Source organism: Zootoca vivipara, chromosome Z1 (assembly GCF_965207765.1).
Source record: "Zootoca vivipara chromosome Z1, rZooViv2.hap1.1, whole genome shotgun sequence".
NCBI classification, from domain to species: Eukaryota; Metazoa; Chordata; class Lepidosauria; order Squamata; family Lacertidae; genus Zootoca; species Zootoca vivipara.
This window is the reverse complement of record NC_142583.1, coordinates 47,451,449-47,523,537: the sequence shown is the minus strand read 5'-3', so window position 1 is coordinate 47,523,537 and position 72,089 is coordinate 47,451,449. Positions and strand designations below refer to the sequence as shown.

The window sequence follows — 72,089 nt, the reverse complement described above, 5'->3', positions numbered from 1 at the left end:
GGAAAATGAGGTAGATAGGGGGTGGGAGGGTGGATGGGGTGGGATTAGGTGACGATGTTTCTGTTTTGCTTAATATATGTAGGGCTTGATGTCAGCTTTGTTCGTGTAGGTTCTCCTTTATTTGCTTGTGTTATTTTGGTGGTGAGAGAGATTGGGGTTGGCCAAGGGTGTGATTGTGTATTTGTGATTGGCTATGATGGTCTTTGTTTTCATGTGTGAGTGGGGTGGGTGGGTGTTTTGGGTCAGGTTAGCCATACTGATTTGTATGCTGGCGGTAAATTGTTGTCATTATCTTGTTGGGCTGTGTGTGTGATAAAGGGGAACCATACCGGGGTGAAGACATCCTCTTCTATTTGTCCCCGTGTCAGTTTCAGCTTGTTGGTTAGTTTTTCTAGTAAGGCTGTTTCCCATACGATTTGGTACCATTGGTCCATGCTTACTCCTGACAGGTCTCTCCAATGTCTGGTTATGACGTTTCAACCCTTACATGTTCAGTTAATGTGTGAGGTGGGGGGATTGCAGCCGCTGGAAAGCCCCAACACTCTCTTTCTGCCTGTATTTTTGGCTTCTCTATGTTTTTGGCTACACATTTCCCCAGAGTTTATAGTTCATGGAACCCACAGAAGATAAGAGAAAATATGTGCTCAGGAATCCCCCCCCCCAAGCACTCAGAATATTGGGCTAAAGCTCAGCCATGCTTCACCCCAAAGCCATGACTTCACAGCATAGGTTTATGCTGATGTGTTCCACTGAATATTATATTTTCTACCTCATTTAGCCCCTTAGGCATGGAAATGAAAGCAGGGTGGTACATTCCAGTCATGTTCTTGTGACCATGTATGGCACTGACCTTACTTAATGTGTACAGCTGAATTTCCAAAGACTAAGACTCTATTATCAGAAGCGGGGCCTGGCCTTATTGTCCATATGGACATTCCAAAATATGCATTCTATAATAATGCATAGCAGCTTCGTACATTTTCTGCACACCACAGATGCATGAACTAGCATGGTTTCCTTTTTGTCTAGCCATTATTGAGATTCAAGAGTGTGTGGTCAGATAGTTGTATAAAAAGGCTACATTCTTTGGGGGATTTTTTTTTAGAATAACTCCTACATTTTAAAAAGCTATACAAATGTACTTTCAGACATTTCATCTTGATAAGAACCACAAGATTCTCTTGCAGGCTAAAAAAAATGTACCAGAAGAACAGTTACAATACAATTTATGATGGTGCCTGTTTTCTATTAGTCTGGAAATATAACAGGAACTAGATCTTTTGGCCCTAAATCCAATCGTGGAATCCAACCCTGCACGGAAAGACGAACAGAGAAAAATTAATCAAATGCTTCAAGTTTGTTCACTTTTTATCTGGGAAGACTAAAGATCACATTTACTCACAATTTAGTTCTCATATATGGAATACTGTACTGTATTGTTCTGATGCAGTAAAGTAGAATGTTCAGGTCTACTACAATTTTCTATTCTGCCCTGACATCTCTAACTGAGATTGCCTGTTAACAACAATCTTTTCTCTTGTACTCCACATAGTTTAAAGCTTGAGGCTTTCTGATGAGGCAGTGTAAACAGAACTATCCCAATTAGTACCTATTTGTGACAACAGATGGTGTGAGAGAGAAAAACATGTGGCTAGGCAACCCAAGGGTATCAGGCTGGGCTCTTATGCACTTCCATACAAACCCCATGAGCTCATTCCATAACCAACCACTTGGATTTTATTGGAAATGGGTTTGGTAATTGCTAATTAGGAAATGCATGTGCTCATTAGGGGAATTATTCTATTTAATACAAGTGGAAGAAAAATGAAATGGGTAAACAAGGCTTAAATTTTGAGAGACTTACTCATGACTAGAAGCTGACTCAGGCTGTGTACAGATGCAATTATTTCAGACTGATTTCCCGGCTCCTACTTAGCTGGCTATGTAGCCCCTCTTCTGCTTCAGTAAATATACTGTAATAAAGTATGGTGGCATAGCCACTTATAACTGTAGTGTAATGATGTGAGCGTCTTGCTATGAGGTCAACAGCTTTGCTGGGGTAGCCTGTCGGTTCCTTCAAAACCTCAGGCGTAAGATCTAGTGCTGGAAAGAGGAAAGCGTTTTGTAGGGGCAGAGGGAAAGAGTGGGAAAATAAGAAGAAAATGATATTGAAGTGGCATACTAAATCATTTGGAAAAGGTGCAGTTTTCTTCTTCATCACAGTGGTGGGCTGGGCAGAGACGTTCCTGCTGTGAAGTCTAGTCCATTGCATACAATTGTACTTTCTCCTCTCTTTACATTATATGAAAATTGAATAGAAAATGGTTTCTCCTGACAGGCCATGGCGAAATGAAAAGCAATAAACAGAGGTTTCAATAAGCAGGTGCATTGCTGCTCAGATTGAACCATACTGAGATTACTAAAATGCATGCTGCACTAACAAAATTAGTGCATAAGATAAATACCACAGTAGCACCTTAAAGACCAACTAAGTTTTTATTTTGGTATGAGCTTTCGTGTGCATGCACACTTCTTCAGATTCTTCAGGTATCTGAAGAAGTGTGCATGCACACGAAAGCTCATACCAAAATAAAAACTTAGTTGGTCTTTAAGGTGCTACTGAAGGAATTTTTTTATAAATACCACAGACTGCTGTGCTTATGGAACATGAGAAACATGGGCACAAGCCAGCTAAGGTAGAACTGATTTAACGCCCAACGATTTCAACAGAATGCATTTGACATTCCACTTATGGGGAGATGGATGGAATTAAAAGAGTTTAATTTTGGGAGGGTTTTTTAAAATGCCCAATCTAATTCACATAGTTATTACTTCATTGCTGACATCACAAGAAGAATGTGTTGAGAACTTCTTTAGCCCAACCTTTGGGGTTGTAGTCCTGCAGGGCACCAGTTTGAGGAAGGCTGCCTTAAAGAAAGATCACTTTTTCTGACTCTAACTGCCTACAGAACTTCTATAGAAATACTTGCTTCACCACCCATTTCTTGCTCTCATGTCTGTAGACTATGAAAACCAACTTAAGTTAGAATTGTAGGGTGGAATTCAACACTGTGGTATTACAAAGGTTCTGACAGTTTGCTAGATGTAATAATGCCCCCCCCCCAAAAAAACACTTGCTGTTCTGGGGTTTTTCCCAAACCTGCTCAAGCCAATATTTTTTTGGGGGGGGGGAGAGGAGAAAGCCACACTGTGTAAAGCCCCCTTGCACAAGGTTTTAACTGACAGGGTTTGTTAGGTGATTTGACTATCTTTACCCTTCAAAAGCAAAAAAGAAATGCAATGCTAAAAACTAACTCCTTCATTGCATTATATATAAACAGAAGCAGTCCGAAATTATTTTTGAATGAGGAAGAACAGCAGGTTTAATTAGCAACTTGTAAATAACACAGATTCTGGAAAAGATAATTAATTGCAACACACAGCTTTTTAAGTCCACACAATAAGTTTGCATTTCATATAATACCATCTGGAAGAAGGAATTTGCAGAAAGGGACTCTTGGGGAGATACAGTAATTGTCTACCACGAATAGCAAGAACAACGCCCTTGAGGTCAATTACATAACTTTAGCAGATTTTAATAGGCTAGATTTGCATCTACAGGCTGCAGCCTTTAAATACTTTATCCAGAGGAAGTCCTGGCTCACATATGCCTGTTTGTTACTTAATGACTGCAGCATCAAATGGTGCCTTGCATGTGTGAATGAAGGCCAAACTGCTTATGATCAGATTACCTGTTCCTTTCTAACATTCTGCTTTGTGGGATGCCCTTGGAAAAGATGTAGGAGGTGCACAGGGGGATAAGTGAAGTTCCATTAAACAAGCAGAAATCCTTGCATTAATGGGACAAGCTAGCCACATACCATCCAGGATCTGAATACGAGGCAACTACAGCAGCCCCTAACAGATACCCATCCTGTAAGGGTGCTGAATGGCTTCTTACGAGTAATAATAATAATAATAATAATAATTTATTATTTATACCCCGCCCATCTGGCTGGGTTTCCCCAGCCACTCTGGGCGGCTTCCAACCGAATTTTAAAAACAGTACAGCATCAAACTTTAAAAACTTCCCTAAACAGGGCCGCCTTCAGTTGTCTTCTAAAAGTAAAATAGTTACTTATTGCCTTGACATCTGCTGGGAGGGCGTTCCACAGGGCGGGTGCCACTACCGAGAAGGCCCTCTGTCTGGTTCCCTGTAACCTCACTTCTCGCAATGAGGGAACCGCCAAAAAGCCCTCAGTGCTGGATCTCAGTGTCCGGGCTGAATGGTGGGGGTGGAGACGCTCCTTCAGGTATACAGGACCGAAGTTGTTTAGGGCTTTAAAGTAAGAGGCTTCAAACTCCATAGCTGGTTTTTACAGAGTTTAATTATATACATATGTACAAGACAGAGCTAAAAAGTCCATGACTGTTTAGTCTGATCCAGAATCCGAAAGTGCCGCTTGGCGGGAACATTTCCAAGAAAGGAACTTTGGCGCTCTCAGCCTATGCTTCTGTTCCCGGCGTTTCTCCCTCCTACGAACCTGGGGTGAAAGGGTGGGCACATTCTCCTCTCCCCGTGAACTGCTCAACTGTTAAGCAGGTTCTCTTATCTCCGATGCCTCCCCCTCCACCATAGTCCGACACTTCTGATCTTCACTAGCGCTCCTGTGAGCTATCAGCATCTCCTGCTCCCCTCTCCACTGCGAGAGCCTCAACACCACCTTCAGACTGACTCTCAGAACTGACTTCATCCTGGAGCTCTGGCACCGTTCCACTGGGCTTGGCGCTGATTCCTGGTGGACCCCTGACACATCCAGCCTCTGCTTAAATATCCCCAGAGGATGAGAGCCCACCACCTCCTGAGGCAGTCTGTTCCACTGTTGAATAGCTCACAATCTTCAGAATTTTCTCCGAATGTTTATCCTAAAACAGCTTATTGGCAGTCTTCACCCATTGGTTCTAGTACTGCTCTCTGGCGCAGCAGAGAACAAGGCCACATTCATACAATACATTTTAAGCCCCAAGATACAACTTTAAACCAGGATGGCCAAACTTGGCCCGCCAGATGTTTTGGGACTACAACTCCCATCATCCCTAGCTAACAGGACCAGTGGTCAGGGTTGATGGGAATTGTAGTCCCAAAACATCTGGAGGGCCAAGTTTGGCCATGCCTGATTTAAACACTCAGGGCTTCCACCAAATAATTCTGGGAGTCAGGGGTAGCATGTCCCATTTCACAGTTTTAAGGCAAAACAGAAAGTGCCACCCTGACCTGCTGCCAAAACCTCTGCCTGTGCTGCTCTCCCTGTCACCTCCACCACTGGCAGAGAAGCGGCACAGGCATCAGTGCCAATTTCCAGTGTGATTGTGCCAATTTCCAGTGCGATCGTGCCAATTTCCAGCAAGATCAGTGCCATTTGCCCAAAATCAATGATGCTTCTCTGCCAGTAGTGGGGCAGGCACAGTGCTGCTTTAGGGGCTTCTGCCACCTGAGGCAGTGGCCTCACCCTACCTAATGGCTGTGCTGGCCCTGCTAGGAGTTGCAGTTTGTTAAAGGTGCTTACACTTGTTGGGAGGCTCTTACTACCCTTGCAGAGCTGCAATTTTTAGAGGGCTTATCAATCAATACCTCTTCACAGGGAACTCTTATAGCTCTGGGAGGGGATTCTCAGCATCCTTAACAAACCACAGCTCCCATGATTCTTTGGGGGAAGGCATGCCTATTTAATGGGTATAATGCTGCTTTAAAAGTATAATGCAGATGTGGTCTGAATGTTGATTACCAAACCAGGGAAATAAATCAAGATGTGAGGCTGGGAAGGGCGAGGGAAGAGCATATGGTTATGGCATTTGTCTACAGTTTATCTAGCCTTGGAGCCATGGGCTTGGAGGATCATTCAACCATGGGCAATGTTTTGATAACTGAAGGCTATATTTCAATTAATTATTTTGATGGGGAAATTGCAATCTGTACTGTTTTATGGCAGTCCTCTTCCTTCTTTGTAGTGGTTTCACAATGCCCAGGGGAAAAAAAGCATTTTCCAGTTTTGCCTAGACATTTGGATTATGCATTGACTGAAAATGGTCAGGAATCAACTCCAGTAGAAATCAGTTGTCTGGCAACCTTAGCTGCTGATCATGATTGTTAAATCATTAGGGACATAGAAATAGCATAATACTCGTGCCATAAAGACAGGAGTCTGGAGATGCTGGGCTTCTAATGCAGCTCCTCAACTCCATTAATTTTCTTTAACAAGACATTAATTTAAGCCTAAGGAAGGCAGGCACTGCACTCTGCATCATGGCTATGTTTGAGAATGCTGTTACGAGGGCATTCCCTAGTCATGAAAAGAGATATTTCTTAAAATATTTATTTACTCTCAAACACACATTCTGGAGATACTCTTAAGAGGATGACACTTTGCATCTTTACATTTATTGCCTTGCCTTTTCTGTTAACAGGTGTGCCAGCAGAAAAGAAACAAATATTGCTCTCTATCGCATTCCTTTTCCTTTTTGTCTATTTATTGTGGGAAGCCAAGGCTGTCTCAGTTATCTGTGTTCAACGTTGTCCTCAAGGCTGTCTGTAGGTTGTCTACCTGGGATTTAGGAAGGTATTACAGTATTCTACACACAAGATTGCTGTGTTAACATCATCTGTGTTCTCTGTGCTGAACTTTGACTACTGGATTAAATTTACACAGGGGTTGCTAGCAAACATGGTTGGTTTAACAGGGCTATATACAGGGTCCGAGCAGGGCTCTAAAACACAAGTCTTGAGAAGGAAGAGTCCAAAGACTGGACTGTAGTTAAGGTTGTGTCTGAATACAATACAATTAGGGCTGCCAGTACTGTAGATGTTTCTTTTGTCTTGGCAAGACTACTGTACTTTCAGCAGTTTCCTGACAAGCAAACATCCAAAAGGCAAACCTTTTTCCTCATTATTGCGTCTTTGTGCCAAGCAAAGCCTCATTTCTGTGTGCTATTCCACTGCTGAATGCCCAGCAAAAATACTCAGAAGCCCTACCTACTTCCAAGCAGGTCAGAAGCTTGTGTGATAGTTGCTTTGAATGGAACAAATAGGTACAGCAGCTGTTTATTATTTTACCTATTGTGGAGGTGAGGCATTTGGATTAATCTTGCTTCAAAGCTCTTTGTGATATAGGAGTTTCAGAAGTCCAAAGTTCAAAAATGGTAATGAGAAATATGGAAGTACACTGGGAAGCACCTAGTACTTATTGACATTATCTCTATGGGTATTCCCAATATCATTTTCTTGTTGTTCCTTGTTGTACTGATTCGTTCCCAGCTTCAAAACTGCATGTTAAAACTGCCTGATAATTATTTTGAAAGAGCTATGTTTTCCCAAAATACTTCTACTGTCCCTAATTCCAGGAATGGAAAGGCGGGCAGTTTCCTAAAAGCCAACATAACACACTTTAAAAAAGCAAGTAATTTACGGTTTTAAAGGGTCAGCAATACCTAGCTGGGTCTTGTAGGTTTCCTCCCTCTCCACTGTCTGCCTCTCTTAACAAAGAAATGCCAGAACGTTATAATTCAGCTAGCTTTACTTTTATCCTTAGAAGGCTGTTCGTACAAACAATACAACTATCAATTTGTACAGGCTACTAGGATAAAAGAAAGGGTGGTTACTGGAAGTGAACCCTAATAAGCAAAGAAGCAAATATTGCCAAATTCATCTAACATCATTCATTGAACTTACTTGGCAAGTTATAAGCAGAAGTTATAAGCAGAAGCCTTTTTTAGTTCCTGTTCCAGTTCCACAGTTGGCCACCATGTACAATATGATCTTATTCACAATTACTCCAGCTATGTTCAATGGGACTTATTTCCCATGAAGCGTGCACAGGATTACAACCAAGGGACTTTAAAATTGGCCTAAAGTTAAAGTTCAGTGACTTCATTTCCCTCAGTCTTATTTCCATCAACCACCTTAAAGTATGCAAAAAGCATAGGCTTCACAGTTGGAACTAAAATGTCACAAGATATTACGGTGGAAAAGAAATATGAATTATTTGTGCTACATCAAAGTTATTATCAGCATCTTTAATATCTCACCATTCTACTTGTAGTCTGTGGGCACAATCCGTTCCCCTTCTGCCTCCTATTGCCTGAGGACATTTTATGCTGCTGACTCCCTCCTCACAACCGCCCATTCCTGCAAACCGATAGCCCACCTGTGTGTGGAGAGTGGCCACTCATGGAACAGCTGCGGACAGCTAATTGTGTGCAAAAGGACCCAACAGATTTGAATCTTACATGTTTTTTTCTTCTCTTAATGAGCAGAGCAAATGTGAGACCCTTCAAAGGTGTCTTCACAAATTCATTGTTTATGAAAAATCTGTATTTGATAGATACGATAAATCATTTATGCACAAATATTTCTAGGATTTGTAAAGCATTCTGAGAAAGAACCAGGAGTTAACAAGACATGCTCTGAATAGCTAAATGTGAAAAATATAAGCAGGCTTTAACAGAAAGTTGAAGATGACTCACCTGTCTTTGCTTTTTGATTTGGAAACAGCTAGCCCAGCTACATATTATTTTAACAGTGGTCATCCTGGACTTCAGCTGAACATGAGAGAACTTCTTGGCGGTATTTATATTAGATTTCTGTAATGGAATTACTACCAAAACTATCTTTCTGATTATCGAATTATGCTAGCAGACTAAATGGGATCTCATTGGTTCTGAGGATACGCAAAACTTTGATCTAATTTTTTCCTATTGTTGTGCCAGAACTATATTTAAATGCTCCACCTGAGACTAGCAATTTTAATAGGCAATGTTCCGCTGGCCTCCCTGTGAGCAAGATAAGCTTATATTCCCAAGCCTTGTGGAGAGGTTACTATTTTAAGAGGAACAAGCATGTCCAACTTTGCACCACTGCAAATTCAAGAAGGAGCAGAGATATGAAACTAGTTGTTGTGACTCAAAAAGAAAACAAAGGTAGAAACAAAACAAAATATACAGAAGATTTCACAGGGTCTTTCCAAGTATATTATTTGGGATTTCCATACAAAGATCAAATAGTAAACCCTCTCCCTCCCCACCAATCTCTCTCCTACTCTGCCAACTAACCCCTATCACAGCAATAGGAAACTCTTGGAAAAATAGATGGGAACTCTCCTGCTTTGTGCAGGCAACAGCCAGGGAGTGGACCTGAATGAAGACTGCCAACCACTGTGGAATGGCTGGATGGAATATAGGGCCTGGCGGGGACCCAAGAGGCTCCACAGCGGCTGGGGGAGCAGCAATGGCCACCAAGAAAATGGCATGGCTCACAGTGGCGCTGTGGAGGTGCTGTGGTGGGCCATAACCGCCGCTAACCACAAAGTCGGGTAAGTGGCCATTGTTGCAGAAGATCCGATAACCATCTGCCCAACTCATGGCAAGAAAGAGAAGGCATCAGTCCAAACCTAGTGGGACCTCTTTTGGAAGCAGAAGATGATGGCAGAAGATGAAAACTTCCTGCAAGATAGCTACAAGGCCTTGGGTTTAGCTGAGTCAGAGGAGGCATAATACCAGAGATATGGATTTAAAATCAGGATGAAAATATCCCTCTCACGTCCAGCATAAAGGCAGCTAGTAGTCTGATGACTATGGGTATAGTCCAGCTAAAGTCAAGTGTCTTAGACTATGCTTGGTTTGACACAGGGACATTTAAATCTCCTGATGAAGTGGATTCCCACCACTTCTTATTGTCTCAGTCTTTCTGTCCTCTGCCCATCACATTTCCCAGTCATAAGGCACACCTGGAGATCTGCATGCCACAGCAAGTGGGCACATCTCAGGACCAGGGAATTAGCTGGTTGGAGTAGCTGCCTGCTGCTGTTCTGAAAGGTCCTGGGCTGGTGTCTGGAATAAGGGATGGCAACAGTCAGTGCTTTGCACACAGTCAATACTTTACCCTGGCCTTTGACATTATCTGTTTGTTTGTCTGTCTACCCCTATTCTCTTGACTGTAGTTTCAAAGTGATTTTAATATTCTATTTATAAATTGCTGTAACCCGTCCTGGGAACTTATGAGTAGGTAAGAAATCATCCCCATGGAAATTTGGGTGGATTGTGGACAAATATACAATTCACAGCAACATATTTAAGAATCCAGTTAATAAACAGACAATGATTTCTACCACATATTTTCTTATAATGGCCTACATCAATGGACAATTGTACAGAGTCTACTTCCATGCTTGTGCTGCTCCCCTTAAGGCATAATGCTGTTATTACTATGTCAGTTGCTGGCTGTTACCGTGAACTATTAACACTTATGCAGTCCTGCTAAACTAAATTCAATTTTCGTATTTCTAAAGAGGAAAAGAAAGAAAGAAAGAAAGAAAGAAAGAAAGAAAGAAAGAAAGAAAGAAAGCAGATTTCTTTGTAAAAACAGTATCATTTATTTTTCCTGCCTTCCCCCCCTTAAGACTTTTGTGTGACCTTCTGAACTGGGTGAAGCACTATGGCTTCATCTTCTAGTTATTTACATGAGGATCTCAAACGCCTTCATACACATAATCCTGTTTGCTAATTGCATCACCCATTCTGACCTCTTCCTACTTTTCTTGTAAATTGTTTATTTTTGTTCATTCCATTTGCCATTCAGCGTTTCTGCCTATGCATATCAGTTTAGTGTTTAATCTTACCTCTTGATTCGCATCATCTTGCTGAGATGTCAGGGACAGCTCCTTCTTCTGCATACTTGGGGATTTTTTATTGTTTGCATTAACCTCCGTAGTTTGTCAGTCATGCAGCTGGGGTACACTCAGTCTTTCGTAAGCTCTTCTATGCTTCTGCAACGCGGGGGTTTCTCTTTAATCAGCATATGGTCTGTAATATGGAGATTGTTTTGAATGTGAAGTCATGGGAAAAAGTGTTAGTTGAGTCAATGTGGAAATTTGCCCAGATACTTTTAAGTTGCTCCTTCCTTGCGCATGGTGTCATCTGTTTGAGACCGTCCTGTTGCTTCCCAGTGGCTCTCCATCCTCACCCAGGATCACTTTCCAGTCCAAATATAGCACTAGTGGAGCGAATAATCCCCCCAAATGACTGTTTGTACAAAGCGCTTGGCAATCCAACCAAAATCCTTTCCAAATCCGAACCAAATGTGTCAGTGAGTATGAAACAGTTCTGTAGGATGCTTCTAAATGCCTCCAGTTTTTATTTTTACAATATTGTGCCAATGGGATGATTTGTCATTGGTTGTTGAAAATTGTTGAGATGATTCAGTGCCGTTGTCAAGAGCTATAAACTGGAAGTTCACATTTTAATCTCAGCTCATATGTAAATCATACAAATGGCTTGAGGTAAATCATATTTGTCTCATAAGTTATCACAAGATGGAGGACAGCTATACCCTTCAGGGTAGTGGTTGTAAGGAATACATAATGTATGTGAAGTGCTTTCAGCAGGAAAGTAAAGTGTGATATAAATACCATGTTCTGTTGATATTTTAATATGCATTCATTCACATATTACTTTATACTACAAGGAATGGGTATCATCATCATCATTCTATATATCTGTATCTATATCTATATATAAATGTAGAAGGGCCATGTTTGTTATGGTCCACTTTTCTTGGAAACCGCTTGACCAATTCCGCTCACATTTGGGCACAGCGTTCCTTGCCAATACAAGAGTGTTTGCAGAACTGTAGCTTGTTAAGATCCCACCCCTAACACCCCTAAAAATGTGATTTTCTCTATAGAAAAGGCAAAATATACCGCCCTCAAGTGGACATCAAAGGAACAGATGGCAAAATACATAAAGACAGACCAGACTTTCAAACCTCAACTACAGTATCTTATTCCTTTCTTCCTAATTTCACACACAATGCCACAGCAACACGTGGCAGGGCCAGCTAGTTGGATATAAAAAGCCTGTTAAGATTTCAATATAGCCACCATGGTAGAAAAATGTTAAAACATCCATGTAGGTTCAAATTCTTGTTTCTTTCCAAACTTTCTGAATGGATGCATGTAGCAGGTCAGCAGTGGAGACTGCCACCTTCCCACCCTTCTCTCCATGTGCATTAATTGAGTGCCTTAAAGATCATAGGAAGAGCTGTGCTGGATGAGACCAGAGTCGTATGGGGTGCAGCATCCTTTTTCCCATAAGGACAAAACAGATACCAATAGGAAGCCCATAAGAAGAACATAAAAACAATGGCCCTGTCTTGTTGTTGCCCAGTGACTTGTATTCACTCTGCCATTGATCCTGGAGTATAGTATACGGCCATTAAGATGAGTAGCCGTCTTGCCAGTGAGGGCTGGAAGACCTGCTCCCTGCCTTGCTGACCTTTTCCCACCAGCCTAGGGAGGACTGGGGCCTGACTGACTGACTCCGACTACAGAAGCTGACACTGTTGAACTGACCCTTGGGTTGGGGTATGTATTGTTTAGGTGCAATTGTGTGTGTGTGTGTACACGCGCGCATACACACACACACACACTGTTCCATTATGGTTGTGTACTTTTCAATGTGCTTTATTTTTTGTTTGTGACTACTTTTGTTACATTTGTAATTATTTAAATCTTTTCATGCTGTAATGCTGCCTTGAGCATGGTGTTAAGTATGGAAATATGCCATACAAATTAAATGATGATGATGATAAGAAAGGAACTGTTTCTTCAGTTCCCTCCTCTTCCTGAGGGTAGGCTTTATAGGTGACCTCCTGGAAAGTGGAACCTCACATGCCAATGAGGGCAAGATGATTGCTGCAATTTTCTGATACTTGAGAAGCTAAGGAAGATAATACTAGTGGGCAGCTTCTACAAGGTGGTGGTTCCATCACCCTCATAAATAAATTTGTGAAGATGAGAGGTGCTATGTGCACCTGTGAGATCCATAGTTTTGGAATATCCGTCCCAAAAATGAGTTGGTGATTCTACCACCCTCATAAGTACATTTGTGGAGTTTGGGAGTACTGTGTCTAAGGTCCAGTGCCGAGGGCCTTCTGGCAGTTCCCTCGCTGCGAGAAGCCAAGTTACAGGGAACCAGGCAGAGGGCCTTCTCAGTAGTGGCACCCGCCCTGTGGAACGCCCTCCCACCAGATGTCAAAGAGAAAAACAACTACCAGACTTTTAGAGGACATCTGAAAGCAGCCCTGTTTAGGGAAGCTTTTGATGTTTAATAAATTATTGTATTTTAATATTTCTGCTGGAAGCCGCCCAGAGTGGCTGGGGAAACCCAGCCAGATGGGTGGGGTATAAATAATAATAATAATAATAATATTATTATTATTATTATTATTATTATTATTATTATTATTATTATTACCTTCCCCCAAACTGTCGCTGGACATAGTTAACTTTGATTATGCTCTGTAAGATGACCTTGGTTTTCAGTCAGTCAGTTGAGGGAGGGCAAGCCCAACATGGGGAGACTGTGCTGTCGTCTCTCATTTTTATGTCTGTCAGGAATAGTGAGATCTTATGTAACACTGGAGAGGGAGGAGGAGCTGGGAAACTGCAGTCAGCACTTTGCTTTATTTGGCTTCATGAGAACCGCTGAAGGCTGCAGAAGCATAAATGATAAAACAGACTGCAGGGCAGTGGCCTTAGAAAGGCCTATTTCCCTTTGAACACAGAAGAAAGCTCAGGTCAATAAAACTTCACCTAATGCCTAATGGGACAGGGAAGGATTTAAATATTAATCAAAATAACACCATCCCTCCAAGAAAGCAAATGTATGTCACAAGATAGATCAAAGTCAGCGTGAACAGCAGAGGATTCGGGGCAGATCTCTTCCTTATTCCTTTAATATTCCCACTTGCTAGATCCAGAAAGGCTTTGCAAGAGCTCTACCTCATTATTCACTGCAAATTCTGGTTCCCAAGCATTAGTCAAAATACAGGCAAATGCAATGAGTGGCAGAAAGGTGCCAAAGTCTCCGTTGTTCATTCCTGGGAGCTGGGAATGTTTAAAAAGCCCTTTGGTTGTGCCTCATTTGAGGTGGTACTGCTTCCCCTCTCAAGTCCTTGCTCAGTTCAGAAATATGGCCCATTTCTAGAATTAATTATTGTCTAGAGCTTTGGGTATTTTTATTCGCCCTTTCTATTGTCCACTGAAAATATTTGGGTTTGTGGCCTTGTGCAACTCCTAACTAAGCAAGAAACATTTGAAGAGGATTGTATTTTAAGGAAGCAGGCAGCAAGTCTCCCCACATCCCCCCCCCCCAAAAAAAGTGAGATTGTGGTATAGCTTGGCCAGAACTGGATACATAACAAAAAAAAACCCAAGGGTTGAAATCCTGCATGCTACCACTCATATTCAATTCACACGGATGCCAGCAGGACTTTGAGGTTTATGTGCCCAGATTGCTAGAATGCTGGTGTGTAATAACAGTGGCACAATCGCTGACAGAAACACTGCTGATCTGGACCACGGCGATCCTATTTGCAGCAGTTGTCACTTCACTAATTAAAGCTATGTTAACTGGAAAAGATAGAGAAGGGGGAAACAAAAACCCCTCACCAGGACGCTTGAGTCAGCCAACATTGCTCCAAGATAGTGATGAAATAAAGTGAGGATGTTGAAAACAAAAGCCCGTTCAAGAGGCAACCAGCCCTGCATCCAAAAAAGAAATGCTTGAATTGGATGTTCAAATTCCACTGAGCACCCTGTCGCTTTCCAGCTTGTGTCATTTATGCTGTTGTCCCCTGTGAAGGTGGAAACGGCTTGCAATGTGCAAATGAGTGTGCCTGTGTGTCCTGTTTTACAAGACAGTTGTTTATTTAAAGGAGATTTCTGTTCCAAGGCTTTTTTGTCCCAGCAGAAAAGACCCCTTTTGAACGGTAATGTAACGGTGACTCCCTACAGGGAGCTAGCCCTAACATCCTGATGTCCACCTTGCCAAGCACAGGGAGCAGCAGTGGGTCTGAAGCAGCCAGGGGGGAGGGGAAAGACTCGGAGGAGGAGAGAAGCCAGCGTGCAGAACGATGGGAAAGCTCAGGAGAGGAGAGGTGTAGGCAAGGGCTCAAGGATGCTGGAGAGCCCTTCCACCACCTTGACCAGGAGGAGGCTGAGAGGGCATCGCTCCTTCCGGCGCAAGAGTTAAGGAAAGCACCGCTACGCAGGTCAAGGGGGAGGCGTTTTGGGGTGCCCCGACTACTTTGCTGGCGTAGGAACAGATGTAAACCATTGCCGGATTCTGATTCGGAATGAGAGGTCAGGTTTTAAGCTGTCTCTGCACTGTAAATACTTTGCGCAATAAAAGTCTTTAAAGACAAACTGGACTCAAGCGGAGTTACTCTAGAGTAGCCACAACGACCCTCTGACAGGTAAGATACTTTTCCGTCTGGTTAGGTGCTCGCAGCTGCTTGTAGCACTGCAATGGTTCAGTATCTGTGATCAAGGAGTAAGCAGAGAACAACTTGGCCGCACCCTCATGACCTGTTATTGGCCATACCCTTGTGAGACCCTAGCAGACCCATCAGGCCCAGTGGGCAGCAGCCACCACTGGGTGAGACATATTTTATTTCTATTGCAGTATTAGTATTTATAATACTAATTATGAAAGTTCTGGTTCCAGTGCATTGTGGGTTAAAAAAACAACAACCCCTAAGGCCTCCACCATGATAAATTGTTGTTGTTTAGTCATTTAGTCGTGTCCGACTCTTCGTGACCCCATGGACCAGAGCATGCCAGGCACTCCTGTCTTCCACTGCCTCCCGCAGTTTGGTCAGACTCGTGTTCGTAGCTTCGAGAACACTGTCCAACCATCTCGTCCTCTGTCATCCCCTTCCCCTTGTGCCCTCAATCTTTCCCAACATCAGGGTCTTTTCCAGGGAGTCTTCTCTTCTAACTCCATGATAAATAGGGGCTGCATTTTTGCGATAACAGCCATGTGTGTTGCTTTAAAAAACAACAAAAAAGCCATAATGCCCTGCAACTAGAACTTCCACCCAGCCAGATGCCAAACACTCAAAATCATGGAGCCAGCCCTGATCAGTGACGACTGGAAATTATGGGCATGGTTCAACTAAGTGATACTCTTGTACTTCTTGTTTTCCTTGCAGCACTCACTGCTTGCTGATGTGGTGGACCACTTTTTCACACAGAATGGCATCATCTCTCACAAAGGGAATTGCTGTAGGGAAAACAGTGAGCAAAGCTGCGTGTCAAGTTATCTCCACTGTTATGGAAATCAGGGGGGGGGGGCAGACGAGCTGGGTGGCTGAGCAGCCTCGCACCCAGAATTTTCCCTAACACCACTGAGCACGTTATGCTACACTGGTTCCTGTCCCATAAGTGCAACTATCAAAAAAAAGCCATTCAATACGGCCGTACTTGGGTGTTTTTAGCTATGGTGTACAACATAAGAGCAAGGAGCATGCCAAGTAGCCCTACCACTTACGTCTATGCATAGGACATTGGATTCCACCAGTTTAAAAAGTCCCACGCAAAAGTGCAGGCCAGGAAACATCAGAAAGCCGTGGTATCATATTTCTAATAAGATTTGAAAGGCAAAGATGAAGGAATACGCTTGAGTCTAAACAGAACTCTTGATAGTTACTATAAGTCAAATGCAATTAGCATAATTTTGTGGATGGATAGCAGGTGGGAGCATAAATTCCAGTCCAGGATATAGTACTGGCTTGGATTACTTTCCCCAGCAGCTGCCATTCAGAGGTATAATTCTTCTGACCGTGGATGCAAGACATAGCCTTGTCCTCCATTAATTTTTCTAATCCTCTTTTAAAGCCATACAAGTTGGTGGCCATCACCGCGTCCTGTGGTAGTGAGTTCCATAGTTTAACTATGTGCTGCATGAAGAACTAATTTCTTTTATCTGTCCAGGTAAAGTGTGCATAAATGTATACCATATTTACTCGAGTCTAATGCGCCATCGAATCTAATGTGCATCTCAATTTTCAGAACCTTGAAACCCAAAAACGTATTTGCTGGCGAATATACATGTGCCAACGAATCTAATGTGCACCTTAATTTTCACAACGTAATTTGGCCAAAAAAAGGTGAGCATTAGATTTGAGCAAATATGGTATATCCATGGGGGGGGGAGTAGGGGAAAAGGTTTCCCCCCAAAAAAATGCTGATTAGGCAAAATTGCAGACATAAAACATGCATGTTAGGACAAATTCACACTAAAATGGTGGTGCATTTCATTGAGGGAATTTTTGGTTTTTTTAATTTAAAAAGTTGCAAGCTGATTTTGAAATGATGAAAACTGAACCAAGTATTGGCAAATGAGAGAAACTGACAAATTCCCTGCATCCTAGTGAATAGTTTGATCTAGGTCTTCCCAAGCCATCATTTAACACTTCATGAACTGTTTGTGTACACAGTAATTTTGATGAATCCTGTACAAAAGGAGTACTTCTCATTGGATTGCGCTCCAAATCTGCCAAAATCCATCAACTCTTCTTTAATATACTGTCCCATCATTTTTGCTTTCAGCTTCAAAATGGAGAAAATCAGTTCCTCAGTACAGCAATTGCAACATTTAACGATTCAAAGTCACTGGGCGAGTAGAAAAATAGAGGACTGTTGCCATTGTCAATGTGCAACTCTACCCCTAACCCGTTCATCTTGTTGCTAGTCTTGAAATGCAGATGGCCAACCTGCATGTGGCAGCTTATCAGCTTACTGTCTCTCCTTCCTAAACAGATGGTCAGGCATAGAATTGGATAGGAAAACTGCTGTTTAGCTTAGTAGTGAAAGTGTTGAATGTGCATTGAAAGCACTACTGTGGTAGTGAGGACACATCTTTTAAACATCTGTGACCAAAGAGATGGGCTTCTCTATATTAAGGTGGTGCTTGTGGATAAGAGAGGCAGACCTTTACTTGTAGCAACAGAAAAATATGCAGTTCCTGGATAAGTGATTTAAAGTAGAACTATGTATGCAGCTGTTCCTTGCCACTACCAGAGAATCTAAATATCTTAGAACACACACATACTTCAGAAAAATATGTTATTAAATTCCTGAAGAGACTAGGTGGTGATTCTTAGGAAAGGGAGATATTAAAGCCTCCAGAACTATGTAAGAAAAAAGTGAATCATTTCTGCTTGAAGATAACCATACAAAGTATGGCCACCCAGGAAAAGTTTAACAAAAATCCATGATATAAACTAACAGCTTTATCCTTAAATAAAAAATCTTTAAAAATCAACTTAGCACTGAAAGTAGCTCCCTGTCAAAAAAAGGGTTGAAATATGCAGTTTCCAAACCTATTTGCAGTGGATGGAAAAAAGCTATTCCTCACAGGATCAGTTTTACAAACCAATTTTGTTTCTCCTGAAATCTATTTCTCATACTTGAGTCCACGAGGAATCAGAAGATTCCAGAAAAATGTTTTTCTAGAAAGTTCTTTTCTCATATGTCATTCAGCTGATAATTAGGTACATAACGAATATTATGAATAGCAGATTAATCTGAATAAACATATTAAATCTCTTTAGGGGTTCATTTTTCTAGTCACTCTAGCCATAGGCATAAAAGGGGTTGTTGTTTGTTTACTTTCATTAGGCTAGAGGGTTTTGAAGGCAGAAGCTTAAAACAACTAGCACAAATGAGAGATACCAAACTATTTCAAAACACTTTCCGCTATATGAATCCGATTTATCTATAAATCATGGTCTACTACATGATGTAATTTAAATACAATTTTAATCTTCCATTTTAATACTCATTGTTCTAGAATATTTGGTGTCTGGCTGGTGCTGCACTGGTGTAGTCCACAAATGTCCACTTAGAAATCTAGGGCTCACAGCTCTCATAAATCCCATCAAAAAAGGTGGGGGCAACCTTGTACACTGTTTATTAACGAATGGTATGAGAAGGTCTGGCAATCTGCAATAATGGCAGAAACACCTCACTCATACGCAAAAGTGCTCAACAGAGACAGGATACCTATAGGATGAAATGGATAAACTTTATTCAGTGCAACAGGATCAGAAAATATACAGGGAACAACCGATTTACATGTGTCCAATTGACACGTGACCACGCACAAGCACATTGCAGCGACCCGGAATTTGCCAGCAAAGGGGGCATAACAGGGCAGGGGTGCAATGGGGCGGAGTGGGCTCCACTTTTGCATGTGGTGACCTGGAACGCAGCCCCTGTGAAAATCAGAGATTGCCTGAATATCAAATGTAAACAATGAGTTTAAAGTATTTTAAATGTAAATATTGTTCTTTGTTCTCATTGATCTGTAGTAAAATGTTTTTTACTTTGCTTATTTTTATTTATTTATTTATGCAATGTAAAAATGTGCAGAGAACTTCTGAACACCCTCTTCCTGGTGGCATAGTGCTGATCCAATTTGCACACACAAACACACCAGCAGATAACTGTTCAAAAGTTATTTAAAGAGATGGGAGATTCAGTCATGGCTCTCTAATATCTTGTCTGGTTTGGCATTTATATTTTCACCGTAAAGAATAAAAATCCTTTAAAAACAAAACACACACACACACACACTCCAGTTATTTTGGGCAACAGAGAGCAAAGAAAGCAAAAGATGAAGGATAAATTTGGCCCACATATATAAACAGACCATGTCAACACTAAGTAACCAAGGTACTAGTTATACAACAGTCCCAGGCTATTACTGATCTAAGAATGCTTATATAAGGGACTGAAATAAAGTTAAGATGGTATCTTACATTGGGCCCAAGTTGTTTGGGAGTGACTATTCAAGGTTTGCAAAAAAATAATGAAAAGGTAGAAAAAAGTAATAAAGTTTATTTGTAAGAGACCAATCTTGGCCCTCATAAATACCATTTTGGTCATCACCGCCATCATTATTTTCTGGAGGAAAATACTCTCTCAGGGAGTCCAGTAGTCATTTTTCTATTTTCTGTGACTGTAGCTCTTTTAGTACAACAGTATTCCTTGCTCAGATGTAGCTTGTCAAAATACAGGATCATGCCAGAATATTTGTATTTCACTCCTTGTAGATTAACGGGTGATAGTAAATCCTATGAATCATAGCAACTCCAGTGTGTAACAGAGTACGGATGCAGCCCCTCATACTTCAGAGTGAGGAATAGCCCAGGCAAAAGTATAGATCTCCTTCTGTGCCAAAGTCCAGGTTCCTGCTCCTGTCTAGAAATACCACAAATTTAACTCTGCCTGTGCTCTCTGGAGCACTGATGGTGCAGGTTTGCCATCCTGTAGAACTCCAGTCAACACAACTGAACGAGAAAAGGGATACTTGTTTACTAGGGGATAGGAATGCCGCCTTCTAAAGGTGGACCCCCTACAAGCACTCATTCAGATAGTAATGTATGCCCGCTAATAATATATTTTTTTCTTTTAGGGCTCAGCTAAAAGCTGCAATGCACAGGCATGTGATTTCTGGCATTCTTCCCCCCCCCCCTCTCTTCACATTTTAGGTTTTGTTTTTTTCATTAATGGATAGCTGTGATCAGAACAGCATGTTTATTTCTCTCTCCCCGGTTAGATTCTGCCTCCAGCAGAGCAGAATGTCCTGATGTGGCCATTAGAACAAAAGATACAGTTTTGTAACGCATTATTGGTTCTCCCTCCCCTCCTTTTGTAATCTGTCCTTATTGGGAGAAGAGTGGGATAGAAATATGTGGTGGTGGTAGTGCTGGTGGTATCTTCCTTTCCTTGTGTACCCTTTGTACTCTTTTATCAAACGGCCAACTTCTCTCATTTGGCCTTACAACTTCGCCGTGTCTTCACTAAACTGGCCATCAAGGTTGAGGTAGTGTGGCAGGAGTTGCCTTGTCCTCCTGGCCTCAATATATTCTTATACTCTTGAGAAGGAAGTGTTTCAATGGAAGGCAGAAGAGCCAATATGCTACTGATACCACCAAGGGGAGGGAAAGATAACTTCATCAAACCCATCTCCCATCATGGGCTTACCATATGCACGGAATTTCCTGGGCGGAAATTGCTGAAACTTTGCCAAAAAAAGCTTATAATCTGGATTTTCACTTTTAGAAATATGGCAACCCTACATCAGATAGGAACAAATAAGCCTACATTTCTCAGTTTTCCCCCTTTAACCTTCAGGCAGAACCTCAGTTAGCTATACTGATTTATATTGATTTTTATTGATGACCTCACTTGGCTACGCCCATGCATTAGAGCCCTCTTCTCACACTAGGATGTAATTTGGCTATTTCCTGTGTGTTCTTTGTTTTTCTGCAAAGAAGTGGTTCAGAGGACTATTATGCAACATCACAACTAGCAGCAAGCTGACCTGGGGATCCACTGCTGCCATCATTGCCAATTTGGATGAAGAGTCGGTCCAGGTAAGCTGGTAGAAGCAGATTGCCAGGTTAGCCACAACTTCTGGCCACCAGGTTCACAGCATTAACATCCCCAACATTCCCTATTAGGGGTTGGGGGGCATGCATTGCTATAGAATTGGATCCAGCAAAGTGTGCAAGATGGGCCTCACTGTCTCTTTTCAGATCCAACCCCAAAACTGTCAATCCTTTGTTCTCATTCCAACTCAGACACCTCACAGACACCACCTCCAACCAGGTTTGGGAGGGGAAAGGCATGCTCAACTTCCAGAAATATCTTTATGCTTTATATAATAGTTTCTGTGAGAACCCATTACGAAGAAGATACTCAACAGACCCAGCTAAGCTAAGCTATTTATTTAAGAAAAACTCATTTGACCATCTTAGCAGACCACTCCCCCTCCCCATCCCATGTAGTTATATATAAAAAATGGCCCTCTTCAGACATTTCAGAAATGTATAGGATTACACCTCCAACCCATTTAGGGAAAATCTTTGATGGAACAGCTGCTAGTCCATTTAAACCCAGGATAGATTAGAAATTATCCCAGGAGAATCTTATTTTGAAACCTTGTTTTCTTTTGGATAGTAAAGGAATGTGCTTTGAACTTCTTCCACCTTGTACTCTTTGGAAGCTCAGTGTTATTCTCTGTTGTTCATCTTGTTAAGAGTTCATGACAAAGAGTTCCTCTAAACAGGAAGGCTGTTTTATTACTGTCTCCTGAACAATGATAACTGAACCGAATTCTCTCTCTCTCTCTCTCTCTCTCTCTCTCTCTCTCTCTCTCTCTCTCTCTCTAAAAAAACAACTCTTTAATATGTTTCTTAATCATTGACATCAGGGAAGGTGTACCAGGTTGACAGCAATTTGTTTGTGTTCAACTTTGGGAACTTCTTAAGGGTGCTGGAAAATTACCACGGCAGAACTAAAAGAAGGCAATGAGAAAGAAACCGGTAGTGATGGTGAGACACTTGGATTATTAAAATACTTTGCCCACCACTGCATTCATATAAATGAAAGGAACTGTGGTCATTAAACAATTAACTTTGAAGAAAATGATGATAAATAAAAAAGTATTGCCAATGACATGGTAATTTTGGATGCAGTTAAAAGTTGTCCACTGGCTCTGGCAGGACCATACAAAGATATTTTAAAGCACACACAACAGGGTTATGAAAAGGATAAACGTCTATCGTTGAGGAAGATTAATGTGCAGGGACAGGCAACATAAACAACAATCCCCATCACCCCTAAAATAGATTGAACTCATGAGAAGGTAAATTTACACATTTTTTTAATGCATTGGCCATGATGTCCAGGAAATCTCCCAGGGAAAGGTGTTACACCTCACTAATTGGCATGAAGCTTACAAAGCGGAACTAAAGTGCTTTGTTAAGGTACAAACAGAAGAAAGAAGTGGGGGGAAATGCATGTGAAAGAAGATTTAGGCCATAGGGGGGAAAGAAGAGGCTGACCTGTTTCTCTAAGGGATGGGGCATTTGATTAATTCTGGATACACACGCACACAAATATATATATATTCACAAACTTCAAGAAGATTGAAAGGTTTCTTCATGTAATTTGGAACAACCCTCCCTCTATAAATTTGGTTATATCAAAGATTTAAGTGCATACAACACCTGCCACCCTTTGCAGTTGTGCAATCTTATGTAACTCAGATCACAGACTTAGGGTGACTGGAATACTGTCCCCGCCCCCAAGCTGTCCACAGTAAACAGCAAGAGTATCTAGGAAGCACGGAGACTTAGGAAAAAATTGAAGTTGCTAAAGTTCACACTCAGACCCTGCCATCTTGGGAGCTTCTGGCTGGGCAATTAAGCCTGTGTGGTCTTCTTTCAGGAAGCCACTATTGAACATGGCAGCAGCAAAGGAGCTGAGAAATGGCAAATGTCACAAAATTGTTTTGGAAACTACTGAATATATTTTTTAAAAATTTCATTGCAGGGAGTTGGACTAGATGACCCTCATGGTCCCTCTTCCAACTTTACAATTCTATGATTCTAAGATACGAACAGATTCAGATTTGTTTATTTGCATTTAATCATCAGACCATTATAAAACTAAAGTTTAACAGAGTGAAAGTAAAACAAAGTAACATCAAGAGAAGTTTAAAATAAACTACAACATAAACAAGCTTGAAATGCTGGATTTGCCTGGCAAATCACAGCATGCTCCTTTAAAGAGGAAAAATCGCTCCTTTTCAAACAAATATTAAAATGCAATAAAGTACAATGACAATCGGAATCAAATTACATAAACCCTAAATGAGTGAAAGCATAAAACAAACCTAGAATTCTGAATTCCTGTCTCCATGGCAGGACATATGACTATTTCTTAAGAATTTTCTCCTCTCATTTGTTAGTGACAAAAAGTGTATTCACTATTGTTTAATTCTCTTGTCCACCCAGTAGATCAATTACAGACTCAAAGTCTGCCCATCTCTTGTATAAAAATAGTAAAAGCAATTATGTATATAAAGACAGCTAATTACATATATGAAAACAATTTAAAATCCAGAATAGAAGCCAGATGGTGTCTAACAGTTTGCTAGAGAATTCTCCAACTTTGAAAACCATTAGTGTTTGGCTCTTCCTGGATAAAAGAATTTAATAATAATTTCCAGCTGATTTTGATAAGGTCTGGCAGTATGCCTCTCTGAATACTTGCTGCTGGGTATCACAAGTGGAAAGAATGCTTTTGCACCAAAGTCCTGCTTGTAGACTTCCCATAGGCTTCTACTTTGCCACTATGCTGGGGTGTGGGGGGTGTTAGGGGAGGGGCAATACCTCTGGTGGGAGACATGTCATGCTCCTTCTGGGGTAGTTTGTCCACCTTTAGTCGCCACCCTGCATTCAGCTCATCTGTGGCTCCTAGAAGCTGTCAGCATGTGACATCAGCCATACCCCAGGAAACGGCCTTGACTGGCTGGCTAAACCAGATGAGGGTAGTCTCTGATAGAAAGTAAACCAGACAGCACTTTGCACACAGGCACAGCATGTTTGCACATCTAATGCAAAGATCTAACCACACACAGCACTTCTGAGAAACTCTAGCAAACTAGACAGGGCCTGTTTCAACCCACTGTCAGAGGATGTAGCCCTGCCACAAAACCGCAGTTCTAAGTAGGGCACAACCACAATTGTGCCTGTAAAATTCCAGATAGACACGTGTATGAAGGTACCAGGTAGATAACGCCACTTAGTGGAGTTAGGTAAATGACGTTGCATCTTGGGGTGCTCTCTCTTGATTGGTGGATGAAGTACTGCAGAAAGGCTGATCTTCACTCTGTCAAAAAGGTATAAAAGCTCTCTGTACATGGACAAGGGTCGGGCAGAATGAGGAATGGTTTTTTCCCTATTGCTCCATATTGTTTTGCCGACAAACCAATAATAAATTTGTTCAACTGCCTGAGATTTCGTCTGGTCAATTTGGGAAGCCAGTCGTCCACCTTACACTGTCAGCATGTGACAGCAGCCATACCCCAGGAAATGGCCTTGACTGACTGGCTAAACCAGATGAGGGTAGCCGATGGATCTCCTACAGCCAAGCTGGTGCCAAATGCATTGCACTGCTTTCCTTTGGAGCACATCAGCGAGGCTGAGAGTCTTGTCGTCTGGGCAGCCCAAGACCCCTATACATACTGCTAGGGCTAAGAGCAGCCAATGCAGTGGTTTGACTTCACCCCCGGAGGCACACTCCAATGTTTCTCAAGACAGATGGATGCCACCCAAAAAAAAGAACAAGATGCTGCACTACTGGACTAGATGGGCCTCATTACCATATGGCAAGCCAGATATGGGGAGGCATCCAGCGTTGTTGCTCCTTGAGTGGAAGGAGAGCTGTAGACATGGAATGCAAATCTGTCTATCTAGCTATCTTCCTTTGAAGGTATTTATAAATGGCCATTTCCCTAGTAAGAATCTTACATGGCAAACTATTGCCTCCTGTTTAAAGAAAATTGTACCAGCATTAAAGCAGAGGATTGCAACAACCGTCATTGTAGGGGTGGCACATTAATTCTGAAAAAAAGAGCATTAATTAAAATATAAACAAGCTAAAACCATGTTCAGACTGGAATGCCGTGTGATTAGAAAAAGAAACTGAGAATCAACACTACACAACTGGGCTTCCTACTGCTATAATCCATATGGTCCTTTATCAGGAACATCAAGGGACTGTACACACAATGTGTAGCACAGTATCGCAGCAACACAGCAGGAGGATTCTAACTGTTGAGTTCCCCACAATTTTACTTTGGTATGTTTCAGCCATATTCATATTAATTTTAATTAGAGCTGGAAGAAGGCCATGGAGAAGATTCTCAAACGTTTGTTCAGATAAAAAAGCACACAGATGCTTTGATGATATTTCCAACTACCAAAGCTACTGCAAATATTCACACCAACAGATGTTTATTCTGGGACAGGACAATATACTGATATGGCTTCACGATTATGTGTATTTGGTAAAGAGCTGTTAATACATTTTATTTGACCCTATTGCACAGCAATTTGTACAAAACACCACCATTTTAAGCAATTGTCCAAATACAGTAATACAGAAAAGGGCATATGGTTTGTAATGTATAGCATTAAGAAGAACAGCTAACTTTAATCGTAATTCCTTATGGATGTGTTTGATTTTAGAAGGTAAGCTAGAAACCACCTTTTCTTCTCTATCACTTGCTCAATCATCATTATAATGCAGTTAGTTACATACTTACACATTTTTTAACATATTCTGCTCCTCTGTGGCTGCTGTGCTTTGCTAAGCCGTGGTGTAGCAATCTCCAGACAAACCATGAGCTAACCAAGGTTTACAGCTTTGTTTCATCTGAGAGAGTTAAACCAGGCATAGGCAAACTCGGCCCTCCAGATGTTTTGGGACTACAACTCCCATAATCCCTGACCACTGTCCTGTTAGCTAGGGATGATGGGAGTTGTAGTCCCAGAACATCTGGAGGGCCGAGTTTGCCTATGCCTGAGTTAAACCATGAGGCCAGATTTGGACAGCCACATAGCACAGCAGCAGTCTCCTCTCTGGGAGCCCACTTGTTTGCTTGTTCATGATAAACCAAGGTTTGGCTTAGCACTACATGTGAACCAGACCATTGATTGTTACAGCTCGTAATAGAGAACCCATACATTTAATATGAATATGTATGTTAATTATGGACTTCAGCGACAACCGTTTAACACTACTCTTATTTCCAATTTAAACAAATCTGATTCTACGGGAATGTTTCTAATACTGTACTAATATCCCTGTAAGAAATTAACTGAAAATTAATCCTAGTCTCTTTAAAAAAGCACTTCCACAGACACTTGAATATGCCTGGAACAGAAATATAATATGCTTGGCTGCAGGCCAGAGCACGATTATGCATGCTTAAACCTCATGCTCATATAACTATGTAATGAATCGCAGCCTTCGTCAATTATAAATAAAGCCATTTCCCTTTCTAATTATGTTAGGCAGGGATAGACTTCTAACTTTGTCAATTACAGGGGCAGGAATGGTTTCCCTTTTAACTAGATTAGCTAGGAGCAGTCTTTTAAGCTTGAGGCAAACATTGGAGCCTCCAACATATAAGAATTTGGTTTCGTAAAAAGGCTGTGCTGTTATTTCATATATTTTTTCAAATACTGTACTGTACTTTTTATTCCTTTTCCAATATTCACAAAAATAAAATAAAATAAAAAACATAAAACAAAAATAAAACATGAAAAAGAACAACATAACAGTTCTTACATTTTTTACTTAACATTGTTGACTTTCTCAATTCCCCCCACACTGGGTCCATTTTAAAATCTCAATTAAGCAATTTTCATTTTATATCTTAAATCATTCTAACACATTTTATCATTATCTCTCAACTATTCTATTCTAAGTACATCCGCTATCCTCCACCAATAATTAATCAATTAATCCAAATCAAAAATAATTTCCCCATCCTCTATCTTTTATTTCTCCCCTTAGCCTAAAATTTATTACCAAAAACTTTCCATGAATTCAAATATTAATTTTTCTAACATAATAACATTTAATCACTTAAAACTAAATCAGCCCCCCTTCCCCCAGATTCAGGGTCTCCCAGATGATTCAGCGAGTTCCATAGGTCATTCCAGTTTCGGCTTATCTAAAGCAATCAAAAAGTAACATCCATTATTGCTCCTCACCCCACTCGCACCCTGTCCCTTCCTATCCACCCTTCTTCCTTGGTCATCCCCTGCTGCCTCCCCAATTCTTTAAATGTTACAAGGCACCATCCAACTGCTTTCCCACTTTTTAGCCCTTTCACAATTTTCCTTTCCCTTAAACTCTGGCCTCAGTATGGATTCCGCCCTCCCTCGCTCACTGGGAGGGCATTATTCCATACTGGTTCTTCTTTAAAAGCTCTTGGAATCAAACATGAATCTTGCCCCCCCCCCTCTCACTGGTGGAACAATGTCCCCTTCATCTTCCTTTTCTTCTTTTAATTCTACATTGTCCAGGACTTTCATTGGCATCAGTAAAAGGAGGGGAATAAAAAATAGCCACCCCCATGTCAACAATACGTGTGCATATATGTAAATATGTATCTATGTATCTGAATGCATTTTTTAAGGATTTGTAACTGCATAAATACGTATGCCATAAGGTCTGCACTTCTTTTAAACAGCTTCAGGTTCTATGTAAAACCATGCAGTTTCTTTAGTGTTGTAATATAACCACAAGTGTTAACATAAGGGTATATCACCTTTCGACCGATGTTCCCGTAACATCAAGTGAAACCATTTTGTAGTTAATTTTCTGTATTCAGACACCCAAAGAACTAAACTTGATTTATTTTGCTATGTTCTGATGTGGAATACTCTATGAAGAAAAACACCTTGTGAACTAAAATTATAACCACTTTTGGTCATTTATGAGAGGTGAGTTTATATAATTTGTAAGGAGACCTACCGACAGCTATATACACAAAAACATGCCAGTGGATTAATTGAGAGATAGACTGGGTGGTCCATGTCTCTGTTTACAAGAAGAAAACAATAATCAGGAGATGAAGTATCTTCTAATATAAACCTTCCTGCAAAATGCCACGGATCCATGCATTTTCCCTTTCTTTTATCCTGCAAAATTGTTAGAATTGAATACAGGCTTGCTTTCCCCAGTAATCTCCATAAGTCCTCAACAAATAAAGGAAGGCAGTCCTTAGACGTGGAAGAAAACAAACAAAATGAAAAGCCTAAACAATCTGAATCCCCAGCCTCTGAATTTTACAAATATGCTCTTTCACAACCAAATTGCCATCAAGCCAGAAGAAATCCATATAATCCAGATTTCAACAATTTCCCTAGCCTTGTGCATCATGAGTTTCACACGTGACATGGAAGGCTTGGTGTTCCTGAATTCACTCCATTATGGCAGGAAATGCATATTGTTGAATGCTTTGCATTAACTTTACAAAGCACTTATGTTTGTGTGTCGAGGCTTATCAGAAATTACCTTAAAATAACTCACAACTGACACAAGAATTATGGTTTGGTTTTTGGCAATTAATTTAGTTAATTACACCAATTTTAATCCGAGTGTTGGCTTAGGCTTTTGGTTATCCACTCATCCTTCCTTAAGAAGGACTATCCCCATCTGTCCACTTAGGACAGGACTCAATCAGCTGTCCCCTTCGGACAGGACTCACCTCATCTGCCCAGTTGGGGCAGGACTCACTTCAGCTGTCACCATGGGACAGGACTCACCACTGTCCACTTGGACAGTACCTGCTCCGACTTCCTGAAAGGAAGTCAAGTAAACATACCTGGGAGAGGAGGTGGCTGAGCCCAGTCATTCCCTCCTCTCTTTTCCCAAGAATGTTCCCCAAGGCTCTTACTCTTATATAATTGGGCCCACCATCCCCGCCAATGGCGGGATGGTAAGGACAAGAGTGTAAGCCCCGAGATTCCTTTAACGGAATACTTCTATATGGAGCAAACGGAGGTGGGGGTAGACATCTGGATGCCACACTCCTCTTCCAACCGTTAACCAACCAAAAGCCTAATCGCCAACCTAACAAGTTGTGACAATTTGCTAAGCAGTAGGAGAAAACCAAGAGGCAAAGCCAATCAGCCAATTGGAAAAATTCCTACCGGCCCCTGAATACAGGCGGCCCCGAAGGCATAGCAATGTCATGCTAACCTGCAAAAGAAAGCGGCGGGTGGGAGGGGATTCAAACGCCAAGGCAAAAGTGAAATTAAAATGGAGGGCATAAGCTTAAAAGGGAGATCCCTCCACCAATCCTGGAACCGAGATTTGCATGACCACACCCCCATTACTCAGCATGACCTGTGGCCTAGGCTACAGCCCCAAACCCTATATTAAATTTCCTAGCAGCCCTACCACAATCCGCTTTATATTAGATGATATAAAGCGCTTTGCCTCATAATGCGTAATTCCACTCATAGCAGCTGAGTTGTTAAATTGGAAAGGACGTTAGAAATAACTCACAAGGGGCAAGCAGCACACCTAGCATAACGTGGCAGCATCTCTAGGGTACAATTATTTTTTCCTGGCCCGAGGCTGCTAACAATATGTAGAAGAAAGCTTAAAGCAAAGGAACCCATAACAACAGTCGTCATTGTCCTAGAATTGGGACTAATTCAGTTTTGGTGGTCTTCAACCTAGGCTATTGGGGGACTTTACTATGCTTTGATGGTTGTAGTGCTACTGCAACCTATCTTAGGTCAGGTAGCAGCCCAGTAATGGGAAAATAACTTTGAAGGACATCATTTGCATATGTTGGAGTAAAAGACAACATTTTAACATTTCATCAAGTTCTTGGAAAGCTGAGGCAGCCAACCTGTGGTCTCAGCCTAATTCCATGAAATCCTCTTGACACAATTTCAAGGTGAAGAGGAGGAAAAGGAGATGGCAGAAAGGGAGGGAGGAGAGGTATAGAAAGATAGAAAAGGGTCCATTGCTCTTAACTCCCTCCCAAATTTTGTTGCCAGCCCTGCTCATTTTGACACCAGCCCTGCTCACTATAGCTAACTTGCCCCTGTCAAATTACTCCTGAGGGGTAGTGTTCCTCAACAACAACAACAACAACAACAACAACAAAGAATTGTCCACCTCTGCAGATATTAACCATAGTTTAAAACTTTTTGCTCGTATAGGTCAGAGGTGTTCTAAGCACTTGCAATTAATTCTGTCCTAAAGTGCCAAGTACCAGCATGTCCTCACAACTCATTTCCTTTGTTAATTGGCACCAAACTGCTAATGATGATTTATTTCACACAGTACAAAAGTCACACTTTTGAAGAGCACATTGTATTTCCTTAACCTTTTATTTCGGAATAATAAAAACGAACACCATGGATTTCCTTTCTACTTGCTCAGCTTTAGAAGGAATTCAATGCATCTCATCCTAAGCACTTGTTTACTGATTCAGAAAATCTTGTGAGTAGCACATTAGTGCAATAGCTGTCATCAAAGCAGAATGCAAGTCCAACTCACATTGAAATTGGTAATTGGTAAAATGGTTTAATGATGGCTAAAATAGAATAAAATATAGACAGGCAGACAAAAATATTGCTCCAGAAAGCATAAACTCACCATTCTTGTTATCTTAGGCCTTAAATAGAGGACAAAGTACTACCAATGGTGGTAATGAATAGTAGCAATGCTATTCTAAAAATCTCCTCCAATAAGTCCTTAAAAGAGATCCTACCGCCTTCAGATGGCAGGCTACCTAAGAGAGGTTTTTTTTTATGTGGGGGCACCCATTTGTGAACTTCCTTCCCATGGCAAATTTGCTTGGTGCTGTCATTTTGGGCGCCAAGCGAAACCTGATCTGTTCACCGGTTTGTTTTAACAGATTTACTAATTTGGCTTTACATGATTTGAACAGATCTAATATAAAGAGTAGAATTCCTGATTAATGTACCGCATGCAAAGAGCAAACTTCCCTTCTCTCCCCAAAAGAAATGCAGCCACCCTTGATATTCTCTGCTGAATGACAGGTCCAAATCCTTGCTTATTAAAGCAGCATCGAATTTATGGGGTTGAGCTTATATAACTCTGCAGCTGCAGGGTAATCACTTCAGCCGTCTGTAGCTTCGGAGTAGTTTCTGGCAAGAGAGCGGGCGAACCTCGAAGGTATCCAAAGAATTGTTCTGTATATTAATCAAAAGAAACTAGAAAGTATGACCATTTTTGGAGAAAGAGAAGGAAAGGTATGGATAAGAACCCAAGTCTACAATCCTATGTGTACTGATCTGGGAGGAGACTCACAGTACAACATACTTCTGTGTAAATATGAACAAAGCTCCACCCCAATTATAAATTTCAGCCTGCAGTCGATTTGACTCAGTGGGACTTACTTAGGAGGAAGCGTATCTGATTTGCTAGTCACTCTGTTCTGTATTTTGTCCATCAAAAATATATTCTTTGAGATGGGGTAACCAAAACTGTATACATTATTATCCTAAACACCAAATGCAGGAATCACAGCTAATGACTTCCTGACAGATGGTCATCCAACCACTGCTTTAAAACCTACAATGAAGTAGAGCCTGCCACCTTCCTACGTAGGTAGGTAGTCTGTTCCACTGTTGAAAAGCTCTTACCATCAGAAAGTTCTTCCTAGTATTTAGTCGGAATCTGTTTTCTTGCAATTTGAATCAATTGGCTTGGGTCCTACCCTCTGGGGCAGCAGAAAACAAGCTCACCCCATCGTCCATTTGAAGATGGCTATTATTATTCTCTTCTCCAGAATAAACATACCCAGCTCCCTCAATCATTTATCATAAGGCTTGGTTTCCACCCCATTTATCATCTTGGTCACCCTCTGCACACATCCCAACTTCTCAATATCCGTCTCTGCAGTCAAAACAAAATAAAAATAAAATAGGATAATTCCTTCCAGTAGCACCTTAGAGACCAACTAAGTTTGTCATCGGTATGAGCTTTTGGGTGCATGCACACTTCTTCAGATACACTGAAACAGAAGTCACCAGACACTTATATATAGTGAGAGGGTGGGGAGGGGTATTCCTCAGAAGGGTGGTGGGAATGGGTGATTGGCTGTTAGGTGTGGTAAACCTCTTGATAACTGTTAGTGACTGCAATTTGTCTTACAGGAAAAAGCAAGGGGTGAGATGGCTAAAAATAGCTTTATCATGTATAATGAGATAAGAATCCAATGTTTCTATTGAGACCATGGTTTTAAGTTTGGTAATTCAGCAACTTCTCTTTCCAGTCTATTTCTGATATTCTTTTGTAATAAGACAGCTACTTTGAGAACTTGTATAGAATGTCCTGGGAGATTTCCTACTGGTTTCTCTGTCTTGTGATTCCTGATGTCAGATTTATGTCCATTTATCCTTTGGCTTGGGGTTTGTCCAATATAGAGAGCTGAAAGGCACTGTTGGCAGGAAGGAATTTTTCTATTTTATTTTTGTTTTGTTTCGACAGCAGACCAACAAGGCTACCTACCTGTAACTTCTCTGCAGTGGCACCCTCCCTGTAGAATGCCCTACAATCGGATGTCAGGGAGATAAAGAATTACACAACTATTAGAAAACATCTGAAGGCAGCCCAGTTCAGGAAAGTTTCTAATCCCTGACATTTTATTATTTTTTGCTGGAAGCCGCCAGAGTGGCTGGGGAAACCCAGTCAGATGGATGGGGTATAAACAATACTACTACTACTACTACTACTACTACTACTACTACTACTATCATTATCATCATCATCAAACTGTGATGCCCAGAACCGGACACACTGCTTCATGCAGAGTCTGGCCAAGGCAGAATAAAATGGTGCTATTACTTCCCTTGACACTACTTAGAGATACTTTTGGGGGTGGGGGTGGATTCAGTTCACATTTAAGCTGAATCTATCAAATTCATACATTCTGAAGCAACAGGGCCGTCTCGAGCAGGTCGGACGCCCTGGTGCTGAGGCGCAGAGATCGCTCCGGCGCCCCCATCCGCGCAGCACGGCTTCAGTGCGGCTTTGCCGTGCAGCGCCCCCCGGCGCCCCGCGCCACCGGGACTGCACCTAGAACCGGGCCAGTGAAGCAAGATGAGAACCAAATAAATCCAAATTTTGCATTGCAGTAATGAACGTATTAGTGAAATTATCATACAGCAAAGTGCATTTGTATGCTAGGATAAATTGCTAGCAACAATGTGTATATTAGTCAAAACAGCAGACAAAAATGTGATTATTAAGAGAAATTCACACTAAAATGCTGAATAATTTTATGCGGATTAATAAAAACAATTCACGAGTTGCTGCAGAAAGTTGGAGAACTGAATTTGAGGCTGGTAAAATGAAAAACAGAACTGAAATGAACGTTGCCTTCCATCCTTAGTGGTGGCTGGGGAGCTCTTAGTAAGGGTGTCAGGTGAATGGAGAGGTGGTGGCAGACACAAGCTGGGATATAGCCAGCTGGCTGTGTCGTTAAGGCAGCTTGGACATATTCACATCCTCTACATTAGATGTAAGAAAAGCCTGCCTCAGTTGGCAGGTCTTCAAGCAAATGGGTAGAAAGTGAGAGAAACGTGAGCAGGGAGGTGAGATGGCAGACTGTGAAAAGTTTTCTGGGTTGGTGAAATTCTGAGCAACAGCTCAAAAGTTCTTAAAGTTCTTCTGCCCCCTTAAAGCTTCTGGAAACAATTGCTGGCAAAATGATATGGTGTGCATGCATTGTAAATTATGAAGCGAAAATTTGTCAGGACTTTAATGTTTGTAGAGGGAGCCCCCTAATGGATATATCCTATGCACCTAATGGATATATCCTATGCACTCTACACACTCCTGCCCAGTAAGCCCCACACTAGCAACCCCACTGTAAGCAACAAACAGGCACCAATCAATTCTACAAATTACTTATTATACCTTATGTACTCAGGCAACAGAGTTACGTGATGCAGGTAACACATGTACTGTACATGGTCAGATCCTGGGTCTATCTAGCCAAGTACTGTACTGCTTATGTTCTCTGGCATCAGCTATCAAAGGTTTTAGGAAGAAACCTTTCTCGGTTCTGCCATCAGAGAACCTCCTAAACTGGAGATGGTGATGAGTATTACGGTTATCTGTTTTTCCCAGCCAGAGTGGGTTACAATGAGTTAAAAACAGGGATTGAATAGAAGAACTTGCACATGTGACACATCTGTTCCAGCTTTGCCTTCAAATATTTGGCTATTTGCTGTCTAGTTGGTGCACATATTTGACTGGTCACCCCCCCCCCCCAGAGAACTCCTTACCTGCTCATGGAGAAGGCAACCATGTACTTGCTTTAATGCGGGTCTTCCATGATTAGTTTTCGATCAGCTGCCCTAGATTTTAAAATATGCAAAGCAAAAAGAAATGTATTGCTTCAAGCTTACTGAGGATGAGTTTAAAAATGCCCTGACTCAAGATTCTCTGATGCTATTGTTTTTCATTTTTAAATATTTAGTATTTGTCATTTCTGTATCTTTTTGGCATTTACACCAAATCCTGATGGCTTTCAAACCAATGGGAGATTTTGTAATTATTTTACAGTGATTACGCCTTGTCAATGCATTAATATATTATGTTCAAAACCATATTTTAATGTAAATTATATATGTTCACAAACATTAGCCAGATACTATTGCCTGTTTGGCTCTCCTGTGAAAATCAATACCTAAACTCTTGTCCCACAAAACAAAGGATATGAGATTACTTGCACAGCATGGAAGAATAACTTAAGATGAAGGAAACACTACAGACTGAAAGTATTACTTTTCATAAATATAGCACATGTATTGTTGCCAGGGGGAAATGCTCAATGAATATCACAGATTTGTTGGAAGGAGCAGAAATATATACACAGCTGTGCAAATGACCCTGATACCTGCATTGACTATAATGTCAATATTACAATATAATATTTATATTATGATTACATGACTCTAAGGATTAAGTTACTTCATGGCAGAGCTCTTACACCAGATATGTTTATACAAATTTACATCAATTAATCAAAGAGATCAGGAATATGTAATCAAATCAAATCCTACTTAAAGCAAAATTGTTAAGGAGAGAAATTCTCTCAGCTCCCAACAAAACTCCACAGTAGTTTGCTAACTCTTATCACTGCTCACCCTGATTCAGATTTATCTAGGATAGGAGTTTTGAAAATGAATAGTGCAGAGATAACTAAAGCCATACTCCAACACAAGAGTTAAGTACATTTAAGTCAATTGATTTCAATGGACTTCAGCATACTTAATTCTACCATTTCATTACAGTATAGTTTATGGGACTTACTGTACATGAGCACAAGCAATTAATCTCATCGCATGAGGCTACTATGGTCACATTTATGGAGATCCAAATTTCCCTTAGTTAGTATACTGTGAGAGGAGACATTGCAGGAAGCAACTGGATTTAATTTGAACCTGCAAAGTGAGATATTGAACTTCATTAACATTTTGGGGTCGAAACAATGCTTGGCAAACACATTGCTAAGGATTAAGAAAATAAAGGTGGAACACCCACAAGTCAACCTTTCTTAAAGCTAATTTCAAAGGTGCAGCCGTGATTAAAATACATTCCTAGGGAGCTTATAGCACAAGCAAGAGAGATCTAACCATTATCAGTGCTGAATGATCCCAGCAGTTACCATAATGAGAGGGGGATATATTTTTATTTTTTTACTTTGGTTATTTGTTAACTCACTGGGATGACTTACAGATGGTTTCGATAGAAAATCCACTGGTTATGACAAAGTTTGCCCAATTACATGTTCATAATTCCTTGGTTTTTTTTAAAAAAAAGTTTGACACAGTTCAAGTTCTCCATAATATTGTAATGTACAGCATGTACAGGATTCTGATTGCTGTTGCATTGCATCAAGGATCTTGTGGTTTTAAAGTTCAGTTTCCTATTTGGAATGATGCTGCACTGCATCACAGCTTTTCTGTCCGTAAAGCTGCATCAGCAATGAATCATTATCACATTTGTTTATTTGCTGTGATACAAGAAGAGTTATTATGAGATTACATAATGTGGGTGTTATGTACTGAGCTGAATCCTAGAACAATAGGATTCAGAATCAGCGGGAGCTACCAATCCAACTCCAGGTGGAAGTGAATCCGCAACCTGATTGGCCTGCTGGAGCAGCCAATCAGGCGGCTGGCAGAAGTGAATCTGCTACCTGATTGGCCTGTAGGAGCAGCCAATCAGGCTGCAGGCAGAAGTCAATCCACAATATAATTGGCCCACAGGTGTAGCCCTGAAGTAGCCAATCACGCAAGGCCCATTGTGTAAATAAGGTATATAAGCAGATGGTTTTGGGAAAAGAGCGATTCTTCTTCTCCTCTTCTCCTTGATGACTATGAGCTGAATAAAGAGCATGAAATTCACTCTCGACTCCGAGTACATTTCACTGGCGACGAGGATGGGATCCTGCTGAGCTGACCGCCACCACGCACTGCACCGCAGCACCGCCACCTGCTGCACCGCTGCATCGCACTGTGCATCCAGGCTTCAGCTCCAGGACCCAAGGAACCCAGAATGGCAACCGACAGCAGCTTCTCGCCATTCAAACCAGCATCAGGAGACTGGGAAGGGTACGCCGCCCGTTTCAACTTCCTCCTGCAAGCGAAAGAAGTCACCAACGATGCCATGAAGAGGGCGACATTCTTCAGCGTCTGTGGAGAGGAGACGTTTGAAATCGCCCGGGCTCTCCTTGCACCTAGAGATGTCGCTACCGTCTCTTACAAAACAATAATGGAACGGCTGAAGGAGCACTTCTCACCACAGCCCTCGGTGGTAGCTTGCCGAAATGCCTTCTACGCAAAGCGGCAAGCCCCGGGGGAAACCATAACTGGGTTTGTGACCTCCCTCCGCCAAGCCGCCCGGCTATGCAACTTCTCAGATTTGGAGAACATGCTTCGTGACCGCCTCGTTGGTGGCCTGAGGGACGAGATGTTGCAACGACGCCTCTACGCCAAAAAAGACCTCACGTTCCAGATTGCTCTGGAGGAAGCCCTGGCAACCGAAGCCGCCGAGAGGTCAACGCAAGAGGCACGACCGGCCCCGCCATCCCAACCGAGGGTCTACCACGAAGACCTCACCGACGAATCCGAATTTGACAGGGAGGAAGTACACCGAGTACAGCGGCGCACTCAAGCAGCACACACACCACAGCAGCCTCGACGAGAAGGAGGGAACTGTGCAAGCTGCGGGGAGAACCACGAGAGGAGGACCTGTCGTTTCCGCAACGCAGAGTGCAGGCAGTGCAGAAAATTGGGACACATCACCCGGGTGTGTCGGGCTCGACTCACCCGTCGACAAGCATCAGATGACCGACCCAGGAGCCCCAGGTCACACGGCACCATGCACCAAGGCAACTCGACGGAGATCACGGACTACCAGGTATTCCAGTTGCCCCATCCCAGCACAGAGAAAATTTATATAGAGGTACAGATAGAGGGAGCCCCATGCCGCATGGAGCTGGACACGGGTTCAACTCTATCCATAATCTCGGCCCGAACATTAAGGGAACTGTGCCCTAATGGGGGTCCCAAACTAAGGCCGGCCCCATTCACCCTCCGGGACTTCCAGAAACGTAAGGTCCCTACAATGGGGGTGGGGACCTTCAGGGTGCAATATCGAGGGCGAAAGCAACAATTGGACTTGCTGGTAGTTAAGGGCCCCTACGTTAGCTTACTGGGACTGGCATGGTTTGGACCTCTGGGGCTAGCCGTTACCGGGGTGAACCGCACTAGCTTACAAGTGGACGTGGACGCCATATGCAAAGAGTTTCCAGGGGTTTTCGATGGGGCATTGGGACGATATACAGGACCCCCCATTGCCCTACAGCTAGACCCCGCTGTACGACCCATCAGGCACAAGGCCCGCCGGGTCCCGTTCGCCCTGAAACCCCGCATAGACGAGGAATTGGACCGGCTCGTGGAGCAAGGAGTGCTGGAGCCGGTGCCCAACGCCCCCTGGGAAACTCCAATTGTCACACCCGTCAAGCCTAATGGTTCGGTCCGCATCTGTGCAGACTACAAATGCACCATAAACAAGGCTCTCACGGCCCATGCATACCCAGTGCCAGTGGTCAGCCATGTCCTCGCCACCCTGGCTGGGTCAAAAATCTTTGGCAAACTGGACTTGGCCCAAGCGTATCAACAGTTGCCTGTGGACGAAGCCACAGCAGAGGCTCAGACGATTGTGACGCACAGAGGGGCATTCAGAGTAAAGCGGCTGCAATTTGGCGTTAGCGTGGCACCAGGCATATTCCAGAATCTAATGGACTCTCTCCTTAAAGGGATTCCTGGCGTCACCCCCTTCTTCGATGATGTACTGATCGCCGGGCCCACACCAGAGGAATTTGAGGACCGCCTCCGCTCCGTCCTGCACCGTTTCCAGACGGCGGGCCTCAAGGTGAAGCGGGAAAAGTGTTTACTGGGAGTGCCGCAGGTGGACTTTCTGGGATTTAAGGTGGACGCAGAAGGGGTCCATCCAACCGGTGACAAGGTACGGGCCATTTGTGAGGCCCCAGCGCCCAAGAGCAAGCCCGAACTTCAGTCATTCTTGGGACTATTGAACTTTTACCATGCCTTCCTTCCCCATAAGGCAGCGGTAGCGGAGCCCCTACACAGACTCCTAGATAAAAGGGCCCCTTGGGTGTGGGGCCAGCGACAAAGGGCCGCATTCCAGGCAGTCAAGGACTTGCTCGTCTCGAACTCGGTCTTGGCACACTTCGACGAGAGGCTGCCAGTGGTGCTGGCATGCGACGCCTCTCCCTATGGCATCGGCGCTGTCCTGGGACACCAACTCCCAGATGGAAGAGAGGTGCCGGTGGCATACTTCTCCCAGACGCTTGCTGCAGCCGAACGAAACTACTCACAGATTGACAAGGAGGGTCTGGCAATCGTGAAGGGCGTAAAAAAATTCCATGATTTCTTGTACGGGCGGCCCTTTACCATAGTGACTGACCACAAGCCGTTGCTTGGCCTGTTTGCCCCCGAGAAGCAGACCCCCCAAGTGTTGTCTCCACGTGTCCTCAGGTGGTCAATTTTCCTTGCCGGCTACCAGTATGCACTAATCCACCGCCCTGGGAAGGCGATGGGCCACGCAGACGCCCTCAGCAGGCTACCACTACCAGAAACAGGCCCCGACCCAGCGCCTGCGCAAGAGGTTATGACCCTGGAGCTGCTTCCCGACCGACCCATTCAGGCACAAGAAGTTGCGCACCATTCCACAAAAGATAGGGTCATCTCCCGGGTCCTGGACTGGGTGTGGCGAGGATGGCCCAGCAGCAGCCCCGGGCCAGAATTCGCTGGCTACACAAACCGCAAACATGAACTGTCGGCCCACAAGGGGTGCCTGTTATGGGGAAGCAGGGTTGTTGTTCCCCAGCCCCTCCGCAAAAGGGTCCTCACAGCCCTACACGAGACACACCCAGGGGTAGTGAGGATGAAGGCCCTTGCCAGGAGTTATGTGTGGTGGCCAGGGATTGACAGAGAGATAGAGGCCTGGGTACAACACTGCCAGACCTGCCAAGAATCCCGCCCGGATCCCCCAAGGGCCCCAGTCCAGCCCTGGGAGTCCGCCCGACATCCATGGTCACGCTTGCACGTGGACTTCGCTGGCCCCTTCCAGGGAAAAACATTCTTCATAGTGGTGGATTCCTACACCAAATGGCTGGAGGTCGCACTGGTACCGTCCACTTCTACGGCGGCAGCCATCCGGGTACTACGTAAGCTTTTTGCAACCCACGGGCTCCCTGATACCCTCGTCTCGGACAATGGAACCGCATTCACGTCAGAGGAGTTCCAGACCTTCACAGCGCAGAACGCCATCCGCCACATCCGCTCAGCACCATTCCACCCTGCCACCAATGGCCAAGCGGAGCGCATGGTGCGGACCACCAAGGACAGCCTCCGCCGCATGACACAAGGGGACTGGGAATACCGCCTTGCCGCATTTCTTCTAGCACAGCACAGCACCCCAAGCACAACGACGGGCCGGAGCCCAGCTGAACTACTAATGGGCCGGCGCCTTGCAACTAGACTGGACCGACTTCATCCCGACAGAGCTCAGGATGAGGTAGTGGTGGGGAAAGGCAGGAACCCCCGGACATTTGTGGCCCAGGACGCAGTGTACGCAAAGAATTTTGGGGCAGGCCCAGCATGGGTACCCGCCACAGTCACCAAGGTGACCGGTCCCGTGTCGTACGAGGTACTAACGGAAGGGGGGCAATGTTGGCGCCGCCACTGCGACCAGCTACGGCGACGATTCCCAGGAGGAACCCGGGAGGAGAGCGGGACAGAGGGGTCCCAAGGGGACAGCAGGGCAGTGAGGCCTGTAGAGCGAGAGGGGTGGGCAGGGGAAGCAGAAGCAGTAGGCACAGAGGGGCGCCCCGAGGCTGGAAGGACACCGGAACCAGAGCCACAACCTAGTGGTTCAGTGGCGCCAGACCAGACAGCCCCGGCACAGCCAGCAGCCTCGGAACACGAGCCAGAACCAGAACCCCTGACCAAGGAACACCCCAGGCCACAACGCACACGGAGGCGGCCAGCAGACCTTGGGGACTACGAATGCAACTTCCCGGGCAGGACTGGAACTTAGAGGGGAGGGGTGTTATGTACTGAGCTGAATCCTAGAACAATAGGATTCAGAATCAGCGGGAGCTACCCAATCCAACTCCAGGTGGAAGTGAATCCGCAACCTGATTGGCCTGCTGGAGCAGCCAATCAGGCGGCTGGCAGAAGTGAATCTGCTACCTGATTGGCCTGTAGGAGCAGCCAATCAGGCTGCAGGCAGAAGTCAATCCACAATATAATTGGCCCACAGGTGTAGCCCTGAAGTAGCCAATCACGCAAGGCCCATTGTGTAAATAAGGTATATAAGCAGATGGTTTTGGGAAAAGAGCGATTCTTCTTCTCCTTGATGACTATGAGCTGAATAAAGAGCATGAAATTCACTCTCGACTCCGAGTACATTTCAGTGGGCTAACATAATAGGATGGTATCTGAAGAAGTGTGCAGGCACACGAAAGCTCATACCAATTACAAACTTAGTTGGTTTCTAAGGTGCTGTTGTTGTTGTTGTTTAGTCGTTTAGTCGTGTCCGACTCTTCCAAGGTGCTACTGGAAGGAATTTTTTAATTTTGTTTCGACTACGGCAGATCAACACGGCTACCTACCTGTAACTAAATAATAGGATGAAAATACCTTTATCCAGTATGAATATGTGAGAGCACCAATGTGGTCCACTGCATGGAGTTGGCATGTTTTCCTAGCCTTCACCACATGGCCAGCAGTCCATCGATCTACAGAAAACACATACTAGATCTTTAAAATGTACACTATATTTGGATTAGTATCCCTGTAAGAATGATGCATAGCTCCACCTGCCTCATTTGCACATCCATGGAAAACGCTCTCATTTTACAAGCCCCCTTCTCCGCTGCCGCAAGGACAGCAGCAAAACTCAGGAATTTTCTGTACTGTATTCTTATAACTCAGCTCTTCTTTCTTGTAAGCAGTGGTGGGTTTTTTGGTGTGTGTGTGTGTGTGTTATTTTTCTAACATGCATAAACGGAACATATCCATACTACACTACATTACAAGGCTGTTTTAAAACATGGGTCATTCACCGCCCCTCGCCCCACTCTCACAAGGCATCAACATGAACATTTAAAAAGGGGTTTAAAACTGAAGACCGTTTCTTCAACACGAATAAGACACGAAGGGGCGGGAACTGTATTTTCCCCTGGTTTTTTTCTTCTTCTGAGCGCTGCTGCTTTATGACAGCTATCCCAAAATCCTGGAATTCTCCGCGTATTCCCTTTTATGGGCAGTTCTCACTGCTCTCCCCAGGATGGAGCCTATGTTTAAAAATGAACCCGGAAGTTCGCACAATGAGATGGTTTACTGCATTTTCTTAGCTCTATAACGCTAGGGTTACCGTCTGTATATCTCTTGAGGACGAGAACCATAGAGAGAGATTCTAGAGCGGTTTAAACCATGCAATTTAAGGGCAGGGTCTCAACGCGCCTGTGCGTGAGATGCGAAAAGCTTCCTTCCGGAAGGGGTACGCATGCGTAGTGGATCGAAACGGGACACAGGTGGCGAGGAAACATGGCGGAGCCTGAGTGAGTTTTCGAGGGGGAAGAAGTAGATCGGGGGAGAATCCGTGTCCATCCTCGGGAAGGGCTTGGGCTTCTGCTTTGTTTGTTGGATGGAGGCATAGTCAGAGGCCTGTAAGAACAATAGATACGGGTCACAGTGCTTTGTACTTGATCGGTGGAGGGAGATCGTACGATATGGGAAACGACCGCTTCTAGGAGTCTGTGTGTGTATGTTTACTAGAACGAATAAGTCATTGAATAGGACCCTTTTGTGCAACGCATTATGTATATGAATGTGTGAAAATCGTTTTCTATTAGATCTGTTTTTGTGTTCTGTCTGACCCGTTCAAACTCTTCTGTTTTAGACCACCAAAGAAGATTCCCCGGGTGCCAGAAAATCTACTGAAAAAAAGAAAAGCATATCAAGCAATCAAAGCTACCCAAGCAAAGCAGGCGCTGCTGGACAAAAGAAAGGTACGTGAGGCATATTATAGGTCAGGACACTGTATGCTCACCTGATCAGCTCAGGCAGGAATCCCTTTGATCAGACCAGCTGTAACTACCAATTACATGTGAGATAAATGATACGTAGAATGTAGAATCAGGTTTCAGGTAAAGTCTTTGGGAAAAGAGAGGTGCTTTAGAATAGAAGGATGTAGTCTTGCTTACTTGGATTTCTAGGAAGTATTACCACCCATTTCACCTCTCCAGTATTGTAAGAACAAGTACTCCCTCACAGCTTTTTCTGTCCTTCCTTTATCAAACCTTTTTTCTTGAAGTTCCTCTGTATGACTCTTAAACCAAGACTTGCTTGAACCATTTTGTGACTGAATCAAACTAGAATGCTATATTTGATATAAAGTTCCAAATTCTATCACATCTCATCTGCTTCTGCATTGTAAGTTGCCTGCCCCATTTGTAATCAGGCCCTGACCCTTCTTCCAGTCAATTGTAGATTAAGCTCCTTAAACTGAAATCCAACCCTTTTTCTGAAAGGAAAAAGAAGTACCACATAAGTGCTTCAGTTCAGAGAGCAGAAATAAGGTTAGGTTAATTTAAGATAATTGTTACTATACTGTTTCCAACAAACTTTGTGGTTGAACATTGCCCTGCAACTTATTGTATTGATATGTATTGAAAATGCTCAGTTTTTCAATAAATTATTTGACCTTTACATTATCAGTCACTCGGGTGTGCTTGCTGCCATATTCTTATCCTGTCATCCAGGAAGGGAGTAAGTGTTTTTTCCAGTTATAACAGTAGGGCCACATGCTAGCTAGATATGTTATGTGTTTTGCAGCTGAATAAAACACATTATGAATAGATGTATTGGAAGTTCATATCCTCTTATTACTTTATTTCATTTATAAGTTTCCCTGTATTTTAGGGCATAACCCCAAAGATACAAAACTATGATACTCTTGAGTGCTGTACACAGCTGGCATGTCATTGTACTGAACATTTTGTACTGAAAAAACATGCTGAGCATGTTGACCATTATGTACTAAACTGAGTAGCATGCAAATGGTGACTTAAAATAAAGGCATGTCTTTTAAAGTTCAATTTCCTTATTGTAGCATCAGAAAGGAAAACAAATCAGATTCAAACGTCTTGAGACATTTTTGCGGGATTCTCATCGGAAACACAGAGATGATGTCCGTCTGAGGCGCATGGAACATAAGCCCCGGCTGCTCCTAATGCCTGAGGGACACAAACTGGCTTTCGCAGTACGGATTGCAGAGTAAGCATCTGTTTGTCACCTGTAACTTAGTTTTCCAGCAATCTGCTGGTTTTCACTGCTTTGCTCAATTTGTGCAGATTATGTGGATTTTTTAAATAAAAAAATTAAGTTACCATCCTTGGACACGTTTGCAGAACAGTGAATTGGTGGTATTGATGAATTATGACAGAACAAAAAATCTTGAACTGAACCACTGGCGGAGGAAGAGGAGTGCGGGGGGAGCGCACTGCCCACAGTAGCGTGATCCTGGTGGGGTGCCATCGCAGCTCCCCCTCCCTGCCTGTGCTGGGTGCCACGCCCCTGCAGGCGGCATGCCACACCATGCCCCCGCCTGCTCTCGGTCCCCCGGTACCGGAGTATGAAGCTCCACCACTGAACTGAACACTGAATAAAAGCAATAAGAGAAAACCTTGGCTTCCTGCTTTTGGTTTGTTTGAGTGAAGCAAACCATGAGCATTGGTTTGGACATTATGCTAACCCCAAGGGTAGGGAATTTTATGCAATGATGTGACGGGTTCCTGATGTCCCCTCTCCCACACTCATAGTGCACTTCAAAATGTAGGCAGGGGCGCCCATCGGACGTCATTATGACACCAGGTGAAGCTTTTTCCTTTACAGAATGGCTTGATTTCAAAGGACCTTTGGGCAACAAAGCACTTCCTGCTTCTACAATTGGGGCTTGCACTTACTGTCAAATCTGGTTTGCAGAGAATCGGGCCCATTATTGTCCCTTTACAGCTATGATTTTACCCACCCCACAACTGATGTCAAAGGAGTGGCTCTGGCTAGAGAAAATCAGCCTTGTGGGCCAAATTTGACCTGTGGGCTGGAGGTTCCCTATGCCTTTGCTAAGCCCAGGGTTTATAGTTTGTTGCCTCCTGCTGAAGGGAGAAATGAAACATCAGGCTGTAGCTTTAGGACACAACTTTCAAGAAAATGTAAATAGGTGATTGTTGATGCATATCTATATTTGTTTCCTCTTACTCTGGAGCTTTCTGTCCAAGGTGAGAATTTGGCTGATTTCTCCTACTTTGATTTAGAATTAAAGGTGTGAGCCTACGTGTGCGGCATGTCATACAGAGGCTACGGTTGAGAAAGATTTACAGTGGCACATTTGTTAAGTTGTCACCAACATCTCTAAAAATGCTGCGAACTGTGGAGCCTTACGTGGCATGGGGGTGAGTACAACTTATTTTTGTGTGTGTTGATGGCAGTGAAATGAATATGAAAGGCATCATAACTTTGAAAGTGTTAAGTAGATTTCTTTTTTTGCATGCTAATATTGGCATGTCAGGAAAGATGAACTAGCTTAAAATACAAAACTCAACTTATTTTTCTAGGACCTTTTTGAGGGTGGGGGGTGGGATCTCTCTTTTCTATCACATCTCATCTGTTTCTGCATTGTAAGTCGCCTGCCCCATTTGTAATCAGCGCCTGACCCTTCTTCCAGTCAATTGTAGATTAAGCTCCTTAAACTGATATCCAACCCTTTTTCTAAAAGGAAAAAGAAGTAACACCTACAGATTAAAGGAGAAAGTTAACTGCTACCATTAACTTTATTGTAAGGAGACTTACTGGGATATTGCATATATCCAACTAGGTTAATACATTTAGTGTGGGTCTTTTTATCTGTTGACATCCATAGACGTTTTGCATGAAGGTGGGTTAACAGCATAATATACATTTGTAATATACATTGTGCAGGGGGTTAATCATGTGACATGGGCTCAGATTAGGTGGTGTTTGCAGTCTGCTTCAAAAAAGATTTTGTGAATTTGTCTTCTGAAAACAATTTAGGCATGAATGCTGCAATAATCCACTTCGTAACTGAACTATAAAATAGACAGGCTGTTAATACGTTAACAAAACTTTGATTATAAAAATCAAATGCATTCTGTCCTGGAGCAGTAGCTTCAACAATTCTTGACTAGTTCTATTCCTTGTGTCCTATTGACAAAAGGTATGTTCTAAGGATGAGTATTAAAAAACAAGTTAAGTAGGAAAATGTTACATAGTGTGCTGTGAAATGACTAGTGTTGTGGCCATTCTCTGGGAGCTAAATAGCAGCAGCAGCAGCATCACCACTAATTTTGTGTTTACAGTTATCCGAACCTGAAATCTATTCGAGAGTTGATCCTGAAACGAGGCCATGCAAAGGTCAATAAGAAAAAGCTTGCTTTGACAGACAACATTCTAATAGAGGAGCATTTGGGTAAGAGATTAAATGTGGGAGAGGACACTAAGCTTTGGGGCAGCATGTGCTTTATTGTGATCTAGGAAAAGGGTAATGAAATGACCAAAGAATTGGATACTACTGTGTTTCTAAAATCATTTTTCCCTCTTAGGAAACTGTGGTATTATTTGTTTGGAAGATCTTATTCACGAAATTTACTCAGCTGGGAAACACTTTCATGAAGTCAACAAGTTCTTGTGGCCATTCCACCTGTCAGTAGCTCGCCACGCTGCCCGCAATAAAGCGGGGTTCCACAAAGAGATTGGCGATACTGGATTTCGAGGTACTGGAATCAACCAACTCATTCGCCATTTGAACTAGGCTCAGGTGGGTACTCATTAACACCAGCTTTTGTGGATTTCAATTACTGCTTAGTTATATGTTAAAAATGGTCTTAGAGTTCAGAAAATGGCCGTAGTTCAGAAAAGTGGACATCATTCATTCTGCTGTTGGATTGTGAAATTATAGGAAGATAGGGAAGCCAAAATCAAGTTTCAATCTCTGGGTATAAAACCAGAAGATGGGAGTGATAGATCTGAAGTTTGGCTCCTCGGCATCTTAAGTTTGCAAGATTGGGTAGCACAGATGGAAAATACTTTTTCTTGGACTTCCTGTAGAGTAGGTGGTGCAGAGATGGATGAGCTGATGGTCGGGGCCAGAATGAAACAAGTTCGTGTGACTTCATATTCAGTTGGACTAAAAGTTTACTCTGCAGTGGATCATACTTTATAAAAATCCATGTGGTTTGCGTATATTAGGTCATATGCTTCGGAGAAAGGTGGAGAAAATTCGAGTTAGTTTAGGTCCTTGCATACAGTTGTACCTCGCAAGACGAATGCCTCGCATAACAAAAAACTCGCTAGACGAAAGCATCTTGCGATGTTTTTGGTGACTCACAAGACAAAGTTTTCTATGACCGTGCTTCGCAAGATGAAGTTTTTCGGTGGGTTGTCTTTTTGCCGCGGCAACCCGCACTTCGCAAGACGAAATTATTGCTAGATGAAGTGACTCGCGGAACGAATTAATTTTGTCTTGCGAGGCACCACTGTACTATGAAAGCATAACTAACTGGCAATTCATAAACCCAATTCATTTAAAGAGTAGTTAATTCCAAGCACCATCTTAAGTTCTCAGTGTTTTGAGGTGGGTTTTTTTTTAACTGTTCAGGATCCATCTCCAGTTACACTGCATTTTTGTCTGCTAGACAGTAACGAGTTTAACTCTCAACAGCAACTTCCTTGTATACTTTTTTCCCAGCTCAGTCATAAAAATAACATTTGCTCTTAATATTTTTCCAACAGCTTTCTTCAGTAGGCACCAAACATAATTATAGTGATTTCTTTTTACTTTCTTTCTAACAGGTTATGAATGCTATTAAGGATGTTCTGGATATATTTATTTGTACTCCATGATGTACATTGGCTCGTCATACTCCAAGATGACATTACTTCTGTTCCTTTCTGTCTTCTCTGTGTGATGGTGAAACTACACTTCCATAGTTGAGTTGGAAGATATCCAAGATGTGATTTAAATGTTACCCTGTGCATAGAACAGAATGGAAAAACAGAAGAACTCCTAAAATTCCACTTGCACAGCCCTCTGAAATTAATATATTGCTTACAAAGACAGCGGGGATGTTTTGAAACCCAGCACTGCTTTTTGCATGGAGTTTCATTATGCATTTTGAATACACTTGGCATTTTTTAAGATACACACTTGGAATTGGAAACCTAAATCTAGTGAAATTCTTCTGCAGGAAAATCCTGAACATGTCAGGATCCTCTTCCCAGATTGCATGAATTTGCTGGCAACTAGTTGATGCCTTAAATTCTCCTGTCAAACCCTTTGGCCAGCCCATGTCTAAAATAGCCACTTTGAATGTAGTCCTCAAACTTCTTTTGTATGTAAAGTCTCAAATAAAAAGATTACTTTTTTGCTTTTTCTGGGGCTTACATATATGTCAGACAAATGCAAGAACTGTTGGCTTTTGACGCTTGTAAGCTATTTATTGAAAAGATGAGCAGTTGTTCCTGTTGGAAGTATTTGGAGCTTGCTTCCGAGTCAGTTCCCCCCTCTTCCCATTGATGGGCACATTTCCTCAGGGTATTAAGGGTTACAGGTAAAGGTGAGCCATGCCCACCCCAGTTCATGCACTTCTCACCAATCTCAACTATCTCCCCTTGTCCACTCTCCTGGCATAAACTTGGGAAAAAATATGATTCATTCATTAGCCAATAGTAGAAGGAAAAATTAAGCTAGAGACAATTTGTCAGGATGGCAGTAGTTGCACCTTGGTTGTCGAATGCCTTGTGAGGCGAACGTTTTGGCTATCAAATGCCGCAAACCCAGAAGTGAGTTTTCCGGTTTGCAAACATTCTTTGGAACATTGGACGCTGCTTCCGATTGAGTGCAGGAAGCCTTGGATTTCAAAAGTCGAACGGATTCAGTTCAAGAACCAAGCTACGACTTATACATAGGGAGATCCCAATATTCTAGTGAAAATGCTCCACAGCAATTAAATTCACTAGGAAAAAACTTCCATTGGTGCCAACCCTAGCTGTCCTAAGCCTGACTGCTACATGTGGGGCTGTGAGCCAGATCAAGCTGATGTTTCCAGACTCTATAAGGCTTTGTAATATTCTTGCTAACTATGTAACACAACCACAACACAGACAAATTTAAGTAGTTTATTGGAAGTAGACCGTCACCTTTAAGCAGTTATACAGAAAGACACTTATGGTACAAAGATCAGCTGAAGTTCTGCTTTAATTATTTATCCTACAAAATGCAATTAAAAACATTCATTCCATGCTCCTGTAATAACCAGGATGAAATTCAGTTGCTTATCAAAGAACAGGATTTCAGCATTCATAGAACTACATCCACAGTATATTTAAGCTATGTACAAATTATGTTTTCCCTGTTTGTTTTAGTGGAACACAAAGGATCTATTCAGAATATAATTACTATTTCCTAAAGACGTTAAGAGGAAGCTTATGTACAGTCTTGTTTGCACAGTCAGGGGAAGCTGTCCTTTTTGTAGGCCACCATACTCTTAACTTTGTGTATTGTAGTTGTGAAGGAACGAAGACGAACTTCTTCAGAGTTAGCAATGAACTGTGGACCAGACTCTTCCCATTTTTCTGGAACATCTAAGTCTTTGTCTGTGAAAATTAGCAAGTCAAATGCACCTGCAAGGAAAGAAACCCAGTGTTACTAGATTTATATTCCATGCCTATATTCTAAACTCATTTTTAAGGGTACAATAAAATTGTATGCTTGTATTTAAAATTCAAGCACATTCATACTTTTTCAGTACAGTGGTACCTCGGTTTATGAACACAATTGGTTCCGGAAGTCTGTTCATAAACTGAAGCGTTCATAAACTGAAGCGAACTTTTCCATTGAAAGTAATGGAAAGTGGATTAATCCGTTCCAGACGGGTCCGCGGAGTACTTAAACTGAAGCGTTCATAAACTGAAACATGGGTGTAATTGGTTCCGGAAGTCTGTTCATAAACTGAAGCGTTCATAAACTGAAGCGAACTTTCCCATTAAAAGTAATGGAAAGTGAATTAATCCGTTCCAGATGGGTCCGCGGTGTTCATAAACCGAGGTGTTCATAAACCGAGGTTCCACTGTATTATTGCTGCAATAATACAGTACATTAATTGAACCAAAGTTAGGACTGGATCACTCATTCCTATCCATCACTTGATGGCCAACTACAATATGTTGCAATTGGATTATCAGAACTGCAGTTTACTGAACGAGTGTTCGCCAGATTTAGAGTCATTGTCATACTACTAGTTTTAATGCCTCCAAACAATTTTACTGGTGCAGCCCACTACACTTGCAGCCTTCCTCCCCATCTATGGTATGTCAAATTAAATGTGAATTACTTTCATTGAACGTTTGACAGCATTTTCTGCAAACAGCAGCAGTGCCGGTGTCAGAAGTCTGCTTGTTTGAATTGCTGTGAAGTGTGAAGAAGCAGGCAGGATAAGGGTGATAAACCTCTTCCCTTCCACCCTATAATTCTTCCTGCTATCCCACCCTATTTTCTTTCCAACAGGTGTTACACCTGATCTCAGAGCACCACTGAGAAAAGGCTGGGGAGAGCATGGGCAGGGAAAGAATACATCACCATTCAGTTTGAAGACACTATTTTGGAGCTGTTTAGCCCACTCAGATTTTATAAAATAATATGGCATCATCTGAAAATTATCTCATTGTTCACCTTACTCCAGATAAATTGTTTACATCCCTTAAATGCTTGGCAATGCACTTCTTTACAGAAATTAGGCTGTACTGTATGTGAAAACGTATCAAGTTGTACTCATTTCCTTGCTCTATGAATAAGCCCCCAAATACATTTGCTGCATTCTGTCAAGAGCATCAAGTGACAAGATACTTACATGTTGTTTCTAGTAAAGGAAGGAAAGTTACTGTGGCTGTTATCTGTCTGATAACAGATTTTATTTCATCCTGTATAGCTTTCTGAGATTTCTCTCTTGGTGCACTAAAATAGTAATCAAAAGCTTTCATTAAACAAGAAGTCTGACATCATAAATTAACAAAGCTATTAATATTTTACATAGTAGATATCCACTAGTCCAACTTGCATGCCATGTTTGGTGTGGTTGCTTGGCAGATTTCCATTGCCTATGCCAGGGAGGAAGAACCACTGGCTTGCAGGCCAAGTTAGGCCTGGCAGGCCCTAAACCTACTCCACACCGATGTAATATGCAACATCAGAGGTGGGACAGGAACAATTAGCAGCCTTACAATTACACTTCTGTCAAGCCCCCCCCCCCTTTCAGGCAGGTATGTGCTAGGCTATACACTTTTATTCGAAGCACAGCCAATACCTGAATATAAAGTGTGGCCTTCTGAATTCAGAGCAGTGATGAAAGGGAAAAGCTTACTTTGGGCCACTCGATGTCATGCAATTGACAGGACATGCCCATCTGTCAGAATGGTCCACGGGGTGGGGTGGCGGAGGTCAGGAGCTGGTCTGCCTGTCAAATCTTTTCCCCCACTCCGGGCCTACATCTATAACATTTTACTTGTGTGCATTTGCTGCTGATACCCAAGGCCTTAGAATAGACTAGCTGACCACTTTGCAAGCACAACCCTTGCTTTACTCATTTGCAAGCCATGTCTCCCCCCTTTGGAGTCCCCATTTTGAAGGAGGCAACTACGGTATGTATCTCTATATCCACAAGCATATTCATATCATCCATCTCCAAGACAATTATGTCGTCACCACAATTTGCAATATGCTTTTTTGTACCTGGGGTGAGGGAGAAGCACAATTTGAATACAAAGCTGAATAAAGGCCTACATTTTGCATTGTTTGAAACAATGGTGTTTGGATTGCACTTACCTTTCATCCTTTGCAGCTTTGTCACATTCAATGTCAAACTGCCACCTTTCCAGAACTTCACTGGTTTCTTTACTGGAGATCACTACCACTAGCCGCTGAACTAGGCACTCATAGAGCCATTCTTAAAAAAAGCAAGAAGAAAAATAGGTTCCCAGAAGTCCCAATGTTACATACCCTTAAAACATTTTAAACCACCTGAAATAAACACTACCACTGGCTCTCTGCAGTGGTACTCACTGCAGGCAACCTGCAGTTTATGATACACATGGTACAGTTGATGTAGGAAGCCTGATGTGCAAGAAGTACGCCAGAACTTCAACTAAACACAAAATTCAAATAGTATTCCTATACAGTGGTACCTCTGGTTGTGTATCCTTCGGGTTACGCATGCGGCAAGCCCGCAAGTATTTTTCTGGGCTTTGCCACACGCGCATGCGCAGAATCGCCCTGCACACATACACAGAATCGCCCTGCACACATATGCAGGAGTGCTCTATGGCACCGCGTGCATGCGCAGAAGGTAACCCCCGCTTACCAATTCCTCAGGATCCAACCGGAGCTCCAGAACAGATCCCGTGCGCAACCAGAGGTACCACTGTACATAAATGAAGTGGCTTAATTTTACACATGAGGAATGGCCAACTTCTTTATTCTTGGTGGTGGATCTGTTTTTCTAAATGGCCTAGGAGTCCGCAGTATGTTTTGCCACACAAACTGATCTTATTATACACAGCTGCTCCCATCTAGCAGCAGTGATTTCAGAGTTCTGTAACATATGTAGGTATCCACAAATGTATTACCAACGCTCATTATTGAGTTTGCTGCTAATTGCTACCATCATGAAGTGTTTCCCAAAGAGAAGTTTCCCTTTGTACTACCTTTTGGAGGCTGCAGAAACAGCAATTCACTGGTGCAAAAGCCCAATAAAGATGAGTTTATCTACCTTTCCATTTCTTTAAAAAGGAAGTGTCTGCTCAGCTTCAACTGATTCTCCAGTTGTGTCCCTTAGTGATGTGTGGTGAGAATATTCTCCGGAGAATACTTTCTGCTAGAAAATTCTCTGGAGAATATTCACCACAAACTGTAAATTCTGTGTCGTCTACACAGCTGCTTTAAATGTACACACCTCATTAATCGAGAATATTCTCATATTCTCCAAAATATTATTCTTGAGAATTTAACATCACTAATGTACCTTCCCATATAACACAAATCTGGTCAATTGCTGAATCCAGGTTAGATTACTGAAAAGAGCTGCCCTTATAAGAGCATATAGAAACTACAATTAGTGGAGAATTTGGTGGCCAGAATGCTATCTGGTGCTCACTATTCAGATCATGCTACCAATCTTGTTCTATCAGCACTGCTTCCAGTTTGTTTCTAGGTCCAATTCAAGGTGGTGGCTATTACCTATAAAGTCGAGTTACTAGGGTCATTTAAAATTATTGTAAGTCTGAGGGCATGGACTGTGTTGTTTTCTTAATCTCTATGCAGTAATACGAAAACTGTCATGAAATCATAAAAAAAATACCTTTTAGCTGTCCCACCACATTGTTCAGATAATTTTTAAGTTCAGAGTCTGCAGTTACAAGCATAGTAAGTCCATATTTCTGAACACGTGTAAATGTTTCAGCAGGATAGATCCCACGTTGGTATAAGATACTGTTGATACCATATGCTAGAAGGGAAAAAATATTCAAGTGTTAATAATGCAAGGACCATCATCTTACTTTAAAATTCCTTCAGTTGCTTCCATATGCCTGTTATTGTAAGTGGCAATCATCTCTGCAGCGCAGAGATAATGGCTCAAGGAGCAGAGTTTATGCCAGGCAGGTGCCAAAGCTATTGGCTGGCAAAATTGGAATTAGCAGTCTATTATTTTATTGTGGCTACAAATAACACGCATAGCATGCTTATTTTAAAGAGTCATCCTTTTTTGATATAAAGTTTAAAATGAAAGCAGATAAGGACTCTAATAATTGAACATGTGCTTTTATCCCTTACCTTTCTCACCCTGATCTGGCCACAGTGATCCATGTGACGGTCACCTCCAGGCTTGATTATTGTAACTCGCTTTACGCGGGGCTGCCCTTGAAGCTGACCCAGAAACTCCAGCGGGTGCAGAATGCTGCGGTGAGGCTCCTTACAGGGTCCCTGCTGCGGAACCACATTTATCCAGTGCTCTACCAGCTGCACTGGCTCCCAGTGGAGTACAGGATCAGATTTAAGGTGCTGGTTTTGACCTTTAAAACCCTCGTACCTATGGGACCGCCTCTCCTGGTATGCCCCGCGGAGGACCTTAAGGTCCACAAATAACAACATTTCGGAGATCCCAAGCCATAAGGTGGTTAGACTGGTCTCAAATAGGGCCAGGGCTTTTTCAGTACTGGCTCGTACTTGGTGGAATGCTCTCTCACAGGAGACCAGGGCCCTGCGGGATTTGACATCTTTCTGTCTGGCCTTTGGGCTGGATTCAGTCTGACCCCTATGTTTTCCTCCCTTATGGTTTTGATTTGGGCTACTTTAAAATGAGGCTGCATTTTAAAATTTAGATTGTATCTTAACTCGCATTTTAATTAATTGTTTTTCTTTCTTTTACCTCTTATCATAGAATAGTTGATTAAATGATATCAGGTGGACTTACTCAAATGCAAAACAGGTAATACTGGTCTCTCACAATACTTCAATTAATTACAGATGAAGAAACATGGCAAGTGTTTGTAAATCAGTGTCTACAAGGGCTTATGGCTGAGAGATACTAAATTGAAGGGAAGCTTAAGCCAAACCACAAATGCTCATAACTGGCCCAAGAGTGAACAAATTGGAATTAGCAGACTATTATTTTATTGTGGTGACAAACCAGTAACATGTGTAGCATGCTTATTTTAAAGAGCCACTCTTATTTTGATATAAAGTTTAAAATGAAAGCAGATAAGGACTCTAAGGAGAAAAGGCAGTGCAATCCAGAGCTTTGTCCATAAAGCTGGGAAAACTCAACAGCATGGTGCTACAGACGTGTGTGTGTGACTATTAACATCTAAAACAACGAAGTCTTGTGGTACCTTAACACTAATACATATACAGTATTGCTACTCCACACATAGCCATTAAGGTTTTTTTCTTTTACATTGCGATGCAAACTTTTCCTGGTACGCTGTGGGGCGCTATACCCTCAGCGACAGGATGTTTGTGTAAAATAAATAAATAAATCAACGTGGGGGGGGGGGAGAGTAAAGGAAAAGAGAAGAAACGAAGACGGCCTAGGCTGCGTTCCACTCCTTATCCTCCAGCTCGGGCGCCATCATTCCCTCGCAGCAGCATCCCCTCCTCCCGATCCTAGGCAAAGCCCCTTGGATTCAGCGGGGCTTACTCCAAAGTAAGCGGCTCCCCTAGGAGCAGCCCGCGGGAGGCTTACTGCCGAGTAGACTAGGGGAAAACCCAACCGAGTCCCTCCTCCCCTTTCCCGGCTAACTCACAGAAAAACTCGGCGACGATCTCGGCGCTGCCCCGCAAGGTGATGCCCTGCTCCCGGCTCTGCTGCTTCGCCATTCGAAGAGGACTAGGCGACGGGGGTTGAGCTCGGACTCCGGGAGGAAACAGGCAGCAGCGGCGGCGACCGACTCGCGGCTCGCCTCTCCTCAGGGACGATCTTCCCGCCACCTGATTCAAAATCCAGTTCCGCCTCCTTCGTCGCGTCGCGCGAGAGTACAAAGCAACAGAGAGCGCTCCCCCGTTGCGCGTGCGCATCAGGAAAGGGGGTGGAGCCAACCGCAAGGCAAGCGCCGTTATCCCCGACGCCATGTGCCGTAAAGCGTTCTGGTGCCTCTAGCCTATAGAAACGCGCATGAGTGAAATCTTCGAGCGTTTTCGCCCGCCTTCCTTTCACGGTGGCAGAAGGTTGATTAGGGAGCTCCGTGGGTTTTTGTTAATAACGGGGAGAAGCGGGGATCAATTCTTGTTTCTCATATGGAGAGGCTGTTACTGTTTGGGTGTGTGTTTTTTCCCCCTCTGGGGAAGGGGTTCGTACAACTTAAACCTTACTTGGAACATGCAGGCGTTTCAACTTTAAAAGTTAGAACGCTAGAGCACGTGGCAAAAAAAATTAAAATACGCTGTGGCTTATTAGCAAAGAAAATTAATGTAAACTTAGGTGCAGTGTGATCGCCACTTCCCCTTTCTAGATTTCAATTAAATTCCGTTAATAGATTTTATGATTTTTTTTTTTTAAAAAACTTACTTTTTGAACTAGGCATTGTTCTAGGAGTGATGGTCTCGAATCTTGCTTCTTCAGCTCACCTCTTTATCCTTGCTTTTGCTACTGGAGATGTGTATTTTAGGAGCCCATTTTCTTTTTCTGTTTTAAATCATATTGCAACTTGGGGTCTTTCTTAGTTGTTGGAGCCCGCCTGGGACCTCAGAGTTTAAGGGTGGGTAACTAATAAGCATTATGGTCACCTTTTTATTAATAACAATTATTATTCACCACTTTATATTGAGAGGCTGTAAGGCTGATGAAGTAATTTGGGGCTTCATGATGCCTTTTGAAAAAAGGGAAATGCTGTACCTGCAGGGGTAGACGAAAGGGTTTCAAAAGGATATATGGCAGAATTTAGTCTGGATACTATAGTTTTAGTTAAAACTACTCCCAAGAAGAGGTACACCATTAAGTCTAAACTTTCAAAAGGAGTATAGTATATGGTTATTTTAAGTTTGGGAAACACTGCATTAATAACAGCAGCAGCAGCAACAACATATTTGTACCACGCCCATCTGACTGGGTTGCCATAGTAACATCCCCTAAAATCTCAGGAATTGAAAATGCCCCAGAAATACTTAGTGGATTGATTAAAAATATAAAATGAAAACAGACAATGCTTCTCTATATGTTCAAAATGCAGTAACATAGAATAAAAAGGAAAACTAGGCTTGATAACCTTGTGTGGAGTAGTAGAATGTTTATTTAAAATATTCTTTAAACGCTCTTCAGTGGGTTCCAGAGTTGTGTTTAATAGATTTCTAGATAAAGAGTATTTGTAGCCCACCAAGGGGTTTTACATTCTTCAAGTAAAGAGTGCATATTGGGTGCATTTGGAAGGCATAACTGGGAAGAGAGTTCTTGTTTAACAAAGATAATGCATTGCTCAGCATTCAATGCAAGAATTGTGATCTATCCTTTTCACACCCCAGTAAACAAATGCTAATAGCCTTTTATATCAAGGTTGTTCGTGTCACAGTTTATTTTCTTCTGTACTTAAGTGTGTATATAATAACAGGATATGATGATGTGGGCTTTAATCAACAAAAAGTCCACCTTTGGTTAAAAAAAATATTGAGCGAAAGGTACTATGAGGCTCATTGTTTGCTGCAAGAGTATCTAACATGGCTGTTCCTTGATAGTTTGGGCAGTCGTCTTGAACTATATTTAAGAAAATAAACTTTTAATTGTCATGGACGTTTAGACCACACTAATCAATATAGAAGGGGAGGACAGAGGACGAGATGGTTGGACAGTGTTCTCGAAGCTGCGAACATGAGTTTGACCAAACTGCGGGAGGCAGTGGAAGACAGGAGTGCCTGGCGTGCTATGGTCCATGGGGTCACGAAGAGTCGGACACGACTAAACAACAACAACAATCAATATAGAAATCCATTTGTTTTCTGCTTTATCTCTGTCAATGGTCCTGGTGGAAGATTGAGAACATATTGTGAAGGGGGGGGGCAATTCTGTATTTTTTTCCTGAATGATTTTTAGAAAGTCAGTACAGTAAGTGCAGAATTAGCTGAATTATTATTACAGTTAAGTCATTAATCAACTTCTAAAACACAGTCACAAAGTGATTTGCCATTTCAATTAGAATGATTTTTTGGTAGCTTTGCCTTTGAATTACCCACAAGATGGCAGTGCTTACCTAGAAGTTATTGTCTACCATGTTTCCTCGAGATTCTTTTCTGTAATCTCTGTTTCTAATTACATATTGTTCCTACATGATTATATCAAAATACCATTTCATATAGGGACGTGGGTGGCACTGTGGTCTAAACCACAGAGCCTAGGGCTTGTCGATCAGAAGGTCGGCGGTTCAGATCCCCGCGACGGGGTAAGCTCCTGTTGCTCTGTCCCAGCTCCTGCCCACCTCACAGTTTGAAAACACATCAAGTGCAAGTAGATAAATAGGTACCGCTCCGGCGGGGAGGTAAACAGTGTTTCCGTGCACTGCTCTGGCTCGCCAGAAGTGGCTTAGTCATGCTGGCCACAAAACCCAGAAGCTGTCTGCGGACAAACGCGGCTCCCTCGGCCTATAGTGCGAGATTGAGCGCCGCAACCCCAGAGTCATTCGCGACTGGACCTAACAGTCTGGGGTACTTTTACCTTTACCATTTTATACAGAAATAACACTAGTAGTGTTGCTTATTAGGCTGATTATTGAAGCAAGTCAACACAGTCTTTGCTGACTTCACTGCACTTAGCAAACCAACACCAAACCTAGGTTACGTGAATTCATTCACTAACAAACACAACGTAACCGGCTGCACATAAATGATACTCTTCATTGTATATAACACAGTATCAAAGGTTATTTTTCATATGAAAACAACATGTAAAGAAAACAAATAAAAGTCCCATTAAACCAGTTCATTCTTAAAGTCCCAAATATGAGCTGTTTCTTATCCACATTTTGCCTCTGTGTATTCAAAAGGCTCAACGAGTCCAAAAGGGAGCTTGCAGTTCCACACAAGGATTTCTGGAATAATCATCCTGTTTCATCCATCTGGGCTTCGCCAGTGGTACATGCTTCATATAATGTATATCAAGATCATGGCTCTCATGACTAGTGGTTGCTAGTATTCAAGCTATCTCCCAGCTTGTTTCTTTGCCTAAAGGTCAGAAGTATGCCAGGGAGCCTAATGGGCTCCATGAAGTGGGAGATAGTGCTCAACAGCCTGAGCCATTTGGATGTCCCAGAGGTTGGCCACATCTTGGACGGGAGCATCAGTTATATCAGCCAGAAAATCCCGCAGAACTGTTTGGAAACCCATTGGATCCCATCTGCCTGAGGGTGGACCACCCTAATAGTGCTGAGAGCCAGTGTGGTGTAGTGGTTAAGAGCGGTAGACTCCTAATCTGGGGAACCGGGTTTGCGTCTCCGCTCCTCCACATGCAGCTGCTGGGTGACCTTGGGCTAGTCACACTTCTCTGAAGTCTCTCAGCACCACTCACCTCACAGAGTGTTTGTTGTGGGGGAGGAAGGGAAAGGAGAATGTTAGCCGCTTTGAGACTCCTTTGGGTAGTGATAAAGCGGGATATCATATCCAAACTCTTCATCTTTTGGTTAGAAAAAAAGGTGTCATTGCTATGAAGTTCTTGCAGTAAATGCCACATTTTAAACATATCCTGCAATGTACCTTAGCTTTAGATAGCTTCCTGCTTTTTGTATCAACTGCAGAATGATGTCCATGTGGCCAACATGATTCCACATATTGGGTAGGGTTGAACTGAGTAAAGGGGGGTCCTACCATCCTGATGAACACCCACGAAGAAATTGTCCTTATAAGCAGAGATGATGAAGTTATTATAAGATTTACCTGAGAGAGATTCCGCTTTCATATTCACTCAAAGAAATTTGCTTTACTCAGTTTGTCCTTGACTTAGACGCAGACTTTCTGCAATTTATTATTATTATTGGTTAAAGAGGAACATTTTTGCCTGGCTCCTAAAGGTGTATAATGAAGGCTCCAGTCGCATCTCCCTGGGGGAGAGCATTCCACAAACGGGGAGCCACTGCAGAAAAGGCCCGTTTCATGCTGCCACCCTCTGGACCTGTTGTGGAAGGAGGCACACAAAGAATGTAATGCACAAACAATTTTGCTGATTTCTCATTAATGTATGTCTTGCCATTTTTTTCCTGCAGTGAACATATAAAAAAGGCAAGAAAGAGCCAACAAGATGTATTAAATTAAACAAGGCATGGAGAAAAAGTGGATGGAGATTTTTTTACCAGTTGCGGGAAACCTCAGAAGGGGAGATCACTCTTGTGCTTGTCCTGCCTGCATGTTTTCTACAAGTTCTGAGAGCAGGATGGGTGTTTGGTTAGATGGCCCATTGGCCTGATCCAGTAGATGCTTCTTATATACATGCCCAGCCCACATCCCCATGCACACAGGCCAGATGTTGTACTGTCCCACCACACCGCTCCTTGCTCTGGCTTGTTGCAAGGCAGCTTCCTATCTTAAAGACTAGGGCTTGGGACTTTCACTTCCTTTCAAACTTCATTATTGCAGAAACAAAGTTGATGAGAAAAATACAGAGATTTTATTCTGGATAATAATAAGATTGAGATAAGCCAGATGTATTGAAGCAAAATAGGGTTGTGCCAATCACCGAGCAGTCCCCCCCCCAATCATTCTAAATACCCTTGTGATGAGAAGTTCTCAATCTGGACAAGGTTTATAGCAAGGGAAAGAATCGCAATGCTCTCAAGCTCACTCCCCTCCATTAGGGAGAATAGGGTTCTTCAGCCAAAATCTAGTAAGATCATTTAAATAAGATTAAATAATTTAGTAAAAAGAAGAAAAATTGCTCTTGGGAATGGGAAGATTGAAGCTCTATAAATCAAAGAGGAATGTCTGGAAAAGGTCAGCATCTTATTAGCAAGGGGTGGGGGAATGAACATAAACACATGAGAAGAGTCCAAGAGTAAAAGCATTATGACAAAACCAACTCAAATGCCTATGCCAATGAAAGTTAGTATTCCAGATAAAAAGCAATTGGAAACTAGATGTGACAAACATATGACTTAAGGTGCAACTGCAGGAAAGAAATGACATTTCTACTGGACTTTATCAGGAAGTATGTACACAATAAGAGCAAACACACATGATGGGGAAGGCCTTGTGGAATAGAGAGGGAAGTACTGGAGCCCCTTATTTTATGAGGCAGTCTTAAATTTAGTGGTCTGTATTTTATACTGCCTTTTACACGTGCAATCTAGAATTTATCAAGAGGGAATGGGGGAACCAAGAATGCTTCCACTCCATCTCTTTCAAACTATTCCCATAATATCTAGAGAAACATCTTTTGGGGAGTGGAGGAAATATATGACAAAATTCATATGGCAAAATAAGAAGGCCCGCATATAATTTAAACTCCTGACAGACACAAAAAAAGGGGGAGGTCTGGCGTTGCCAAATTTAAAATTATACTATGAAGCAGAATGCCTTGTATGGCTGAAAGAATGGATCACTTTGGAAAAAAGCAGATTTAGAACGTGAGGTTGTTTTTTGTTCGGGGCTTTTTCCATGGTGGTTTTTTTAACTGGCTCGTAACGTGGGGGGTGGTCATTCTGGTTATTTACACACTGCGGTTTGCCTACCCGCCCACCACTCTGTATCCCTGCTGCTGGTTGGCTTGCGCAGGTGCCCAGCGTGCTACTCGCCCTCCCGCCCGCTATTAGGCTCACGCTGCCGCCCGCTGTTCATCTCTCACTTCTTGCAGTAAACACACTTTGCATGGAAATGCTGCAAAGTATCCTTTTGCATTTCTTATGTAGAACCTAAGAAAGAGACAAAGAGCTAAAAGTTAAATACGAAAATTTGAACAACTTAAAAATGAAGTTTTGTATTACTGTTTAACTATTGTTAAAGTGGGTCAATTGTAACGAAGTGATGTAGTAGTTATTGTCGGGATTTTTTGTGTTATTGTTATTTTTGTTATTGTTGAATTCTAAATAAAGCTTTTTAACCTAAAAAAAAAAAAGGAAAAAGGAAATGCTGCAAAGTGGCCACAGTTACGATGTGGCCATGAAAGAATGGATCACAAATCGCCGGAATAATGGCTTCTCAGTTTCTACAAAAATGATAATTTATGAAGCCAAACACATTGCTGTAGAGAAAGGCATTCATGGATTTCCTGGATCACCATCGTGATCCAGATTTATGAGGCGATGTGGCCTTGCTATGCGCACCAAAACTAGAATTGCGCAAAAAATGCCAGAAGTAATATGAATCTAAGATTCTGTCTTTTCATAAATTTGTAATTGAAGCTAGGAAGTAAAATGGGTTTGAAATTGGCCAGATTGGGAGTATGGATGAAGTCCTGCTGTGGTTGTTGGAAGACTCGGCGGAGGAGGGGAGAGTTTCTGCTTCTGTTTCCTGTTGTGTATTAGTCATCTCCACTTTGCCCCTGTTCATATAGAACCTAGTGGTTTTTGTTTGCGCTTTCTTCAGAGTAGCTCTTTTGGAAGAAGGCTTTGGAAGAAAGCCTGGGGTTTTACGGCCACTCCAGGTTGTCACCATTGTTTACTTAGAGTTGAGAAGAATCTCACTTCAGTTCATTAACTGGGATAACGAGATAGAGAGTACATGCAGGTAGGGATAGCGATAGTAGCAATCACGGCAGGCGTGGAATGCTTTCTTCAATTACCGCTAGAGGCCCCAACGCTCTCCCAAGTGAAGGTCAGGAAAGTTTAAAGCAGCTTCCTTTAAAACTTTGTTTTCTTTAAAACTTTAAAATTAAAACTTAGGACTAAAACTGGACTGAACTAAAAGGATTGAGAGTAGAGATAAGATATAAAATATAAAACACAAGAAAGAGCAGTTTAAATTGATAAAACAGACCAGGAAAGTGCGGAGGTCTGAAGGGAGGTTGTTGCTCCTTTGAAAGCCAGACAAGAGGTCCGATGTGCCATCTAATAGGACTGTTGATCTGAAAGGTGCCAAAACTATTACTGTGAAAACCTCCAGACATGAGAAAACCCATTTCACAGTTGTGTTGTCTTGCTGTGCAGATGGCACCAAATTGCCACCCATGTTAATTTTCAAAAGGAAAACATTTCCAAAAGATGTGATTCCAAGAGGAGTTGTTGTACATGTTCATGAGAAAGGATGGACAAAACCAGAATGAGAGTATGGCTTGAAAAAGTGTGGTCCAAACATCCTGGAGGGCTTCTAAAAAAACCTGCCTTCTTACCGGTACATCCTATTAGATTAGATTAGATTTCTTTATTGTCATTGTGCAATTACAATGAAATTGGATGCTATCCCATAAAAACGAAAACAAGAAACAAAACAAGAAACACATTTTCAGCCACACATTCACAAACCTACACAACTCTTCAGGTCAATTATTAAGTTACAGTATTTAAGATGGTTATAGCTTTTGGGTAGAAACTGTTTTTTAGTCTACAGTATTTGTTCTTGATTTAATTGTTCTATATCTCTTGCCCAAAGGCAGTAGCATGAAATTGATCCTGTAAAATATTATTTACATTTTTTTTATTAAGGATTTTCATGGTTTACAAAGGTAGTACAATATCTCATATTTTTCCCATGTATCCTTTTTATACATCGATCTTTCTTGTTGAGACATTGGGAAGAGGGTGGTGGGGAAAGGTGGGTGGGGATGTGGGTGGGGTGGGGTGCCGATGTTTCTATTTTCCTTAATACATGTGGGGGTTCAGTGTCAGCGTTGTTTGTGCATGTTTTCTGTTGTTTGCTTGTGTTCCTTTGTTGGTGAGAGAGGTCGGGAGTTGGCGTAGGATGTGATAGTTCATTTGTGGTTGGCTGTGGTGATCTTTGGTTTCTTGCGTGAGTGGGGTGGGCGGGTGTTTTGATTAGGACAGCCATATTGATTTGTATGCTGATGGTAGGTTTTTGTCATTGTCTTGTTGGGCTGTGTAAAAGATGAAGGGGAACCATACTGGGGTGAATGTGTCTTATTCTGTTTGTCCCCGTGCTAGTTTCAGCTTACTGGTTAGTTTTTCTAGTAGGGCTGTTTCCCATACTACTTGGTACCATTGGTCCATGTTTACTCCAGACAGGTCTTTCCAGTGTCTAGTTATGATGTTTCTGGTTGCTGACAGTAGGTGGGTTATGAGTTCTTTGTGGTCTGAGTGGGCATTGTTGTCTTGAAATATGTTTAGTAAAACCAATTCTGGGGTGATTTCTAGGACTTGCTTGGTTATCTTACAAATTTCTTGTATGGTTGTTGTCCAGAGTAATTGGATTTTGGGACACTCCCACCACATGTGAAGGTATGTGCCTGTGGAGGTGCATCCTCTCCAGCATTTTGATGAGGTTCCTGGGCGTATTAGAGCTAGTTTTCTTGGAGTTAGGTACCACCTGTGGACTAGTTTCATGGATAGTTCTTTTCTTTTCATTGATATGGATTTGAAGGGGGGTTTAGACCACATTCTGGTCCATTGGGTGGGGTTTATTTCATATCCTATGTTATCCTCCCATTGTTTTTTGATTGCGTCTAGGGGGTTCGTGGGGCTTTTGAGTAGTATTTTGTATATTGCAGATACCAGCCCTTTGCCGTGACCCTTTGTCGTTAGGAGGAGGTTTTCAAAGGTTGTCGGGGGGTCTATTTTTTACATTTTTGAGGCAACGGGAGCTGTATAGATCTTCCAAAGATGGATGGGGGTGACCAATAATCATTCCGGCTGTGGTTATGACCTTCTGGAGCATCTTCCTCTCCATTTCTGTACAAGTGGAAAACCAAGCACAAATACAATATGTAATGATGCTCTCTATCGAGCCACGGTAGAAGGACACTAGCAGTCTCTCACTCAGATTGTTTTTCTTTAAAAGTCTGAGGAAATAAGTTCTTTGCTGTGCCTTCTTTACCAGAGCAGTGGTGTTTGCACTCCAAGTCGTACCCTGCTCGATGGTTACTCCCAAAAACTTGAATACAGCCACCCTTTCCACCCGATCCCCTCTGATATACGGTGGCTGTATATCTGCTCCCCCCCCCACAATCTTATCACTAGTTCCTTAGTCTTGGCAGTATTAAGAGCCAGATTATTTTATCCACACCAAACAGAGCCGCTCTACCTCGTTCCAATATGCAGATTCATCCCCTCTTGAGATGAGCCCCACCACCGTAGTGTTGTCAGAAACTTTATGATTTTGTTGTTAGAATAGATGGCTGTGCAATCAGAGACAAATAGAGTTAGAAAGTCCAATCGCTTGGACATCAATCTATGGGGGAGGATGGTGTTGAAAGCAGAGCTAAAATCCACGAAGTACAGTCTCGCATAACTCTCGCATAACTCCCCGGCTGCTCCAGGTGGGACAGAGCAATATGTAGAGTGGTGTTGATAGCATCTTCCGTGGATCTATTTGCCCTGTATGCAAATTGGTACTTGTCTAAAGTCAATGGAAGACAAGAAATAATGTCACTGCGTACTAGTTTCTCAAAACACTTCATGATCATTGGAGTCAGTGCAACTGGTCTATAGTCATTCAAACTACTAATTGTGGATTTTTTAGGCAGAGGAACAATAGTTGACTATTTCAGGCAGGGTGGGACAATAGACTGATGTAAAGACTTGTTGAAGATCTTAGTAAAAGACCTTCGCCAATTGATCTGCACACCCCCTCAACACCTTTCCTGTGACACCGTCAGGTCTAGCAGCCTTCCTCGGATTCACCATCCCCAATACCTGTCTTGCCTCATGCTCCTTTACAGTAAATGAAGGGATATACAGTAAACTATGGGCTAGTTGCTGTAATACAGCTGCCTCTAGTGGCTCCTTTTCGAAGCGAGCAAAGAGGAGATTAAGCTACTCCGCCAGGGAAGGGTCACCATCAACAGCACCAAGGTTTGGTTTGTAGTTCGTAATATGCTGAATCCCTTGCCACACCTGCCTTGTGTTGTTACTGTGGAAGTTATCCTCAATCTTCTGCCTGTAATCCAGCTTTGCACGTTGAATTCCTCTCTTCAAGTTTGCTCTTAACTCACTGTAAAGCTGCACCTCGCCCAGCCTAAAAGCCCTGTTTCTTTCCTGCAACTGGCACTGGACCTCTGTTCATCCATGGTTTTTGATTGGGATAAACCCGGATGGATTTGTTTACTGTGTGTCACGGTCCGGTCGGTGGGCGGTTGAAGCCCTGCTGAGGACGTCAGGACCAGGGCAAGATGGTGGCGTAGAAGCAGGAACAGGTGCAGGGTTGAGGGTCCTGCCCATACTCCTGACAGTACTCCCCCCATAGGGAAACGGGGTTCCACCCCCGGTCATGGCCCAGGCTTATCTGGGAACTTCCGATGGAAGGCCCGAACCTTGGTGGGCGCGTGCACGAAGTCAGCTGGTTCCCAAGATCACTCCTCCGGCCTGTAGCCCACCCAGTCAATTAGGTATTGGAGCTTCCCACGGAGCCACATCGAGTCCAGGACCTGGGCAACCTCAAACTCCTCATGGCCGTCGACTTGGACCGGTGGTGGTGGTGCGGTAATGCGGCCCGGAAAGTGGTCCATGTGGCAAGGTTTCAGCAGGGATACGTGGAACACGGGGTGGATCTTCAGAGAGGGGGGAAGCTCCAACTTGTAGGCGACCGGGTTGACCTGCTGCAGGATGGTGAAAGGTCCCTGGTACTTGTAGTCCTGCTTTTGATAGGCAGCAGCTGCAGTTCGCAGAAAAGATACAAGGTTGTTGTGTACAAATCCTTATGTCCACTTGGTGATTTCAGTTGTCATTAAATGAATACTCCTAGCGTCCTTTTCCAGGTTTATCTTGATATAATCGAGAGAAAGAATTACAGGCTCCACCACTGTTCTTTCCAGGGATCCTACTATTATCTTTTGACAATTCAGCTTAACATGTTGGTAGGAGTTCTGATGTAAAGGTTCAACATCTGTTTTTTTGTAGAGAGCTTCGTGATACTTGAGCCTTCGATACACATTTGTCATACTGCCCTTTCCTGCTAGCTTTTCTTGATTTTTGGAAGGTTGATTTTTTTTGTCTGCTGGACTCCACGATATGCTTTCAATTCTGTTACTGCTGCCAGCCTTATCTTCCTCTTCACCACCACTGGATATGGAGGTTTGATCATTTAGTTTGGATGCAGTTGCACCCCCTGGTCTTATGTCTCCTGGTGCTTCTGTAGTGTGTGGGCAAACTGTGGAGCGGTTCTTCTTAATGTTAGGAGAATATTGTTTTCTTTGCGTTGCTGTTTTCACAACAGATGTTTGTGCATGAGTGCCAGGACAACAGCTGGCCTGTTCTACTGTTGCAGAGCAAGGAGCATTCTGAACATTTTCACTTCTTTTCTTCTTTCGTTTTGGCATGGCGAGTCCAATCAAAGAAGCGCCTCTGGCACCTGTGTGTGGAGGCTCTGCAGCACAGCGGTGAGGTCCATAGGCCGGGCTCCGTCCATCTTGCACCCTGGCCGGGACGAGGTTTGGCCACAGCAAACTGTCACGGTCCGGTCGGCAGGCGGTTGAAGCCCTGTCTGAGGACGTCAGGACCAGGGCAAGATGGTGGTGTAGAAGCAGGAACAGGTGCAGGGTTGAGGGTCCAGCAGCAGGCAGTCGCAGGGTCAAGGAGCAAGGCAGAGGCGAAGGTCTGGGAGTCAAGGAGCCGGCAAGGCAAAGGTCCAAGGGTTGAGGATCAAGGTGTCGGCAAGGCAGGGGTCCAAGGGTCAAGGATCAAGGCGTCGGCAAAGGCGAGGGTCCAAGGAGCAAGACATCAGCAAGGCAAGGGTCCAAGGAGCAAGAGGCCAGAGGCAACCAGGCAGGGATAGCGTTGCTGTGGCAAAGAGCTGAAGGGAAATGCTGAGCTTTTATCCCTCCCAGCTCCTGCCACCAGGTGCAGTGAGATATCAAGTGGTCTCACCTGAGTGGTCACTACTTGTCTCTCCAGCACAAGCTGAGGCAGGCCCAAGTCCTGCAAAGCACTACAGGCCCCTGAGCCTGACTCCTGCCCATACTCCTGACACTGTGACAGTATCTGTGCAGTGATTGATATAGCATAAAACTCCCGCTGTATGCTCCTCCAAGTCTGAATGGTTGAAAATATCCCAATTTGTCCTCTTGAAACAGTCCTGCAGCTGGTGAGTAGCACCTTCAGGCCAGATTTTAACAGTCTGTTATAGTGAGAGCCTGTTTCCTGAGGGTGATGTATGTTGGTATAAGGAATAAAGACATATGGTCAGATTAGCCCAAATGTGGGAGCTGTAAACCTGTAACCATAATTTATATTCAAATAGACCTTGTCCAGTGTCTTGTCTCCTCTGGTTGCACATTTAGCATGCTGTGATAGAACTTTGGCTGAGCAGTCTTAAGTTTAGCCTGGTTGAAATCCCCAGCAATGATGTTCACAGCTTCAGGATACTTGTCTTGCTGGCTGCTGATAAAGCTCTGCAGAGACCTTAAAGCTAAGTTGGAATTGGCATCTGGTGGAACCACCAGTTAACATAACAGCTGTGAACTCTCTAGGGAGATAGATTGGTCTACATTTAACAGCCACATACTCCAAATCTGGTGAACAGTGACTGCCTACAGTCTTAGAGTTATTGGACCAGAATTTGTTCACATATCCACACAGCCCTTCTCCTTTGGTTTTTCCAGAGTCCATGTTTCGGTCATGACAATGTAACACACAGCCTTCCAACTGAATAGCTGTAGGCCTATCTGATCTGGTATGGATGAGTGAAGCCATGTCTCGATGACAAAATAGAACACAGCGGTCCCTAATAAGCCTGTTTCTTGCCGCCTGCAGCCTCAAATCATCCATCTTGTTGGCAAGGGATCTTACATTAACAAGAAATATGCTAGGGAGTGGTGGCTTATTGGGATTCTTCCGTAATCTTACAAGCACACCGGCCCGACAGTCCCGCCTTTGCCTCCTTTCTCTGTGTCGCCTTCGCCTCCTCCCTAAGGGGATAGTAATCCATGGAGAGCCTGGTGTCCTAGCTACTCCCATTGGGATATTGTCTTGGCGAAAATAATCAGCTCTTGCAGCTTGTTCACACTGTAACCCTATCCTTAGGAGTTTATGCTGGCTGTAAGTCATGCGGGCCACCATCTAGATCTTAATAACTGCCGTTCTCTTAATAACTGCCATTATCTTAATAGCTGCCATTATCCTTCAGAAATGAGCCATGCCCCCTTAAAGCAGAAAATCTACATATTTTCACATTAAATAGGTGGAATTGGTTCAGTAAGCCCCTGTAGCTCCCATAGTGGCATGACATTGCCCAATGCATGGAAACCAAAGGCATCTTGCAGCCTAAAATGAGTAGTCAGTGTATTATGCCTTTACCTGTCAATTTCCCAGAATATATAACTGAGCAGGGCTATTACTTTATTTATTAAATTTGTTCATTGCTTTTTTGCCACAGAAACATGTGGCTTAAAATTATTTTAAGCAGATAAACCCTCTTCACCCAAAGCTTGAAGACTAGAATCCCACCCAGTGTCTTAACAGCCAAAAAGTTGTGACATTTTGCTATAGGGAAGGCAAAACCTCTAGACCGGCCAATTTGTCTACAAGCAAATTCCTTCCTGGCTCCAAATACAACAGCCATAGCAAGATCAGGAGGCACAACGAAAAACTGGTTAAACAGAATAAAACCTGTCTTCCTCTTCTCTGGAAGGTTCAAGCTGGGGAGGTGGTCTCCACCATAGCTGCCAAGTTTTCCCTTTTCTCGCGAGGAAGCCTATTCAGCATAAGGGAAAATCCCTGTAAAAAAGGGATAAGTTGGCAGCTATGGTCTCCACCATTCCTCCTCTATCCAGTTCTTGACAATACTAGTCTGTCATTCCTTGGATGGAGCATGTCAGGTAAAACAACCAATCACTTTCTCATGATAGATAGATAGATAGATTTATTTCAGCTTTAAGCTCATATACACATAAAAATAGACACGAGACATACTTGCTTTACAATCAGTAAAAATAGATATAGAGCTAAAAATATAATAATTACAGATAGTATAAAAATTAGGAAAAACAAAATGGTAAAAGCTTTCAGGATTCATGTAACAGTCCATTTCGCCTCTTATGGGACAGAACAGAAGTTAAAAATCTTGCCACTTGCAAGGTTACAAACGAGTCGGTGTCTTGCAGTAATAGGGTGAGATGAGTCTCTACTGGAAGTCCAGAGAATTTTTGGACTAATGGTCTCAGTAAGTTTATCCGGACAGCACTATACAGAGGGCAAGTAAAAACTATGCTGAAGGGATTCCGTTGACTGGTTATCACAGGAACATAGAACTGAGACTCGGCCCTTAGAGAATGATCGCTAGATGGTACATCTGAGGGGCAGCTACCATTCAAGGGGACTAGGTTTAGACGGATGGCCATTTGATAGAGAAGCACTCCAGCCTTGTTTATTCTCATGATAATAATTTCCAACATGTCTAACATCTTGGGTAGTTATGGTACTCGTCAAAGAGCTTTTTTGTTCTTCAACAGGATTGCTTTTTTAAAAAAATAAGTTTTTAGTAAAGATTTCCTCAGGTTACAAAAGTGCATATATGTTGACAGGTTACTTATTCTGTTCATTGTGTCATCCAAATATACAATGTCTTCTGCATGCCTGTCAGTTTCACTGCGTGGTTATTCTTGTGACCTTCCATTACATTACTCCTGCTACTGAAAAATCTGCAATTTTGCCTACTCAACGTACAAACCATGCAATCCTGGTCCTGAAACCGTGCACTAGTGGAGGCCAAAAAAGTGCCTATTTTGTGTAATACAGCTACTCTAATTATAATTAGTAGGTGAGCCCTTACCCCCAACTGAGGTAACAAATCCTCTATACATAACCTCACTGAATATTATTATTACTGTAATTCAGTGGGACACACTTCTGAGTAAACATGCATAGGATTGGGCACAGATAGGGAAGCTTCAAAAGCAGTGATGTGGGAAGAGTGGGATGGAAAGATAACAAAAGAAGCAAAACCCAGTAATTTCAGAGGACACCAGCGACATAGCTAGCCGCTGGGGCGCAAGGCAAGCCACCTGCGGGGCAGGGTGCACTACTGAAATCAAAGTGCCTGAGCATAGCGCAGCAACTTGAGCAGCGTGGAGCCTCAAGAGAGTCTGCTGCTGCCTCCGGGTGGAGGCCAGCCCCATGCTGCTTTTTCAGACGGCACGGTACTTGCAGATGTCCAATCCACCGCATCACTCTCAGGAGAGACACTGTGGCTCAGGTGTGCTACGGGGCCAGCACGTCCCAGTTGCATCCTTCTCAGCCGCCCTCAGCAGCTCAGTGCCCTACAAGCTCAGCTCCAGGCTGCACTGCTTTGGGGAGTGGTGTGCCATGCTCTGGGGCGCCCTGGACTTGGGCATCACTTTGGACTTTGGCGTGTTGCCCCCAACATAAATGCTACCCAGTGCTACCCCCAAGCTACATGACTGGGGGGACACTAAAACATAAACCCATATCCCCATATCTTATACACACCATATTTCCTCCCTCCATAGCTGCCAAGTCCGGATCGTAAAGATCCGGGATTGGCAGCGCGCGCATAACCGGAAGTTGCGTGACGCAACTTCCGGTGGTGCTTCGCCCTTCTATGGGCACCAGAAAATGGCGGCGCCAGCGCCGGAAGTCGCTTCCGCGCATGACCAGAAACACGTAAAAGCGACTTCCGACGCCGGCGCCGCCATTTTCTGATGCCCATAGAAGGGCAAACCGCAACTGGAAGTCGCGTCACGCAACTTCCGGTCATGCGCGGAAGCGACTTCCGACGCCGCCGACGCCATTTTCTGGTGCCCATAGAAGGGCAAAGCGGCACCAGAAAAATGGCCGCCGGGAAGAAGCAAATTAAAGGGACAATGCCGGGATTTTCTGCCAAACGGGAGACCGCCGGGAAACGGTAAGAAAAAAGGGGTTTTCCCGGCGGATACAGGATACTTGGCAGCTATGCCTCCCTCCTTACCACTCAGGACAGTCAATCCCAGTTTTTTCTACCTGTTTCCAGTCCTTTCCAGTTCATGCCACTAGCAGGAGTGCTGCTATTACAAGAATTTGGTTCTTTATAACAAAGCTCAAATTACCCTTCTTTAAAAATGGTTAACAATTCCATACTTCTAGATTTCGTATTTGTGATGCCTCAACGACGCTTTATGCAATATTAAGCCCCTATCTGGAAACACCATAACTTTTCAGACAAACCAAAAATTTACATGGCTGAAGAAATATTGTTTATGTATTTTTGAGAATATTTATGGTTTCGTTTATTATTATTTACATCACCAGATGACTACTCTTATGATTAGATTATTTCACTATTAGTTTTACACATGATTTTGTATATTATTATTTGTATATTAGTGTCTGTTTGGTATGTTTGTGTTCTTTTGAGTATGTGCTGAATGTATTTTAAACTAAATTTAAATAAAGCTTATTTTAAAATTTAAAAAAGAAAGAAAGAAAAGAAATAGAACGTAAATAATCTCTGTTAAGGACAAGAATGAAACAGTTGGGATGTGTTGGGGAAGCTAAGCACTATAAGAAGTGAGGAAATACAAAGGATTACACCCTGCTTTTTCAAAAGGTTGTTGTGGAAAATCTTAAAAATCAATATCTTAACACC

General features: G+C 42.9%; 2 protein-coding genes across 3 annotated transcripts; one reads left to right on the top strand and one right to left on the bottom strand.

The window, feature by feature from the left end:
- The first annotated feature begins 21,245 nt into the window (after positions 1-21,245).
- RPL7L1 (ribosomal protein L7 like 1) lies at positions 21,246-48,317 on the top strand. Of its 2 annotated transcripts, none has more exons than XM_088660393.1 (7): positions 21,246-21,277; positions 42,768-42,876; positions 43,980-44,143; positions 45,184-45,321; positions 46,246-46,355; positions 46,489-46,703; positions 47,738-48,317. In XM_088660393.1, exons 1-6 carry the CDS (start codon positions 21,261-21,263, stop codon positions 46,695-46,697), a joined length of 747 nt encoding a protein of 248 aa, XP_088516519.1. In that variant the 5' UTR covers positions 21,246-21,260; the 3' UTR covers positions 46,698-46,703; positions 47,738-48,317. The 2 variants fall into 2 exon arrangements, with proteins under 2 accessions (XP_088516519.1, XP_034969592.1); XM_035113701.3 differs by lacking the exon at positions 21,246-21,277 and adding an exon at positions 42,381-42,426.
- Positions 48,318-49,049: 732 nt separating this feature from the next.
- MAD2L1 (mitotic arrest deficient 2 like 1) lies at positions 49,050-55,425 on the bottom strand. The gene is made up of 5 exons (XM_035113703.3): positions 55,241-55,425; positions 53,296-53,442; positions 51,765-51,885; positions 50,794-50,897; positions 49,050-49,567 (listed from the first exon to the last, which is right to left on the bottom strand). Exons 1-5 carry the CDS (start codon positions 55,311-55,313, stop codon positions 49,395-49,397), a joined length of 618 nt encoding a protein of 205 aa, XP_034969594.3. The 5' UTR covers positions 55,314-55,425; the 3' UTR covers positions 49,050-49,394.
- Positions 55,426-72,089: the final 16,664 nt, after the last annotated feature.

Coding starts and splice junctions, on each gene's coding strand:
- RPL7L1 (XM_088660393.1), top strand. Junction 42,877..43,979: donor CGCTGCTGGACAAAAGAAAG/GTACGTGAGGCA, acceptor TCCTTATTGTAG/CATCAGAAAGGAAAACAAAT. Junction 45,322..46,245: donor GAGCCTTACGTGGCATGGGG/GTGAGTACAACT, acceptor TTGTGTTTACAG/TTATCCGAACCTGAAATCTA.
- MAD2L1 (XM_035113703.3), bottom strand. CDS start 55,313: ATGGCGAAGCAGCAGAGCCGGGAGCAGGGCATCACCTTGCGGGGCAGC. Junction 50,898..51,764: donor AAAGCTGCAAAGGATGAAAG/GTAAGTGCAATC, acceptor TTACTATTTTAG/TGCACCAAGAGAGAAATCTC. Junction 49,568..50,793: donor TCCTTTACTAGAAACAACAT/GTAAGTATCTTG, acceptor CTTTCCTTGCAG/GTGCATTTGACTTGCTAATT.